Source organism: Thermobia domestica, chromosome 5, assembly GCF_964235325.1.
Source record: "Thermobia domestica chromosome 5, izTheDome1.hap1.1, whole genome shotgun sequence".
In the NCBI taxonomy this organism is placed as follows: domain Eukaryota; kingdom Metazoa; phylum Arthropoda; class Insecta; order Zygentoma; family Lepismatidae; genus Thermobia; species Thermobia domestica.
This window is the reverse complement of record NC_137458.1, coordinates 155,532,113-155,604,201: the sequence shown is the minus strand read 5'-3', so window position 1 is coordinate 155,604,201 and position 72,089 is coordinate 155,532,113.

Below are 72,089 nucleotides of genomic sequence, written 5' to 3'. Positions count from 1 at the left end.
CCTCTTAAACTATATTCGGTTTCAATGTTGAATTCCAATAGTTTGGGAAGAGTGCCACAATTTCAAAAGGTGAAACGGAAGTTTTTTGTTTTAAGGTTATTGTCCAAAAAAAGAAAAGCTTATAAAGACTATAGCTAGAATAAGTTTCTGTACTTTGGTACGTATGACGTATTTGGCGCTTTCTCAGCAGTTGCAGCGAACATGACGACAAGCAGTGTGTCAGTGGCCGTGGAGCAGGGGTGTGCAATCATTTTTTTTTTTTTTTTTTTTTTTTTTTGTGAAGGAGAAAGTTAAACCAGCTGAGATTTTCAGAAGATTGCAAGCACAGTATGGTGAACAAACGATGTCACGGACAAGATTGTACGAATGGTGAGAACAGTTTCGCGAAGGACGGGAGCTGCTGACATGGAGTGGAGTGTCTTCTGGGACATGAAGGGTGTTATCCATGTGGATTTTCTGGACAAAGGGAGCACAATTAATGCCCAGTATTACTCCACAATTGTTGAGTGGTAATGCACGAAAGCCCATTCGCAAGAAAAGACCTGGGATGTTGTCTGGAAATGTCATTCTTCTCCATGATAATGCCCGCCCTTACACGGCCAATGTAACAACAACAACTCTGGTCGAAATGCGCTGAGAAGTTTTGCCCCATCCCCCTACAGTCTAGATTTAGCCCCCAGTGATTATCATTTGTTTGCACCTTAAAGACTATCTGGGAGGGAAGAAATTCACGACAGATGAAACACTGTGGAAGGATATCCTCCAGTGGCTACGACAACAACCAAGTTCTTTCTACGCCAAAGGAATCAGGGAGCTGGCCCAACGATAGCAACGGTGCCTCGACGCGCACGGAGAATACTTTGAAAAGCTGACATAGTTTGGTGCTTTTTGTGCTATCTGTTTCCTCTGAAGAAATAAAAGTCCCGATCCACCTTGAAAGACCCTTGTAGCTATAGAGAAATGAGCTACTCTGTTAAATTAACTGTAAGTGCCACTTTCGGCAAAATTTAGTGATTAGGTTATCAGGATTAGGATCCGACCAGATAACAGTATGCTGGTAGTTGAACTTCGGGAAATGTACCTACAGATAACAGGGGAAACTTGTTTGATATGTGTCATTGCATTGCACTGCATGGAAATGTTGATTAAAAAAAAAAATACTCGAAAGTTAATAAACATCGCTTGCTATTATCTTTCCTGAGCCGCTCAAATATAGATGCACAAGTCAATTTCGAGTTTTATCTGCAATAAATTCGTTGGAATGACACATAAAATCTTAACTTGACAACAAAGAGTGTCAAATTCAAAGATGCAAATAATAATAATGTAATGTAATATTTCACGTCCTATACATATATATGTCCTTTAGGTTATAGATGAATAATTTAATTGAAAGTGTAGTATTACTTAAAATCGAATAAAAACATGAGTTGATTACTTTGAACTCTGGATTCTACTGATTTAACAGTTTTTTTATTTGTAACTGTTTCGTTGTAGTTTCACGAATTTCAGTTCCTTTAATGCCCTAATCCTTATGCTGTCTCCTCTTCACGACTATAGTACATAATCTTGTTAAAAAAAAAAACTGGCCCACTTTACTTCCCTTTGAACAGCCAGGTGTTCTTACAGTAAAAATGAAATCAAATAAGTGCGAATTTTCTTTGGTCAATCGGAATCTAAATTTAGAGCCAAAATATAAGAATATCTTGCACTCTGTTGCCAGAATATGCACTTCTAAAGGAAGGTGGGTGGCCAAAAATTTTTTGAACAAGACTGTACATTAATGGAAAATACAGTTCAAAAATAATACGAGGGTGGGTTGGAAAGTTCGTGGCCAGACTAGGAAGGATTTTATGTTTGTATACATTAGCTGCCCAGATATATCCGCTGGTAGTCACTGCGTAAAATTTAAGTTCTCTATTGTTTCAGGTGGGGAGTTTATAAGGCACTAAGTCAGCGGAAGTGACGGAAATTTGTGGTATAGATAAAATCGAGCATCAAGCTGTCATTAAGTACCTGTATAAACAAGAAAAGGCTTAACAACACAGAAAATTCATATGGACATGGTAGAGACATTAGAGACTCCGCGCCCTTGCATTTCATGGTGAAAAAGTGGGTAGCTGAATTTAAGTGTAGCAGAAACAGCATTGAAGATAACCCTCGTAGTGGCATCTCTTCAACGTCGACCCCTACAGAAAATGTCAATAAAATTTGTAACTTGATTTTGAATGACCGCCAAATCAAAATCCGAGAGATAACTGAGACTGTGAATATTTCCTTTGAGAGAGGACAGACCATTATCGTAAACGAATTAGGGGTTTTTAAGGTGTCCGCGAGATGGGTACCCAAGTTGTTTTCAGTTGAACTCAAACGCAATCGACTCACCTGATTGATTTCTTGGAAAAGGGAAAGACTGTCAATTCTGAACACTACTGCATCCTTTTGCAACGTTTGCATGAGGAAATCAGAATTGAAAGGCCAGGAATGCTGCGAAAAAGGGTATTGTTTCACCAGAACAATGCGAGCGTTCACACATCTCTTGCATCCATGGCAGAAATGCATTCCTGTGGGTTCGAATTGTTGCTGCACCCGCCCTATTCACCTGATCTGCCCCCTCGAAATTTCACTTGGTTAGAAACCTGAAAAAGTTTTTTTTGGGGGGGAGGTAGGAAATTTCGTCGAATTCAGAGGTGAAAGTTATACTGTACTGACAAGTAAACCTTACGTTTGGGTGAATCGAGTTGCTGACTGAGACACACATGAGAAAGTAGTACTAAATGTGGTCAGTATTTCAGTGAAGCTGTAGGTGCGAAGCTCCAGGGGTTTAGGAGATACAGCTACCAGAACATCACATGGAAGTACAGAATAGTCTTCATACAGTTGGAGGTAAAACCTCTGTAAGACCTCTTGTAACGACAAAAGGTGAATAACAAATATATGGGTACATATTAGGACTAAGGGAAGTCATATAGTAAGGGTATATCTGACGGCTGCCATCTTGAAATCCGCCATTTTGAATTAAGGGTAAGTTTTTAAAATAGGAATAGGGTCATGTGATACATGATTTAAGGCGCAAATTTAATCAGAAGAACAATGGTGACGTAAATTTTGATTTACGCGCAATCGCTAAAAAGTTACAGGGAAATTAAATCTTGTTGCAGCATATGTATTAGTCCTTTACCCCACCTTGTAAATTTTGTGTTAATGATAATAATTAAATAAAAAGCAGCTGGATAAATAATAGGTCTATGGTAAGAGTTGCCTTAAGGGCGGCCATGTTCAAATCTGCCATTTTGAATCGGACAAAAGTGACAAAAGTTTTAAACAAAACGCATAACAGTGACACCTTATTAATAGCAAATTTTACCATAAATCCAACGGTATAACCATTTTTGCTTTATCATTAACCAGCACAAAATTAAATGGGAATAGAGTAATGCAATAGTCTTCTGGCTGATACAGCAGTAACAGAAAGTGACGTGAACATATGGCATCGTGATAGGTTCATACAACTTCAGTCGTTTACAATTTACCAGTTCAGTGCTCCTCGTTTTCGCAATATGATTCGGTTCGCTTTCAATCAGGCTGGATATTTGAATGAAGAACCTGGACGTTGGATCGCTCCTTAAGACTACTGCTTTGGCGGAATTGTTAACGACAAACGTGTCAAGTGTAACTCGATTGCCTTTGTCAGGTGTGCTCACTGTGAGGAGAGCATTTATGCAAGTCATGCCCTCATTTCTGAACTACATATTGATTGTACTAATTGAGGACTTTTCTGGAAGAAAGACCCAAGTTCAATTATGACTCAATTCCACTTTGGTAATTTTTCCTTAAATTAGCAACTTGTTTATGTGATAACAAATGCTGGTTAATGATAAAGCAAAAATGGTTATAACATTGGATTTATGGTAAAATTTACTATTAATAAGGCGTCACTGTTATGCGTTTTGTTTAAAACTTTTGTCTGATTTAAAAGGCGGATTTGAACATGGCCACCATCAGGGCAACTCTTACCATAGACCTATTATTTATCCACCTGCTTTTTATTTAATTATTATCATTAACACAAAATTTACAAGGTGGGATAAAGGACTAATACATATGCTGCAACAAGATTTAATTTCCCTGTAACTTTTTAGCAATTGCGCGTAAATCAAAATTACGTCACCATTGTTCTTCTGATTAAATTGGCGCCTTAAATCATGTATTACATGACCCTATTCCTATTTTGAAAACTTCCCCTTAATTCAAAATGCCTGATTTCAAGATGGCTGCCGTCAGGTATACCCTTACTATATGACTTCCCTTAGTCCTAATATGTACCCATATATTTGTTATTCACCTTTTGTCGTTGCAAGAGGTCTTACAGAGGTTTTACCTCCAACTGTATGAAGACTATTCTGTACTTCCATGTGATGTTCTGGTAGCTGTGTCTCCTAAACCCCTGGACCTTCGCACCTACAACTTCACTGAAATACTGACCACATTTAGTACTACTTTCTCATATGTGTCTCACTCAGCAACTCGATTCACCCAAACGTAAGGTTTACTTGTGAGATTTTGCAGGGCTCGAGAAATCATTTTTTGAAAGTGGTATAGAAGTGTTACCGGAAAGGTGGCGTAAATATATCTCGGTCGAGTGGGATTACGTAGAAAAATAAAACATAAGTTATCCAAATATTTTCTAATTCTGTAGGTCAGGCCACGAACTTTCCAATTCGCTTTCATGGATTGGTTTTTTACCCGACTTGATCCGATATTTTGTTCTTTAAAATATGGATACAATCTTCAGGTTTTATGTCCCACGGTTATGCCGGCTAGGCTAAAGTAGAGAAATGAATAAAATGGTGGAATGAAGAAAGTGGGAGGAAACGGGAGAACCCTGAGAAAACACACGCACACGGTGTTTGTCCACAACAAAGCTCACTTGGCACTAGCTGGGATCAAACCAAGGAACCATTGCACTAGAAGTGAACTCTAACACTGAGCAACCGCGACCCCTATTTCAATCTTTAGCCACATACTTGTTTGTGATGATCCGACATATTTTGGGCTGAATATAGGTCAGAAACTTTTCTTGTGGACCCATGTTCACAGTAGCGTAACCAGGATGTGTGTTTGGGGGGGGGAGTGCTGTTATAGGTACTGTAAATATAGAAAAATTACAAACAAAAATATATAAAAAAAATTACGAACATCACAGTACCAAAGTACATTGTTGGACCTCTTTGGGGGGAGGGGGACGTCCCCTCTGGGCCCCCTTCCCTACGCCACTGCATGTTCATATATTGCTTTAAACAAGTATGAGGGATGTTGTAATTATATATCACTGATAGTAGGGTGGGGACACTTGGTGCTGTTTTTTTTCCTACTGCGCATGCGCAAACCCTGGACGCTGATTGGCTGGCGCAGGTCACGTGACCCGGCCACGCCCCTTGACGCTGATTGGCTGGCCACGCCCCCGGCCACGCCCCTTGACGCTGATTGGTCGGTGCAGGCCACGCCCCCGGCCACGCCCCTTGACGCTGATTGGTTGGCCACGCCCCCTTCACGCTGATTGGTCGGCGCAGGCCACGCCCCCGGCCACGCCCCCTTCACGCTGATTGGTTGGCCACGCCGATTGGTCGGTGCCCGCCACACCCCCGGTCACGCTCTTTTACGACCTCCTATCTACTGCGCCGACTGGCTGGCAGCGGACCCCACCGATTGGCTGGCGCGGGACTCCCTTCCGATTGGCTGGCAGCGGACCCCGCCCCGTACGCACCGATTGGCTGGCGCAGGACCCTCCCTCTTTACGCTGATTGGTCGACCACGCGCACGCTCTGCTGCGCCGCACACCGCACACATGCCACGCGCCACATAAGACTCGTCCCCTTTTATGAGCACTTTACGAACACATAACATAGCACATATTACACAAAGACTCGTTCCCTTTTATGAACACTTTACAACCACATAGCAGAGCTAATAAAGAGTATGGCATATTTTCCAACTCCAATTTAAACATAGCAGAATTAATAAAAGAGTATGGCTTATTTTCCAACCCATTCATTCAACATGAGAACAGAAAGCGGTGGAACTCCTTGAAAACTTGTTCTTTAAGCTGTGTCAAAAATTGCGATTTTCGAAAAAAAAAGTTGAAAGTTGGCTGATGTTTACCAAACGTAGGCAGATGATACATTTGATGATCCTAAATCGAATGGCGTTAAAATTTTATTTCTATCTCTCACTGTTTTCCCGATATAACGATTCGAATTTTTTTCAAAATTTCGACCCATTTGGTTTCTGAGTTTTTGAAACTCTCTATATGTGTACTCCTCTGGAAAGACCGGTCAAAAATGTGGTTCTATCTCTTACCGCTTTCGAGATATGACGGATTAGAGGCAAAAAATTTCGATTTTCGAAAAAACCGGTTGAAAGTTGGGCGATGTTTACCAAACTTGGGTAGATTATACATTTGATGATCCTAAATCGAATGCCGTTAAAATTTTATTTCTATCTCTCACCGTTTTCGAGATATGACGATCCGAATTTTTTTTTGGCAACTTGGCCCACCCTGGTCGTACAAGTTTGAAACATGGTTCCATGGGTTCTTCATGTGGAAAATCGGCAAGGGGATTCATAAAGGGGAGATTTTTTCGATTATTTTTTCGATATTTTTGACCGTTTTCGAGATATGGGCCATTTTATGATTTTTGGACACCAAGTTTTTTTCGGGGCCACCGTGGCCCCCCACACTTGTCGTACAAGATTGAAACATGGTTCCATGGGTTCCTCATGTCTAAAAACGACAAGGGGTGAGGTACGGGGGGATTTTTTCGATTATTTTTTCGATATTTTTGACCGTTTTCGAGATATGGGCCATTTTATGAATTTTGGCTACCCAAAATGGACTTAGAAAATATTTACCATGAAAGACGAGAAACAGCACTTCAATGTGTTATGGCTGCTCTATTTTCAAGAGAAGTTTTTTTCGGGGCCACCGTGGCCCCCCACTCTTGTCGTACAAGATTGAAACATGGTTCCATAGGTTCTTCATGTCTAAAAACGACAAGGGGTGAGGTACGGGGGGATTTTTTCGATTATTTTTTTGATATTTTTGACCGTTTTCGAGATATGGGTCATTTTATGATTTTCGGACATCAAAAATGGAGGTAGAAAATATTAGCACATATCTTAGTCGTTTTTGTTTGGAGCCAATAGTAAATAGTTTTATTTTAGCCAATGAGATACTTGACTTGTAGATTTTGCTCCAATGAAAAAAAGTTTTATTTTAGCCAATCAGAGGAAAGCAGAACACTATATAAGGGGTGAGGTTCGAAGCAGTTCTCAGTCAGTTATTCGTCGGATTTCAAAAAGATAACATCGTGTGCAGTGTGTGAGAACAGTGAAGTGAATTTTTGGCGAATTAATGGTAAGTATTTTTTAACTTTGTCAAAATTTTCGGTGGTGAATTTTAAGTGTTCCTCATAACCTCACCCAAGACCGATTATTTTTTGAAATATACGTCGAGTTGAATACGATCGTGAAAACCACGCGTCACAGCGTCCAAAAATAAGCCGAATATAGATTTTTTTAAAAATAAGCATTTTTTAACTTTGTCAAAATTTTCGGTGGTGGATTTTAAGTGTTCCTCATAACCTCACCCAAGATAGATTATTTTTTGAAATATACGTCGAGTTGAATACGATCGTGAAAACCCGGTGTCACAGCGTCCAAAAATAAGCCGAATATAGATTTTTTTTAAAATAAGCATTTTTTAACTGTCAAAATTTTCGGTGGTGAATTTTAAGTGTTCCTCATAACCTCACCCAAGATAGATTATTTTTTGAAATATACGTCGAGTTGAATACGATCGTGAAAACCACGCGTCACAGCGTCCAAAAATAAGCCAAATATAGATTTTTTTTAAAATAAGCATTTTTTAACTGTCAAAATTTTCGGTGGTGAATTTTAAGTGTTCCTCATAACCTCACCCAAGACCGATTATTTTTTGAAATATACGTCGAGTTGAATACGATCGTGAAAACCCGGTGTCACAGCGTCCAAAAATAAGCCGAATATAGATTTTTTTTAAAATAAGCATTTTTTAACTGTCAAAATTTTCGGTGGTGGATTTTAAGTGTTCCTCATAACCTCACCCAAGATAGATTATTTTTTGAAATATACGTCGAGTTGAATACGATCGTGAAAACCACGCGTCACAGCGTCCAAAAATAAGCCGAATATAGATTTTTTTTAAAATAAGCATTTTTTAACTTTGTCAAAATTTTCGGTGGTGGATTTTAAGTGTTCCTCATAACCTCACCCAAGATAGATTATTTTTTGAAATATACGTCGAGTTGAATACGATCGTGAAAACCACGCGTCACAGCGTCCAAAAATAAGCCGAATATAGATTTTTTTTAAAATAAGCATTTTTTAACTTTGTCAAAATTTTCGGTGGTGGATTTTAAGTGTTCCTCATAACCTCACCCAATATAGATTATTTTTTGAAATATACGTTGAGTTGAATACGATCGTGAAAACCACGCGTCACAGCGTCCAAAAATAAGCCGAATATAGATTTTTTTAAAAATAAGCATTTTTTAACTTTGTCAAAATTTTCGGTGGTGGATCTGCAAAGTAAAATTCCGTTTTTTTCTATTTACAGGTTTAGAAAGAATACGTTATTGGGAAAAACATTAATTGGCGTTTTATAGTTGGAACAGTCCCAATTACTTTTTTCTTGCAAATACCTGATTTTTCCGAGAAGAATTTTGCAAAAAAAATATATTGCTTTACAGTGAATAATTGTTGAACGTTAAGAATAATAGGCTATTAGAAAAAACACTAATTGGTGTTCTATAGTTGGAACAGTCCCAATTACTTTTTTCTTGCAAACACCTGATTTTTTCGAGACGAATTTTGCAAAAAATATAGTGTTACAGTGAATAATTGTTGAACGTTAAGAATAATAGGTTATTAGAAAAAACACTAATTGGTGTTCTATAGTTGGAAGACTACAATTAAGATAAAACAGCAAGCATTAACGATTTTACAATATTCTAAAAGTTAGATAAACAGCAAAAAAATGGAGCGATTTAATATAATATCTGAATCTCAGCAATATTATAGACAGTTTAAAGATAATGGGAATTTACTGACAATTGAATTAACTCCTCCCCCCGAGGGAGAAAACCCCCTTGAATGGGTAGAAAATGGTATTAATGATTTGGTACGGTATGTAATGAGAGGTGTGCTCCCTCATCATCGTGTAGGGTTGACTTTTATAAACCAAAATCACCCAGATAAACCATTCTATTTGTCGTTTCGAACTGCTAATAATATGACTGCTGAAAATGTGTGGGGTGCGTTAGAAAAAGTAATTCAATCCAATACTTCATTCTTATATTAAGATCGCTTTATTCTCTATTTTCACCACGTCGAATTACCTATTGGTATGGGACGGGTGAAACAGAATTTTTCTGACATAAACGAGTACATAAAACATAACAGAGGTATTATAGTCATTAAAAACCCTGAATACTATTGTTTGGGTCAAGCTCTGGTGGTAGCTATAGGGCTTATTGACATAAAAATGATACAAAAGAAAGATATAGATATTGCCATCAATACGCAAAACATATGTTTCAAAAGGTATCCGAACTAAGTGAAAAGGCTGGTGTTAGCCTAGAGAATGGTGGGGGGATACCGGAATTAAAAAAATTTCAGGCATATTTAGCGGACTATAAAATCACCGTGTATGATGGGTTATCGGGAGAAAAAATATTTTTTGAGGGTCACGGTCATGGCAAACAGATTAATTTGTTATATATTAACAACCATTATAACGTGATCACTAGCCTAACAGCAGCCTTTTCATGCGGATACTTCTGCGAAGAATGTCACAAAAAATTTCAAACCAAAGACAGGCACGTAGGGAAGTGTAAAGCTTTATGCAATAAATGCCGGAACAGACCACCATGCACAATTACGGAGCATGTAGTATACTGCCGGGAATGCAATAGATGTTTTTATGGGCCTCAGTGCCTCAAAAACCATAAGGCTTCATTGTGCGCTATTCTGAAGGTGTGCCCTCAATGTCGTAAAGCCTACGTCGTGAAAAAAGGGCGGAATCCACATGTCTGTGGGGAGGTATTCTGCACGGGGTGTAATAATATGATGCCGTCAGGCCATTTATGTTATATACAACCATGCCGAACGCGTACCCCACAGAAATGGCTATTAGTGTTTTACGATATTGAGTGCCGCCAAGACAAAGAGATAGCCGGAGGTATTTTTGAGCATGAGCCCAACTTGTTAGTCAGCCAACAGGTGTGCTACCGTTGTAAAAACAGTGAGACTGAACGGTGTGGTGTATGCGGCGATAGAACACATGTATTTTACGGGGACAAATGCATCGGTGAATTTTTAGACTATTTAGCACAAAGGCGTTCTGAAATAAATAAAATAGTCGTCGTGGCCCATAACGCAAAGGGCTACGACGCCCATTTTATTTTACGTGCAATGATGCTTCATAAAGAGTGGACGCCGCGAATTATTATGCGGGGGTGCAAAATTTTATCGATGGAGTATTTATACTTAAAATTTATCGATAGTCTAAATTTCTTGCCGATGCCTTTGGCCAAATTAGGCGACGCGTTCGATCTGCCCGTCTCGAAGGGTCATTTCCCTCATTTGTTCAATGCAAAAGCTAATCAGGAGTATAGGGGTGCTTTACCGGCTATCGAGTATTACGATGTGGAGGGTTTGAAAAAGAAACAGAAAGAGAAGTTTTTGCGTTGGTACAATGAGGAAAAGGAAACACTTGGGGAGACGGGTTTCGTTTTAAAAGAACAACTTATAAAATACTGTACGAACGATGTGGACGTGCTGCGCAATGCTTGCGTAAAATTCATGAACGAGTTTGAGGCTATATCGGGCGTCAACCCGTTCGTGGAGACTATAAGCATTGCCAGCGCGTGCAACTTAATGTATCGAAAAAAGTTCCTGTGCCAAGACACCATTGGTATTATCCCACATAGTGGCTACCGGTGGCGTGATAATCAATCTGTCGGCGCCGTTCAGTGGCTCGTGTACGAGGCCGACAGATTGAAAACACGAATCCAACATTCTGGTAACGGGCGAGAGGTTGTGGTGAGAGGAGGATATAAAGTGGATGGATATGCACACTATAACGGAGAAGAACACGTTTGGGAGTACCAAGGGTGTCTATTTCACGGGTGCCGGGAGTGTTACCCCACAGGCCGTGACAACCCCATATATAATGACGCGTACACTACTTTTAATATGCGTTATGAAAGTAGTGTAAATAAAATTATCCGATTAAAAGAGCTGGGGTATATAGTTCATGAAATATGGGAATGCCGGTGGCGTGAGTTTTTAAAAGAACACCCACCGGTGAGTATATTTGTAAAAAACCACATCATGACTAAAAAGGCCCCAATTCACCCGCGGGATGCCCTGTATGGCGGTAGAGTCGACAACGTGAAACTCTACAGAAAGACAAAAGAGGGAGAACGTATCATGTATACAGATATAATCTCCCTCTATCCTTACTGTTGTAAGGTGGGAAAATATCCTGTGGGTCATCCGAAAGTTTATGTGGGCGATGACGAGTGTCCCGATATTTCAGCGTTTGAGGGAATAATAAAGTGTTCGGTTTTACCCCCGACCAATCTCTATCACCCGGTGCTGCCCTATCGGAGTGGTGGAAAATTATTGTTCCCCTTATGCCGAACGTGCGCGGACACTCTGAATGAGGAAGAAGAATGCCGGCATTCGGAGGGGGAAAGAGCTTTGACTGGAGTGTGGGTAGTAGACGAAGTGCGGGTAGCTGTCGAGAAAGGATATAGAGTGCTAGAAAAACACGAGGTATGGAGCTATGAGGTTGTAATGTATGACGCTGAAAAGAAAGAGGGCGGTCTTTTCACGGAATACATTAACCTGTTTATGAAGATCAAGACTGAGTGTAACGGTTGGCCTGCAGGATGCGTCACCGAACAACAAAAAGACCAGTTCATACAGGAGTATTATGAGAAAGAGGGTATCCGATTAGACCGGGAAAAGATTATGCGCAACAAACCTAAGAAACGAATTTCAAAGCTAGGAGTAAACAGCCTGTGGGGTAAGTTCGCACAAAGAGAAAACATGGAGCAAATCGCTATCATTAAAACTCCCGAGGAGTATTTCGATAAATTAACAAATCCGAATATTGAGGTTAATTCGTGTATTCCAATCGGCGACAAATTCCGTGTGCTCAACTGGAGTGTTAATGAGAGCGTTATTGCTCCTGCTAAAAACATTAACGTGATAATCGCCGCATACACCACGACACACGCTCGCCTCGAGTTATTTCGTTATTTGGATTTACTTGGCGAGCGTGTGTTATATTATGATACCGATAGTATTATTTACACTCAATCGCCTGGTGAGCCACAGTTAAAAATAGGAGTGCATTTAGGGGAATGGAAGAATGAGTTGGCAGAATATGGTCCGGATGCATATATCGAAGAATTTTGTGCTGGTGGTCCCAAATGTTACGGCTATTCTGTTGTTAACACTCTTAATGGTAAAACAAAGACAGTATGTAAAATCAAGGGAATCACACTGAATAATAAAACATTAAAATATGTTAACTTTGAACAGATGAAAGATATGATTTTAAATAATTCGCCTTCTATTAGCGTTCCTCTCGGTCGACAAATTGTACGTACTAAAGATTATAAATTGATTACTAAGCCGGAGGCGCATAAAATCTATCAGGTTACTGCTAGTAAAAGGAAACGAATAGAAAATTTTGATACACTTCCCTACGGTTATAAAAGAAATCGAATAGGGTAAATACAGTATTAGTAGAAACGATAGTTTTTAATTAAGTAGAGAGTAAAAAAATGGATAATCAAATTTTAAATCGTTATTATTATTATTTCGATGAAATCGAGGTATGTGTAGGTCTAGCATACGATGGTGAGGGAGAATTTTCTGTTATTATCATTTTACATAATTACTATGATCGTATTCGTCTTTCACTTGATGAGTGGTATACTTTTCTATCATATTATTCAGATATTGAAAACTACTTTAACGCTGTTACAGATTCTTCATTGCCTACACAATTTTTCATTAGTGAAAATTATAAAATATCATTGTCAGATACTCTTAACGGTATTCGTCAGTGTTTTATTCAATCGTCAGATGACGATAGTAATGGTCAGGTAAATTTCAGTGTTTGTACATGGCGAAAACTCCAGCTTCATTTGCCGTGCATTCAGCGGACCATAATTACTAGTTCTCAATTATGTAAAGTTGTAAACATGCCTGAATTTACTACTACTACTACTGCTACCAATCTACCGTCTGAATCGTAATAATAATATGTTATTATATTCATAATTATTTTGAGGTGTATCAGAATATGGAGTTTCAACACCCATTTACTTGTATTATAGCTGGCCCCACGGGGTGTGGTAAATCATATTTTGTAAAAGAGTTTTTAAAACATTATGCCGAAAAATGGAAAAATATAGTATGGTGTTATGGTGAGTGGCAACCTCTGTATGAAACTCTATCCTCAGGTTGTACATTTAAAGAAGGGCTCCCCAAAATAGATGATTTTCCAGCACAAGCTGGCCCCCATCTGGTAATTATTGACGATTTAATGCGAGAATGTGATACACGAATTGTTGACTTTTTTACTAAAGGTAGCCACCACCGAGATTTAAGTGTTATTTTTATAACACAAAATTTGTTTCATCAAGCTAAAGGTATGCGAGACATATCATTAAATTGCCATTATATAATATGTTTTAAAAACCCCAGAGACCAGGCTCAAATTAATTATCTAGCACGCCAATTATATCCTGGTAACACAAAATTTGTACAGGAAGCCTATCAGGACGCAACACAAGATCCCCATAGTTATTTGGTTTTTGATTTAAAACAGGGCACTCCCGACGAACATCGTGTTCGAACAAAAATTTTCCCCTCAGATTCTTACAATTATGTTTATGTACCGGTAAAAAAAATAATCTCAATAACTGATATGTTTTAATACTCAATTTTAATATAATAGCTACAAAAAGAAAAAAATGATTAGCAAAGAGAGTGCACATTTACTAAAACTTTTAGCAAAGGCAAAACCCAAAGTACGCCAAGCAATTTTACAAAATGCTGATCCCGAATTAATTCGCTCTATTTGTGAATGTTCCTATAACGTATTACAAGGAAATGTTCCGTTAAATAAAAAAGAGAAAAATAGATTAAAAAGGTATAGAAAGGAATTGAGGTATTTAGCGAAAAAAGGTCCATCATTAAAACAAAAGAAAAAACGAATAATTGTACAAAAAGGTGGGTTTCTTACTGCTTTGCTTGCACCTATTATTGGAGGTATACTATCTACTTTAATTAAATAATTATGCAGCATGCACAAAAGCTTGTTTTAATTGCACCAGAAAAATTGCACCAATATCAAACTATATCTAATTTAGATGATGAGATGAAAAATATTTTAAATAATAAAAATATGAGTGTTGAAGAAAAATGGATACGCTATAAAGAGGTGTTACAAAAATATTTACACATTGTGCAAAAACCTACTGCAACAACATCAACTAGTGTTGGTACTAAGAAGGAGGAGGAGGAGGATGAGGACGATGAAATACTATCTACTCTTCCCGAAAATTGTCTGCGTAAAGCAAGACCTTTATTACGTAGATTAAAACAAAATTCCAACATTCATTGGGATGACAGTGGTAATGTTAATATTTATAATAAATTAATTCCTGGAGCTAATATAGTAGATCTAATAGCAGATTTTGTCAGGTATCGCAAGAAAAATATTCCCCTTACAGGTTGGGAACCCTTTGCTGTACTGTTAGCAAAATCCAATATACCTTTAGAGTATATAGGCAACCCACAACGTATAGAATATATTCGTAAGCTGACATCATCATCATCTGCTGCTGCTGCTGATCCAAAACAGGAAGAAGAAGAGGAGGAGGAGGAGGAGCCACCACGTAAACGTAAAGTTGTCAACAGATGGTGTGATTATAAAATATGAAGAAGCTGGCCGCTATTTATTATAACCCTTCACACCCTGCCTCGTTTTCAACTGCAACGTCATTATGGAGAGCTGTGAAGAAATCTATTCCTTTACACAAAGTGCAACAGTGGGTAAAAGAACAGTCGGCTTATACTCTGCATAAGCCAGTACGTAAAAAGTTTCCACGTAATCCCTATTTAGTGTTCAATATCGACGATCAGTGGCAAGCTGATTTAAACGATATGCACAGTCTGCAGAAGTATAATGATGGTAATAGGTATATTTTAACAGTGATTGATTTGTTTAGTCGTTATGCCTGGGCTGTGCCTGTACGTATAAAAACTGGTGAAAACATTATAAAAGCATTTAAGCAAATATTTGCATCTACACGTCGTAGACCATTACGTCTACAAACAGATAAAGGTACAGAGTTTGTTAATAGACCATTTCAGTTATACTTAAAAAAGCAAAATATTAAATTCTTCACAACACAAAACGCCGATATTAAAGCAAGTGTGGTGGAACGTTTTAATCGAACTCTTAAAGAACGAATGTGGAAATATTTTACAGCCAAGAAGACTTACCGATACATAGATGTGCTATCGAAACTTGTTCAGGCATATAATTCTAGGCCGCATAGAGCTCATCAATTACCACCCGCCAGTGTGAACCAGGACACTTTTCAACAAGTTTGGAATAAATTAATAAAACCAGTGCCACATACTAACATTGCAAAATATAAAAAAGGTGATACTGTGCGCATTACTAAAGCAAAACGGCATTTTGAAAAAGGGTACAAACAAAAGTGGACTGTAGAAATATTTAAAATAAAACAGGTGATACATAAGGAAAAGAAAGTGGTTTATGTGTTGGAGGACTTAAATGGTGAAGTAATTGATGGTACATTTTACGAGGAGGAATTACAAGGAGTGCCTCTGCCTAAAGTTTATGAAATAGACGAAATTTTAGAAGTTAAAGGTAAACGTGTACTTGTTCGTTGGCGGGGATATCCCCCTTCCTTTAATTCATGGATTCCTGTGTCACATTTAAAAAACATTTAGCCACAATACAATATTATAAACAACTGTTATATTTGTGTATATAGGAAAAAATAATAATAATAATGAATGATCCATACTTTAAATACTATACTCACCAAGCAGGAGGTGGTTATAACGTGTATAGAGGTGCACCATATCAAGAAGGTTATGGTATTGGAAGTTTTTTAGGTGGTTTATTTCGAAGTGTATTTCCGTTAATTAAACAAGGAGCAAAAACTGTTGGTAAAGAATTGTTACGTACAGGAATTAATGTAGCTGGAGATGTATTAGGTGATAATAGACCTATTGACGAAGCTTTAACATCACGTTGGCAAGAAGCTAAAAATAATTTAAAAACTAAAGCTCAAAATAAAATAAATCAAGTGTTGGTAGGATCTGGAAGAAGAAAACGGAGAAAAGTTCATTTTGCAAAGACGACTGGTGGTACAAAGAAAAGGAAGAGTGATATTTTTGATTAATATGGAACAGACTAGCTTTTATCTTACACTACCGAGTAACAGTTCTATGGAGTATTTTCCACAAAATACTTTGTCATGTTATACTACCAAATTATATCATCCATTGGTGCTAGAGAAAGGTGAGTGGGAGACGGCAGTTGTTGAAGTACATTATACAAATTCATTTCAGAATGTTTCCAAATATACTAATAATATTTATTACCGCCTCATGAATACAGAAAGTTGGAACATAACTAAAATCTTACCAGGACACTATTATAATGTTGATGATATTCTATCTCAAATTAATCATAAAAGTGATATATTAAATTTACAATTAAAAGTTAAAGCATCAGTAAAACGAATTGAAGTCAGTAGAGTAATAAAAGATCAAGAGAGGCGTATAGAAGTACGTCTATCTCCTGAACTAGCCAGAATACTAGGCTTTGATCACATACAACAAGAAGATATTGCATTTGTGCATCATGCTCGTTATCCACCTGATTTACAGAAATCGCTACCTACACTTATGTATATTTACAGTGATATTGTAGAACCACAAATGGTGGGTGACACAGTAGCTCCATTGTTACGTATTATAAATACAAATATTACAGAGTATGGTATTAATAATGTACATATTTTTGACAATCCTCACTATGTTCCCGTGCAACGTAAACAATTTGATCAAATTATTATTGATTTAAGAGATAGTACAGGTAATCCGCTTCCTTTCCAACATGGCAGTGTATGTGTAAAATTACATTTTCGCAAACGTAATACGGTATTATAAATTTTACCATGTGTGAATATTAATAGAGAGAAAAGAGAGAAAATGCAGTGTGAGTGTATGAAATCAGAATTAGATTTATTTGCTGGTTTACCCACTCAAACCAGTATTATAGGTAATAAAATAGTTCCATTTAAGCCTGTGGCTTCGATAGCTGATAATGCACCAATAGAATTTGTTGTCCCCGGTCATGGGGATGACTATATTGACTTATCGCACACAATGTTTTATATTAAAGGTAAAATTACTAAATCAGATGGTTCTAATTTAACTTCTGCCGATAAGAAAATCGGCCCTGTAAATGATTTTCTCAATGCAATGTTCAGTGAATTGCAATTATATTTAAATAATCAACTTATTTCCTACTCTTCACACACATATCCATATCGATCGTATATTGAAAAACTACTAAATTATAATGCTGAAGCTAAATCAACGCATCTTCAAACATCGATGTGGTTTAAAGATACTGCAGGACATATGGACAGTGTGGCCGATGCTAATGTAGGATTTAAACAACGTTTTCTTCTCACTACTTTAAGTCAGTCATTTGAATTATTGGGTTATATTCATGCTGATATATTTAATCAGGAGAAATTTTTACTGAATGGTGTACAACTACGCATTAAACTAATTCCAGCTAAACCTACATTCTGTCTAATGGGTGACGCAGATGCTGATGGAAAAGTTGTAATTACAGATGCAACATTGCTTGTGAAAAAGGTTGATGTATCACCGGCAGTTAAAATAGCGCATAATAAAGTATTACAAAATCCTAAATTTAGAGTAAAATATCCTATAACAAAAGTGCAAGTGAAGACTGAAACGCTGCCACAAGGAATTATGGATAGTACACTTCCAGATCTATTTTCAGGCCTAGTGCCTAAACGTATTATTATTGGTTTTGTTACTAATACTGCTTTTAATGGTACTTATCAGACAAATCCGTTCAATTTTCAGCATTTTAATATGTCATTTTTTACACTGTATGTTGATGGAACGCCTGTGCCTTCCAAACCACTACAACCTGATTTTGATAATAAGCTATATATACAAGCATATTCCACGTTATTTACAGGTTCAGGTATTTATTATTCTAATCAAGGTAATAATATTTCACTAGCCGAATATCCTAATGGTTATACTCTACTGGTGTTTGATTTAACTCCCGATTCTAGTGCTAGTGCCGGATTTCATACTAGCACACAACGGCAAGGAAGTGTACGCGTAGAGGTTCATTTTAAAGAAGCACTGCCATCTCCTGTAACAGCAATTATTTATGCTGAATTCTCTTCAGAATTAGAAATTGATTTCCAGAGAAAAGTATATATTAATTAAAGATGTTAAATACAATTGAGCTTTATGAAGCATTACAACAAAATTTGCCTAAAGATCATTTTATTGGAGTGTATGCCGCCGATGAGTTACCTTTGTTTATTCATACATTTCCAGCCGCCATAATTATAAATACTGATTCTAGTGATAAGCCTGGTGAACATTGGGTTGCTGTTTATATATCTAATATGCGTGTGGGAGAGTATTTCGATAGCTATGGTATACCTCCCTATATACAACATCATATAAGGTTTTTAAAACGAAACTGTCTGTATTATACATGGAATAATAGACGTATTCAAGGTGATTTATCTCGATTTTGTGGACATTACTGTTTTCTATATCTAGCATGTCGTGCATCTGGTTATTCACTGCACGATTTCTTAAACAAATTCTCACTCACTAATATTGATGCTAATGATATTATGCTTTATTCATTTATGAGAGTATGATGGTATTATTTTTTTAAACTCCGCCATTGCCGGTCCCAAGCCCTGGATGAGAAAGGAGGAGGGTTGGGGTTGTTGCTACCCCGTAAAAGAAAATAAGCCATACTCTGCTATGCGCTAGGATGAAGAATGTGATATCTGCTCTGCTATGTGGTTGTAAAGTGTTCATAAAAGGGAACGAGTCTCTATGTAATATGTGCTATGTTAAATAGGTGGATGAAGAATGCTATATTTGCTCTGCTATGTGTTCGTAAAGTGCTCATAAAAGGGAACGGATCTTATATGGCATGTGCGTGGAAGGGTGATCCGATGGCGGGCGATCTGCGCAGACCGTGCGCGTGGCCGACCAATCAGCGTAAAGAGGGAGGGTCCGGTGCCAGCCAATCGGCGGGGGTCCCGCGCCAGCCAATCAGTGTAAAGAGGGAGGGTCCCGCGCCAGCCAATCGGAGTGAACGGGGCGGCTCCGCTGCCGGCCAATCGGAGGTCGTAAAAGAGCGTGGCCAATCAGCGTCAGGGGGCGTGGCCTGCGCCGACCAATCAGCGTCAAGGGGCGTGGCCGGGGGCGTGGCCTGCACCGACCAATCAGCGTGAAGGGGCGTGGCCAGCCAATCAGCGTCAAGGGGCGTGGCCAAGGGGGCGGGGTCACGTGACCTGCGCCAGCCAATCAGCGTCCAGGGTTTGCGCATGCGCAGTAGGAAAAAAAACAGCACCAAGTGTCCCCACCCTACTCTGATCTTGCTACGAGTATCCTTACTACTCGTTCTAGGGTAATAGTATACATGAGAACCCCCTGATCTGCGTTTCTTCCGTGTTCTATTACCACTTCTACATGAAATACCATAAATTTTCTACGTAGTGCAATAGTAAAAAGTATCCATGTGCACAAGACATGCGATATGCGTTAAATTCCCCCCCCCCCCCACACACACATAGTCATAGATAAAGTACAAGGGCACTACACATGCAGATATAAAGTACAGGTACGTTCTTTTTAATTTTCGTATCAGTCGATAAGTAAATAAAGTCGCTTTGTTACCCCCTTTGTAAGTTCGTACATACTCACTGAATAATCCCTAATTGTATGAGCGTCCTGCTCCTTCGGGAACTGATGCAGCTTCATGTATACTATATCCGTCTACTTTTAGTAATATTTCATAGGCCTACTGCTAACTAGAAAAAGACAAACAAAACGAAATCATGAATACGGCATCTTTCGGGAATTTGCCGGGCTTGAGAAGATGCCAATTGATAGTATAAAGGCCCTCAGCGCCCATGGCCTGCAAATTACAAGGGGGAAGCAACCTGAGAAAGATACCATTAAGGTAAACAATCATCGAAGCTTGCTTTGCAGAGGGTCTTCTTCCAGGGCGCTGTTCCCCTTCCCTCTGTTGCCCCTATGCAATCTTACAGCCAAGTTACCGTCCACTCATCACATTAAGTAATATTTGTTCTAATTTTCGTAACACTTGCTTCATTGCTAGTAACATTTTATCCTCATATTACTAGATAAAAAAAAAAATAACTGGGGAAAACACACTGCACTGCACAAATCCTCGATCATGATAAAATAAGAAATTTAACTCTTAGCAACTGTTTGATTGTTGGTAATCGTTAAAGTGTTCCTATAACTTATTGTTGCTGACGGATCTTAATTAACACTGCTATACATTTTCTAAGGATTTTTAAGTTTCATAATCTGTAATTAACTAACTGTGGCATAAGGAACTCAAAAGTCTGAAGTATCAAAAAGAAACTTTGTGGATAGTAGTATCCAGTGCGAAACCAAGTCACTTGGAAGTGGTACACCCTATTTCCAGAAATCCTTGTTTTGTGTTATCTTTCATTCTTCTTCTAAGCTCATGGTGTTCGATGCGAGGGCAAGTTGATTTTAAGGCGGGAAATTCTAGAATGTAGGCATGTTAAACGAGTTTTAAAATTAGAACTTTTTAAAAAGGAATTAACCGTTAAAAATGATAGAAATTATCTTCATTAATTTTGACCTTTAACGAAAAAGAAAGTTCAAACATGAGAATCAGTGCTGCCAATTCGGGGAAAAAGTTGCTAAATCTAGGGGATTCGACTTCCACAATAACGGCAAAAAGCGATTGATGACTTTTTGATGATTTTTTAATGACGATTTGGCGACTTACTTACTAATATAGTAACTTTCTAGTTGTGAACAACTTGTACTTCTCTAATCAAGCACTGTTAATTCGAGTTGGTTTCATACATATTTATTTTCGTTAATTTTAATCATTGCAAGCAATAACGATGTGGGCAAGTACACAGTGTGACTATCCCTCCACAATCCCCCCTTTCTTTCTGTTACTGCTTGCCTGCTAATGGAAAGCAGTTCCAATCTTCAAAGTCCTTTAATTTCCACAGTTTTCTGCTGAGATATACAAGCAGAATAGCATTATTAAAAACAAGCAGATTAGCTGTAGAAACGTAGTGATATAGATGTGTTTTTTTTTTATTTTTATCCTTTGTGGGCTTTTAATTGTGTTCATTTTTAAACATCTTTCAGTTTAATTCTGGCCCTTCCAATTTAATTCTGATCCTTCCAATTGGTTCAATTTAATTCTGGTTCTTTATATTATCAAAAATAAATTAATGGACGGTGTTACACACGAACCTGCAATAATTCAGTATGACTGTTTTGTGTTTGCTGAAACATGACTGAATACTTTGTACAAGATGAAAGACTTACATTTTCGTCTCATTTTGATATGTATAGAAAAGATCGCGTAATTTCTTGGGTTGGTAGTGTTATGATTTATGTGAATAATAAATGGATCAGAAAAGTACACCATGATTTAATAAGAAATTGTAAAATTATTTAAGGTGGAAAGATTGTTGTAAAAGGTAGGAAAGTATTCCTTAGGTTTAACTACAGTATATGGTAACCCACATACAAACTTTCCTATAAATATTTTGGAATCACGCAGAGAATCGGTATTAGCAGCTCTTTCCTTAGATGATGTGGTTTTGACGGGTGATTTTAATTTATTCTTGGATTGGAAAGTGTGGTAATGATAATTGGGTTTTAGAAACATTTATTCATGGCCTCGGCTTATATCAACATGGCATGTTTAATACACTTGGTAACAGTAATCTGAATTATGTTGTCCCCTTGTTAAATGATGTTAGATAAACTCCGTACATGAATTTCCACCCACGTTAAGCTATGGATCCACATCTCACATAGCCTTGCTGATGAAAGGGACACTAAATTGAAAATCAAATCGTATAAAGTTTTGTAGAAACTTCTCAACGTGCTCGGTGCCTAATCCTCTTCCTTGTTTTGAAGGTGTATATTCGTATTAGATATCCTCGATTTCTACTATACCTGCTGGAATAAACTCTACCCGACCATCGAGCCCTTAGACCTGACAATGTCGATACTATATTCCTACGTAATACTGCTGCATCAGTTGCTTATCCTTTGGCTCTTTTGTTTAATAGATGCTTTGTGAAAAAGAGTTTTCCCTCAACTTTGAGAACAGGTTAACATTATTCTAATGTATAAATCTACTGCAGTATTAAAACTATGTATGCTCCAATAGACCCATTTCTTTTCTTAATTTTTAATTCCCTGCGAGAAAGTCATAAAGGATAGACTTTCAGTTTTACAGCTCCTTATTTGAACTCAATACAGCATGGCTTCCTGCAGTAGAAATCTTACTCATACTCATGTCAGAATTCCTTACTCAGGCTTAATTGTGTTTCCGATATTTCTCAACTGCCTGTAACATATTTAGATTTCTTAAAAGCCTTCGATAAAGTTGACATCCATCTGCTTCTTCATAAGCTACCCAATAGTTTTAATGTTCATGGTCAATTTCTGTCTCTGTTAAGAGACTATTTTACTGATTGCAAGCAATGTGTTGTTTACCCAGATTCATAGCCCAAATTTGTTCCAGTTCTTTCTGGTGTCTAGGACTCCTGTTGTTTCTCCTATATATGGATGACCTCCCGTCTTACATTTTATTATCATATACGGGTCTTCTTTTTTCCCCGATGATTGTAAGCATTTTAAGAAAAAAAAATTCCATACGTGATCATGCTATATGGTTTCAACAAACTTTTTCTAAGCTCACTGACTGGTCTGACCTGGAATTTAATACTAACTCTCTAAAATGTTCTACTCTATTTTTTAAAAAATAAAATTCACTACAGGTGTTGTATTAATAACAATCAAATTAATAGAATTAATATTTATAAAGATCTCGGAGTGTTATTTGATGAGAAACTTACTTTCGCTGAGCACATTTCTGCTACTGTAAAGAGTATACCCTATAATAAAAATGCTGGATATTTTGTAAAGGTTCACTGAAATTGGCTATATCAAATATCTGTGTTTTCTTCAAAATTTTTGTCACCCTAAAATTAAATATTATTATGGAACATGGGTTGTTCTTGAAATTTATCTTGTTTTGATTGTGTTCTTAATTTTTTCTTCCTATTGTCAAAGTTCCTTTGATGCTTATTCTTAACAGAACTCAGCTCATTAATAAACCTAATATTCAGACTATACATACACATCGTAATAGTGGCTGATTTGCTGATACTTCTCAATTCTTGTGTACCTTCTTACGTTAAACGTAGTCATTTGCTATTAACAGTAACATATGCTGCACCTAGACTTTCAATTGCACATCGTTCTTTGACTTTAGGCTGGCATCAACGTACAATAGCTTACCATCTGATATTGACATTTTCAATCTCAGAAGCATATAAGAAGAAAATTATTGTCTTTGCAAATATGATTTTATATATATATAGGGTGTTAATCAACTATATCGACAAACTATAGGAGGTGATTCCTCACATCAAAAAAAAAAAGGTTCATATGAACATATGGCGAAAAGTGCATAGTTCCAGGGTTAGGATTGTCTAAAATCACGAAAAAGCTAAATTTCAACAGGCTCTATTTCGAATTCCAGAAACTGTGGATGGTGGTCCTTAGCGTAAAGGAAGTCACGCATACACAATCCAAAAATGCATATTTCATCAATTGTCAATAAATGTAGAGGGTATTCTGTACAGGGTATAATTCTCAAATATGCTCTCAATAGAGTTTTTAGATATTCCCTGATTTCAAGAAGGGTCCAAAGTAGGTAGGAGGTAAGCCTTGACAACAATCAACATCCAGTACTAAGGAGGGAAGTTTGAAGTGTTAGAATCCGGCAGATCCGTGAGTTTTGTGTTCGAAATAACGTGTGATGGGATGTATTTCGTCACGGTATATTTCACATTTTCTTCACTTATAAAACGTGAAAGAAAACATCGCAGCATACTTTTTCCCGAGTACGAAATACCGTGCTGTTGACACTGCTTAACACTTCCGACATCACCTCCAAAGATTCTATGTTCACTGCTATCAAGGCTTATCGTTTGCCTACTTTGAACAGATCATAAAGTCAGAGCATATCTCAAAATTCGATTGATCGTGTGCCTGGGAATTTCACCCTGAGGGAATATTGTGCACACCCATTGAACACTAATGAAATATCCATTTTTGGATTGTGTATGCGTAACTTCCTTTACGCTGATAAGGACCACCACTCCACGATTTCTCGAATTCGAAATAGGATCTCTGAAAATTTGACTTTTTCGCTATTTTGGACAGCCTTTGCTCTGAAACTATGCACTTTTCCCCACAGGTCCATAGGAACTTCTCGACTTATTTTGATGTGAGGAATCTCCTCTTACAGTTTGACGGTATAGTTCATTAACACCCTATATATATATATATATATATATATATATATATATATATATATATATATATATATATATATATATATGCTGGCTGCTACATTTATCTTGGTATGCTCTTATAACTTTTAAACACAGGACAAAGAAGACTGAAATTTTGTATCATGGAAATACGGTAGGGGAACTTTGTTTGGCATACCTGGGATACCACCACGAGGTTAACAGTGTTGGTATCTCAACATAAAGATGTATTTTTCAAATGGCAGGATCTCAGGTTATTACTTATTTTAAACCCACTTTTTAAACGGAAACATATAATGTCACACTTATTATTCAGTGTTGGAAACGAAGGACGCTACAGTATCACAAACATTCAAATTTTGGTACCGTCAACAGCAGTAATTATACAAATGAGACAGACGGGAGGATGTACATGCAAAGTACTTTAGTATCTAATACTATAGTCTTGGTAGGACGAGTTTCGAATTAATAGGAACAAAGTTACAAGGGATTGAAAATTTGATTTTGATTCTTGAATGAAAATTCTTCTGTGCATGTTGTCTTGGTTTCGATTTTCAGTATGTGAGCACAATAATTTAATTTCACAATCATTCAATTTCATTAATTTTATCCGTCTCCTTTAGCTTTTCATGCACTACTGAACATGATTCACGTGACTGCGTTTAAATAAGTTCTGCATCAGAGAAACATGATATGTATTAAGCACAAGATTGACACTTTCCAATATGCAGGTAGCTAATAAAAAAAAAAGAGGGATTAGAATTGTAGCAGTGATCTTTTTTCTGTAACAATGTAATAGACCTAAAGAGTAATTCATATTAATACGCGTATAATTGATAAAAGTAAACTGAGATAATTTAAATGATATAGGACTTATACATGGGCAATTTAAATACATTGATGTGTAAAACTTAAGAACGTGGCAGATGAAGTAACATAAAATATTTTGAAGTCAATGAAAATGAAGGAACGCCTAACAGCAATGTTGCTAGAGGTTTCCCACTCGTGTACGGGTAGCACAATGTTGCATGATTTGATATCAGGGTGACCGGACGCCGAATGCATTTGTTTCCCAGACGAAGCATTGAATAAAGAGGACGAGACAATGTGTGTCAAAGAGCTGTTAAGATACATTGTGGTGGTGTTATTCACGAAAACATGACTCAGAGACGACTTTGGATGACTTCGCATGGGGAAGAATAATCGGGAAGCTGAAAAAAACACGAAGTATGATGAGTATTCGCCAGAGCATTCATTGTTTCACTTGCATGAGCGTTCAGAATCTTAGGCAATACTAAACGAAAAAACGTTGGGGTCGACCACTGTCAATGACAGCAGTAGATGACCACTACATTATGCAACAGACAAGAAGGAATCAATGTCGCCCATGTTGTAGTTTCGAGGAGGGGGCAAGTATAAACGACATTTCAAATGTAATCTCAAATTTTGCGGTAAATATTTTTTTAAAAAAGCTATTGGGTTTTTGATCTTCCGAAGTACAATTTCCTGTAGAGAGGGGCAAGTGCCCCACCTTGCCCCCCTGATGGGATCCCTGGAAGAAATCGAAGTCAAACATCGAATGCAATTGCAAATGCATTTAAGGGGATGGCAAGGCGTCTGATCTCTCTTTCGACAGTGGCACGTCGACTGCAAAGAATGGCCTCTTTGCTTGACGTCCATTACGCTGTATTTCGTCGACACCCTTACATAGGTGGCACCATTTGTGTGGTGATGTCAAGAACATCAGGACTGGACCGAGGACTACTGGAGTGGGGACACGTTCTCTTCTCCGCTGAGAGCAGATTCAGTGTGAATAGTGGTTCTGGATGTACACTCATCTGGCGAGAGGTAGGAACACGCAGTGAACCGAGGACCATTGTCAACATTGATCATTTTGAAGGCCTGGTGTTCTTGTGTGGAGGGATATAATGTTGTGGGTATACCTACCTCCAAGTTTTTGAACGCAGTAGACTCATAGATCTCGTTATTGTGACACTGTCCTCCTTTTCCATATGCGTCTTTCCAGAGGTACACTCGGTCTGAATATCATCTTTTTGGATGATAATGAGCAACCGCATCAAACAGTGCAGGTGGCGACGCTCTTGGAAAAAGAGGATATTGAACAGAACTGCCTATTCCCCCGATTCTTTTAGCACCACCAGATGTACCAACAGCAGTTGTCAACAGCGTTAGTCCAGAAATAGACTCCATACCACATCAACTCATTACCAATGCATGTTTTCAGTGTAAATTATTGCTTCTGTATAAAAGTGTAATTTTTTTTTTTTAATCACCTATTTCTTAATGTTATTTCCTGTGTCATAGTGTAACATGCATGGTACAAGTTTTACCCAACTATGTCACTTGGGTGTAACACAACATGCAAACCAGTATAGCGTGTAGCTATGTATGTTGCGTATTGGTATATGCTGCGTACTTAAATAATGCCTGTTTGCCATTGTTGTGAGGTTTCATCTGGTTTTGAACGCTCTTATAATAATGTGGTAACTAAATAATAATAATAATAATAATAATAATAATAATAATAATAATAATAATAATAATAATAATAATAATTTCATTAATAATAATAGTCACCAATTTCATTAAGAAAACATGAAAGAAGGACTTTTTAAAGTCCCAACAGAACTACATAGGGTCGCGTGAAATTTTCCGAAATCAAGACAAAATAGGGATGGATGGTAACCGTAATGATAGAAGAATAGTATTATAATGATAACATTACTTGGACAACACTTTTTTTTTTCTTTTTTGCAAATTTGCATCTGAAGAAATACTATCCAGCAAGTCCTTTTTGAAAAGCAAATGTAATTTTGTCAGTAGATAACGGCATGTTTGTTTTTTTGTTTCATGAAAAGTTATAAAAGGCACAACCAATTACTTCGTTAGATGTCCTCAATAGTTTCAAAACCGTATTTAATCAAAGGCAAAGTATGTCATGTTCGCCTAGTGATCTCTGTAAATTGAGAACCAAGTGTCACTGGGTCCAGAAGTGTGTTCTGAGTACGTCATTGTAAACATAGGTAAGGACAAACAAATATAAAAGTTATAAAAATAATAAATCTCTTCCCACTGTCCAACTACTGTAATGGTTTTGGTCAAGCCTTTGAAATTTATCTTAGTTTGTTTCTTCTGGACTATAACTAATTAAAAGTTAAAATAATAATAATAATAATAATAATAATAATAATAATAATAATAATAATAATAATAATCATCCAACATAGTCATGCCAGTGGGTAATGTTCTTTACCAATGGTGAAGAAAATTTCAGTTATTTTCTGTATAATATCCTGTTTTAATATATATTCATCTTCTCGACCATCTCCTAGATTTTCTAAGCATCATTCTTTGCATCCCGAACGTATTTTTCAAACTAGCGGTAGTGTTTCAGCAGTAGTTTTTGTTCATTAGTTCCCATATGCATGTAATGTATCAAGAGCTATTTTAGGGGGTGTGGGACCCAATTGAAAAAAGTTTTCCTCTGATTTAAGTACTCAATCAACTTGCAATATGTTGTTTGACTTTTTAATTAGTCAAGTATACCTATTACACTCTAGCACATGGGGACTCCTTTGACACAGGGTCCATCTGGAAGAAATCTGTCAAATCATCTTAATCACGGTCCTGTGTAGACTTGTCTAGAGACCATACCGTTCAACGTATCCAATCAAAATTTTAAATTTAAATTTTTGTAACTGAAATGCTTTTCCCCCCTTCTCCCTATTCCCAAAAGTGATGATAGTTTGATGTAGATATGAAAATCAAACTTTACGATTTCCTTGAAAACAACTCTAACGATTTGTTAATATTTCAGATATTACGTAGTATACCATTAACAAAATTAAATTATATTGTGTTATAAACTGCCTTCCTATGAAAAATTCAGAAGGGGTAGTTTACTCTTGGGGACGATTTTTTACTAGGACGAAGTTGTTTCTGAATGAGTTTCTCAAAAACGATTAAGGCAAATTTGTTGGCATTTCAAAAATAAATGTTCCATTAAGAACCTTACGATATGACGTATAAACTATTTCGCTCGAAAAACCCACAAGGGATAGTTTACCTTGGAAAATGAGTTTTTTTTTTTTTGAAAGTTTTCTATTAAAATGTTCAGGCGATTTTGTTGATATTACATACATAAATATTCCATTAATAGCCCTATAATGTGGTGTAAGCCGTTTCTGCTGAAGATATCTACAAGGAGTAGTTTATTCTTGGGGATGAGGTTATTTAAGATGATTTTTTCATTGTTCAGACAATCTTGTTCATACTTCATTAAAAAAAAAAAAAAAATACAACGTGGTATACCGTATCTAATTTCTTATGAAAAACCCACAACGAGTAGTTTAACACTTGTGTGGTGTTTTTCCCAGTTTTCCGAAAAGTGCTCAGATAATTTCGTAAAAAAAAAATGTTTAATCAATAACAGCAGCATGACCTGATTGTAATTTAAGAAATAGGAGTAAGATAGTTTAGTGCGGTGGTCCGTGTCTTTTATTTTAGTATTCACGGCAATAATTATCTTGATTGGTTGCCAGGAGATTATCATATCTGTGTATCACTGAGGTTACCTGAGACGTGAACCTACAGTTTAAGATGGAATATGAACCATCGTGTAATGGGTTCAAATTTCGAAGGTCTCCCACTGGAAATTTAATCCAGGAACCCGTGCATGAAAGGCGTGCGCGTGCTAGCCACTAAATCTACGAGGAAGTCAATGTATTGAGGAAAATTAGTTAGGATTAGGATTAGGAATTAGATTTCTGAACTTTCGGCATCTATGGTCCTGTATGATTTTACTAGGTTTGTTTGTTTAACGTCCCACAGTTGTGCTAGGACGGCTAAAGGAGATTTGGGTCTATTGATTATAGTGGAATCCGAACCACTTTTCTCGCCCAACTGTACTCCAACCGAGAATCGAACCCTGATCACGCGCACCAAAGGCAAGCGTGTTAGCAATTAAGCAAAACGGGGTCCATGTCTATGGCCATGATAGCCCATCACGTATGAGGGATGATGTCCTTCGGCGATCACACTAACCGAGGAAAGGGAAGGAAAGAGGCAAGCTGGGACCTGTATGTTAGGTACTGTTCCGGCATTTGCCTGGAAAACCTTAGTCAGGATGGCTGGTCTGAAAAAGCTTCTACAATTTTTCGACCGAGTGTCACCACAAGGAATCAAAACCAGGACCGCTTGCACCAAAAGTGAGAACGTAAAGGACTACGCTACGGGGGAACCATTTGAATTAAACTAGTATTTGCCATTTAGAGAAAATGTAGTAAAGTTAAAAAGTTGGTTTCCTGTGATGTATAATAGTATTGGTTGAAAACACATTATAAGAATTAAGTTTTTGGTTTTTGTTATTTCATATATGATGAGTTGGTTGTGTATTACAAATGTATATGAGACACAATACGTAATGAGAGTTTGTGTTTGTTGCCCTTTGATGACAAATACACAACCTGCAGTTCTCATTAAAAAAAAATGCCAGATCCATGATAATCTTGTCAAAGCATAACATAACCTTTGGAGTTATTCGCTCTATTTTTCTCATCTGAGCTTTCAGTTGCAAAGCAGTAGAGAAACAACGAAACAGGCACAAATGTCAAAACCGTGATGTTAAACAAGAGACATGACATTTTGACAACTCTTTTATATAACGCCTACATATGTACTGTTTATATGTAGTACGTACTTACACTTGTCACTTTACATATCGTAAACATGTGATTCACTTGAACTATCGTTTAATGTCATTGAACTATATATATATACATGAATCCATTTTTTTGATGTTGATTTTTCTTAATGTTCTGTAATGAATTCCGTTGTAATTCAAAACCTTTTAATTCTGAGATCATGATGCAATTTTTTCTTTTACTTTTGAAAAACAAATCAAATTATATGTTGCGTATTAAATGTAAATTAGAGGTAAATGACCGGTTTTATCTTATTTTCTGACTTATTTCCAACTGAAATAAAGGTTTTGAATACTTGATCTAAAATCATGGTTGCTGTTTGGAAGTTTCCCAATGGATTGACAGGAAACATGTTATAGTTTATCATACGCTTTGCAGTTGGATTAGTGTATACATGCTACGTTATCAGTCATGTTCACATTACATATTAAATTTTCAATTAACACCAGCTTAGGAGACAACAGAGTTTGTTCTGCAACTATACGTTCCAAGGACATACAAAAGTAATTACTCTTGAATAAATTAATGTGTATACGGGGACAAGCTAATTGAAAATGAAATGAAATGAAATCTTGGAGTTTTACGTCCCACAATTATGCCGGTTAGGCTAAAGGAGACGGCGAGGATGAGAAATGAATGAAATGGTGAAATGAAGAAAGTGGGAGGAAACGGGAGAACCCCGAGAAAACCCACGAGCACGGTGTTTGTCCACCACAAAGTCCACACGGCTCGAGTTGGGATCGAACCAGGGACCCCATGCACCGGAGATGAACGCTCTACCACTGAGCCCCCGCACAAGTCAACTGAGCTGATGTTACTTTATACTCAATAGTGGGTTCTTAATTAGACAGTGGAAGCTCACTCGCGACTACATAGTTAGAGCATGCAACTTCGATACGAGATACCCGGATTCGATTCCCGATGGGAGCTCAAGTTGTTCGGATTCTACGTTAAGTTGTACGTCCACGTCTCATATAGCTTCGGTGCTGAAATGAACACTAAATTCCAATCCAACCATTCAACCAAGTAGAGAGGCGCAGATAGGCCAGTGTCCTGTGTCTGCAATTATGAGAGCCTCTATCACCAGAAATTAACTATTTCATTACTGTTTTTTATTTTGTTTGTTTCGTTTTAATGAAAAACATTTTGTTTCTTTTTTATTTTTTATTTTAATTTTTACAGAGGAAAAATGTCAAAAATTAATGTTTGATTCACATCTTTCATCGCTTTGCATAAAGGTCAGGAGCCTTCACTCAAGTCCCTGAATGCCATATTTTTGGATCAAAATATCCAATATGTTTCAGGCAAAAAAATTTTTGTAGGTCTTGTATCTTGAGAACTACATATAGCGTAGCCAAACCCAAACTAACAATTTACCCAGTATAATGTGCTTATTCCGTAGAAAATATGAATGATTTAGGAGCCGTTTAAAAATGTTGTGGTCACTGATCCAAAAAATCCAATATATTTCATTCAATTAAACATTTTCTTGTACCTCTTCTATCTAGAGAATTACATGTACTGTGGCCAAACCTAAATTATCATTTCACTCAGTATGATGTGCTTATTCCGTTAAAAATATACAACTCGATTTAGTTCCAAACTTTTGTGGCCCCTGATCCAAAAACTAATTGTTGGTCAAGATCGCAATCTTTTAACGCATTTTTTGGGACCATTCCTAAAATTCTTGTTTCACACATACGTCGTTTTTCATGTCGTATATATACAGGGTACGGTAACTACGTGGACAAACTTGGACGGATGATAGTACATTAAAAAGAAGCAAGAAAGTCCTAGTGAACATGGGGGAAATTCCGTCCCGCTTAGAAGTGACAGAGTGTCGAAAGTGTGGGAACATGAACTTCAGAGGCCAACAGCTTAAAAACAATATATCGTAGAGAGTGCGGTTAAAAACGTTACTTAGAAAGTCATTCTTACTCTATTGACAAATACATGTTTGAAAACGCAGCTATGCGTGCGCACGGGATTTCCCAAAGGAACAGAGGGATTCCCGGACATGCTGTAAAGGAAATAAGTGTTACACGTTGTTTATCCCGTGTTCCCCCATGTTCATTATGACTTTTTTGCTTGTTTTTAGATGTACTATCACCAGTCTAAGTTTGTTTGCGTAGATACGGTTCATCCTGTATATATATACCGTTCACCTGGATCCTCGGTTCATATAGGTGAAAATGTTCCGATTTACTTGTAGATTATCTCCTTGGAAGGAATACATCGAATTACCAGTAACCGTATATATATATATATATATATATATATATATATATATATATATATATATATATATATATATATATATATATATATATACAGTATGCGGCAAAACAAACAGTACTGAAAATCGCGTACGGGTGGCGCTCAGATGCTATGTGGTATGAGCTGTGAGTGCCACATGTGTGCTGAGTTGTGTGTGGACTAGCGTAGTGTGCAGTTGGTGCGAAGATAATGTTCACCAGAGGAGGAGGTATTTATTGTCGATCAATATTTTCGCTCATACAATGTGGGGAAGCGTCTCACTGCAGGAGATTAGCGTGGACGTCTACTGTATTGCTGTGGAGTGTTAGCTATGACATATGAAGATCAAGATTTCATCACTAACATATGGTTAAGTGATGAAAGCCATGTGTACTTTGATCGCCACATCAATCGACAGTTGATTATTGACCCTGTCTTTCATGAGTTGTGCGGCTTTTACCGCACGAAAAATCTGTCGTTATAACAACAATGGATGCAGGAAGACGGAGCTATTGCCCACATTGCAAGTGAGTCACTTACCCTTCCGCTCACAAGAGTTTGGACATCGCTTGATTTCGTGAGGAACGGATTTTCCATATCCTTCCCACTCCCCTTACCTCATGACTCCAGATGCCTACATACGGGGTATGCTGAAGGAACCAATTTTCCGAACAGATAACTTCCTACCACTATACCGGAGTTAAGAGAAAAGATTCGGTTATTTGCTTTGTCATTCCAGCAAACCGTGTTCACAAACATGTTCATCGATCTACAGGACCGCTATGAAGAATGTGTGCGACATAATTTTCAACATTTTAAACACATGATGTACAGGAATGATTCCTTGTAAATTTACAATATGTGTTGAGTAACATTTAGTTGGCATCCATTTGACAACCTTTCTTACGTTTCAGTACCGTTTATATATATATATATATATATATATATATATATATATATATATATATATATATATATATATATATATATATATATATAGGGTGACTGGTAATTCGGTGCATTCCTTCCAAGGAGATATTCTACAAGTACTTCCGAAGTGTGGCCTTCATTTTCACCTATTTGAACCGGAGATCGCAAATCAATAGTTTCTGAGTAATTTGCACATGTATGATTTCTTTGAAATTTGCCGGCTAACGAGGGGTGCACGTGAAAATTTTACCCTGACCCACTTCCACATATTGTAGAGCGATGAAAGTTTACATGTGGAATCTTGCATATTTATGTGGGTGATGTGGTAATGTACAGCTCGTAACTCTGCACCGTTGCTGTCGCTGTGTTATAGGTTCGAACGTGAAGTAAGGTGTAGTGCTCCAAAATCCATTACTACACCTCAAAAAGCAGCATAGCAACATCACAGAAGTACTTGCCCCTAGGAAATGCTTGCATAGTTCGGAAGAGGTGGAATGAAGATGGTGTGCGGTCAAGAAAAAACGCGAACTGTTGCATCTGTCTGGCCAACATTCGAGCAGTGAACAGATGCGTTGTTTTCCAGGAGACGGACACCTTTTTCGGCATGCTACACTCTGGGATTCCACAGAATCCCGCATTGCATGCAGCAGTGAGGCATAGTATATCCTGGTAATTGCGGTACCCTTTGCCTGGAAAGCAAGTATTAATACTCCATGCTGATTCCATATAAATGTGATCAACACTTTCGTCGCTCAGAGTTGAACACAGACTTCCTTTTATGGTGGTACGTCGGCACGCTGTCATTGGCTTCACTAACTTTTTATGCATGTATTTATGCAAAGGAATGACTAAAGGAGGGGCTCGGACCTCCAACTCCGGGGTCACTTCGGTCTTCTAGGTGGATCTAGGATTTGGGAAGGAACTGTCCCCTGTCTTCTAGAAGGTAGTATTGTGGCCTTCGCCTGAAGAAAGTGAAGAAAACCAGGGAAATACTAGTCAAACCAATGACAGCGTGCCAACGTACCACCTCCAAAGGAAGTCTGTGTTCAACTCTTACAACGACTCACCAAAGGTAGTCGTCAACCTGGTTCGGCTAATGATATATATAAATCTTGAGTGGTAGTAATTGTTTACACATAAAAATATCTTCAATAATTATATACACTATTATTCTCACCTTTTCTATCGAAATTACAAGTCGATGATCGATATTAAATGGTTTATTAGTTGATACTCTTTTAACGTATTTTCACTCAAACTGTCTTGCAAACATACATGTTGATTAGGTATCCATAAACAACTACATAGCAACTAATTATACTATAATGTATGTTTCTTACATATATTAAAAACATTCTTCTTTTGTTATTTTTAAATTAACATTATATCTTGTATAGTGCTTATGTAGAAGCACTTTCTGCCCAAAAATACAAGTAATTATCAATTTATACAAAGTATCTCGTTGTATAAAAATGTCGCCCGACGATGGGACTGAATATAAAAGTTACAAGGGAGCTTGGTTTTTATATTTAAGAACCACTGGTCCGTTTACAAGAACAATATTCCATTAATTATGTCCTATACATTTTGATCGACCCTCGTATGTATATAACATTATTTATTTTCATTCATATAAATATATTTATAATTAATCTTTCATTTCATTATCATTTATCTTTTATTACATTAATATATATATTTTATTATTAAAACGTCGTCGCTTATTTATATAATTAACAAAGGGTACGAATTCAAAATAGTAAGAAGCAATTACATTTCAAAACATGAGTCACCATGATCAAGGGCGCATTATATATTAATTACTTTAGATGATATTCTACAGTATGCATTGTATCAAACGGGCGTCAGAATATAGAAGAATCTTATTTAAGTAACATATAAGATTGTGCATGAAGACAGTCGTCGAATAATTAGCTTAATAGAATGAATCATATACTTAACATAATCTTTGACAATTAAGTTTCAACACAAATCAAATATACTATAAATAACCTTTGCTTTTGATCAATTATAAATCGAATTATAATTCTTCACATTAACAAGAGAGAATTAAAATCATTTGAAAATTATCATTGATTAATGAGAATTAAAGAAAATTAAATTAAGTAAAAATCAAAAATTAAACGTAACCTACGTTCAGACGAACCAAAAGAAGAAAATAAATCTACTTTTACACAAACATATTCATAAGAATCAGTAGCTGATATGGGTTTAACTCTTATTTCATCAACTACAGTTAGTTTAAATTCGTACTTGCATATGATTCTAATAAAGTACATTGTACAGCACAATCATGATTATGTCCCGTATTACTGTTCTGTACAGGAATTGCATCAATATCTGGATTTTGATGCGAAGTGCCATCTCTTAACCCCCGATTACGTCTATCCACTTAGTTTACTGTATTCCTGGAATTTCGCCATGTATTTCGTCTATTTTTGAACCTGTTTTGTGTATATGGTCTGACATAAGGATTGCCACGATTAATTAGGTTAGGTGTATTCCCAACATATCTTTGCCTATTTTGCTCGTTCTGATTGCTTGAATTTACTCGGTTTAGATTGTGTTCCGTATCGTTCACACTACGGATATTTAGATTCCGAACAGGTACAAAATGATCTGAATTATTTTTACTTTTACCTATTCCTGCTTGTTGATTCAGAGCATGGTATTGAGTTTCATAACATTGAACAAGCATTAATAAATGGTTAAAACTCATACACTGTGTAGAAAACAGAATCTGTTGTAACTTAAACGGTAGCAAATTTCGAATTGATGCTATGATTCTAGATTCCGATTGCAATGGATTTACGACTTTTAATTCGTTGTATGTATTTACAACAAACTCGACAACAGATTTGTGCAAACGAGGATTGAAATGTTGGTTTCTAATCGTGGCATCTCTATTTGCAAGCAAAAAGTCATTTTCGTAATTTGCGATTAACGCTGCTTTAAACTCCTCATGCGTACTAACGTGATCTCGTACTGCTTTAAACCATAAAGAACATGGTGGGAGTAATAAATGAGGGATTAGTTTCATATATTGTGATCTATCTATACACATTATATTGCACTCGTCCTGAAATTTTTCTAGGAAAGAAGTAGCATTCTCATTACATTTACCACTGAACTTACTCATAGCACGTATTTCACTCATCTTTACGCTTAACTTTACCTTCCTTTTATCATTCCGTGTTCTTGTTGAATGACAATTCCTACCTATGGCGTGATGTGTAGTTGCACCATCTCTTTTCCGCTCATCTGTACTCCTCGGATGAATTTCTTCCAAAATAATGTCCTCATCAGATACGGGTGAAGGCGAAGTCATCTCTTGTGAACAAGGGAATTCTACACGATCATTATCCATGCTGTTGTGGTATGTGTTGTCCTTGATCTGTAGTGTCCTGATTTTCTCTTGTAAGGTAGCTATCAACTGTGTATTCACACGTATCTGGTTGGAGTTATCTGTGACCTGAATCTTTTGTTGCTGTACAGAAGATTCTATTACTTCCAAATCCCTTTTTACACCACTGACTTCTTGGATTAGATGGTTTTGATTATCCTGGCAATCCTCAGATATTCTTTTTAACTTTTCATCAAACTGCGAGGTGATGTCATTCATTGCCTGAATAATAAATTGTTTCGTCTCATCTGACTTCTGCTCCAATCGTCTGTTGGATTCCTCGGACTTCTGCTCCATCGTCTGCTTTAATTCTTCATATCGTCTGTTGGATTCCTCGGACGTCTGCTCTATCATCTGTTTTAATCCTTCATATTGTCTGTTGGATTCTTGCTTCATGGCTTCCATATCGTCTTTTCGGCTTTGTTCTTGCCGCTGTAAGACTAATAAAATTCGGTCTTCTAATGTCATTCCTGGTGCTGCATTTTGTTCACCGTTATCACTATCACTGGTTTCTTTCTGCATTGTCTCACCGTTCATTTTTCTTGTGATTATTCTACCAATTCTAAGTCTTGTCAAGTTCGTAGTCATTAACCTTATTACAGAAGTAAATTCACCCTTACTTTACTTCGGGATATGAATTTACAAGAGTCCCGGGTTTCAGCACCAAAATTTTTACAACGACTCACCAAAGGTAGTCGTCAACCTGGTTCGGCTAATGATATATATAAATCTTGAGTGGTAGTAATTGTTTACACATAAAAATATCTTCAATAATTATATACACTATTATTCTCACCTTTTCTATCGAAATTACAAGTCGATGATCGATATTAAATGGTTTATTAGTTGATACTCTTTTAACGTATTTTCACTCAAACTGTCTTGCAAACATACATGTTGATTAGGTATCCATAAACAACTACATAGCATCTAATTATACTATAATGTATGTTTCTTACATATATTAAAAACATTCTTCTTTTGTTATTTTTAAATTAACATTATATCTGGTATAGTGCTTATGTAGAAGCACTTTCTGCCCAAAAATACAAGTAATTATCAATTTATACAAAGTATCTCGTTGTACTCTGAGCGACCAAAGTGATGGTCACGTTAATTTGGGAACAGCGTGGGATATTTCTACTTGCTTTCCAGGCAAAGGGTACCACAATTACTGGGATACTATGCCTCACTGCCGCGTGCGTTGCGGGATTCTGTGAAATCTCAGAGCGTGGCATGCTTACAAAAGGTGACCGTCTCCTGGAATAGAACGCAACCGTTCACTGCCTTAATCTTGGCCAAACAGATACACGTCCCTGGGTATAAAATATGTCATAGTCCGCGTTTTCTCTTGTCCGCACACCATCTTCATTCCACTTTTTCTCAACCATGCAGTCATTTCCTAGGGGCAAGTAATTCTGTGATGTTACCATGCTGCTTTCTGAGGTGCAGTAATGGATTTTGGACCACTACACCTTACTTCACGTTCGGACCTATAGCACCATGGCAAAGGTACTATACCATGCCATTACTGCACCGAAATCCATTGGCACTGGACGGGAATGTACCAATTAATGAACTATACCATGCCATTACTGTTACGAAATCCAGTGAAGGCAAAGGTACATTCCAGTTCATTAATTGGTTACATGTTTTAACAAGTCCGTAATTGAAATTCTGCCTTCTGTACATTCTTTATCTGGATGTGACACAACCATCAATTTTTGCACAAAACATATTGCTTTGAAACTTGCATACCGTATCTGGCAAAGGTGCAGAGATAAGAGTTGTACATTATCACATCATCTACACAGGTATGCAGGATTACACATGTAAAATTTCATCGCTCTACGGTATATGAAAGTGGATCAGGGTAAAATTTTCTCACTCGCCTCTCGCTAGCCGGCATATCTCAAAGAACTCACATATTTGCAAATTACTCAAAAATATTGATTTGCGATCCCCGGTTCATATAGGTGAAAATGTTCCAAAGTACTTGTAGAATATTCCCTTGGAAGCAGGCCCGTATCCAAGCGAGGTTTAGGACGGGCCGGCCCCCTCTAAATTTTTACCACTACCCCTAAAATTGTCAAGGTAGGCTTGCAAATGAACTATAATATGGTGATGAACCATAATATAGTTGATCGGGCCCCTCTAAATTTTTGGGCTGGCTACCGGCCTGCTTGGAAGGTGTCGGAATTACGAATCATCCTATATATATATATACGTGTGTGAGTGAAGAATTAATTACTTTTAAGTTCCACGTTTTGCCCTTCAGGCTAAAGAAGGCGTATGATAAGGGAAAGCGCAACACTTCTGATACTGGGATATTGTGACATTTGCAGTACTACTCAAAATATCTTTATTCTCCAAGCTGACAGAAGATATTTTCGGGTATTCAGGTAGAGGATAGGCATGCAGTATCAACTGTTACACAAAGACCAAGTTGTATTAAGGTACGTTCCGGAAACTTTGTAGTATGTATATGTAAGGAACTGAAAAGAAAAATAGTAAATAAAAGCCAAAAGTAATATTTACTTGCGTTAGTATTTTACTTAAACAATATGGAAAATTATTTTAGTGGACCATAAGCTCTTTCTCTCCCCACATTCAGAAGTTGTTTTCTTACATCCACCATAAGAGTCTTGCCGTTCTGCTGGGGCACTTTCTTGGAGATTCGGGTGCAAACGTTCTTAAAGGAAGTTAGATTTTTCGCTATTTCTGGTCTTTTCGGTACTCAGTTTTGCAGAGCGCCTAATATTTTAAAATCGGCCTCCCTTGGGGATTGTTAGCGGCGTTGTCTGTTTCTTTTTCAACGAAGTCGATGATTTTTGCTTTCAAGTAGTCAGTGATGTTAGTAGCGTAATAAAATGTTGCCATGTCCGGCCAGAAAAGGACATTACGACGGTTGATAAAAGGAAGCAATCTGCTCTTAATATATTCGTTAAAATAAATGTCTGCAGTCATTGTGGTCATCGAAATATAAAGTGCCGAAATCTTTCTCTCAGCGTTCATTACTTTCCATATCAGGTATTGCTTGGGGAACTTCGCCTTGGTCTTGAATTTGAATTTGTCGCGAACCTATATTGTATTTCGGCATGAATAGTATTATGTCCTGAAACATCATTAGGATCGACAGGACAGAACGTCTCGTCATTAATCACCAGTATTTTCAATTACGCTGAATTCAATTTTTTTCAGCAATTTTGCTTCAGTTTATTTGTGGACGTACTTTGGAGCCACTTCTGTTTTTCCGGATACTTTGGAGCCACTTTTGCTTTATACGTTTTGAAGCTCAATTTCTCTTTTTTGATTCTGTGTATAGTAGTAGGCGGAGCTTCAATATCCTGGCCGATTCGCTTACAGACACACTCGGATTCTTCAAAAGTTCCAATTCAACTTTCTTCACTTCTTGTTGGTTCATCACCTGCGCCCAACGACCTGGCGGCTTCTTGTATTTGGCATTGCCGGTGTTCTCATATCTTCGTAGAATACAATAAATAGTATTTCGGGCAATCCCTTCACTGATGAAATTGCTTTCCGATCTCTGTTACACACATTTTGAAAGAAATGGCACATTCTTTTTGCGACCTTCTGCCCACTTCGCTTACCCATTCCCACACCTTAAGCACTACACAAGCACGACTTCACACTCTACAAACGAGATTCAGTCTACCATCTATTTGTACACTCAAATTTGTTTCACTTCGCTTTATCACGTGTCACGTGCTTAGTCCAATCATGCTACAATGTTTCCGGAACAAACCTTACATTGGTATAGCCAGCAAGTTGTTTAAGAGGACAATAACATGGCTTTTTCAGGAAACCCGGGCTTTTTGCGTACCAAAAGCAGACTAAAAATCTTTCAGAATATGAAACCATTATTAACTCACCATACATACATACAAACTTTTCTAACAGCACCTAAGAATATGTAAACGCAAATGTAAAGATCAATTATACAGGAAAGTGAAAGAACAGTTACTAAGGTACATGGTAAACATATCTGAAAGACATCCGATGTAAACAAATACTTCTTTGTGATTGACCAAAACTGGAAAATGTAAATAAACCCTTATCTCTGATTTGTCGAACGCCTTACCATGATATTTAAAGGGAACTTCCAGAAATATTTATACCTTTTGTTTTCATTTATAATTTTCCTTAATAGTTTTCCAATAACTATTTGCCAATGGTTACTGAAAGTTGAAGTATAATATTCTTATTTCTTCACTTTAACATATTGAGGTATTTGTAATTACGCATAAGTATTACGGGATTATCCAAAGAACAACTTGCTAGTGGAGTGATTTGTCACCAGTCACTCATTTGGACACAGTTGTCCATTGTTATGAGTATATTTAGGGATTTTTGGTCCGATCTAGCTCGGAATATATATAAGTATAAAAAAACAAAGTCAAAATCAACGTTCAATGAATTAGTAATTTATTTTCATGATTTATAGTAGAGTTCAACTAGTGCATCGGTAAATGGCTTCTCTTCAGCAACAAACAAAAATAACTCCAACTTTTGAATGTATGTTATTTTCCTCAAGAATTTATTGACATCTTATCAGGCTAATTCAATTAATGCATTGTCTATTCTTCTGTCCAATCTTATGTACTGACGTCGTCTACGTTTCCCTTCAATATTTAAAGGTATTCTTTCATATAAGTAGTCGTTGTGCACAGCCTGATTTTTTGGTGTCTTCACCACACTTCATATGTCTTCATTTGGCAGAGCACTTCTGTTATTCTTTTTTTTTGGTAAAGTAAACTACACCAGACGGGGGACTATATACTTTGAGGACTGTCTGAGACTAAAGGATGAGCATCCAGATATCTACAAAGATTTTATAGAAGGGCAGTTTGTAGTTCAGCAAAGTGAAAAATGTTTCAGTAGAGTACAATGGATCAGGTACTTGAACAGATATATAATAAGCCAGCCAAAGGTCCTGGTGGAATTATTGGAATGACACGATGTAAAGAAGTTATTGCACAAAGAGATTTTATTCAACATGAAACAAAGCAGATAAAGCAGTTATTTTTAGCAATGTGTGGTATCCAAATGAATGATGAATGTGTGATCCATCATGAATTTTCAACCCAAAGAACTGCAGGTGAAAAAAGTGTAAGGAGATGTCAACACTTCACTCACAAAAGGCAAAATCCATTTGATGTAAGAAGAAAAGACCTGAAGAATCTCACAACTGGAAAACATTTTAGTAAAACTGTTCCAGTAAAACTGAAAGATTTCAAACTAAACTGAATGGACATGGGAGAACAACTTTATCTAAATTTTTGAAATGAAGTTTTCATCGAAAAAAAATAACAAGAGTCTCTTCTCTCCAATACATCGCTTAAGTAAATATCATACAACCTGAAAGAAAAACATTCGATGCTCACAAGGAGACAATTGATGCTCAGAGATATATTTATATAGCACATGAAAGAGGATATTCTGTCGATTAACTGCTCTGCTGGGAGCTTGCTTCAACTTCATTTTTCTTGACAAAGGATGGTTTTCTCCAGAAAACAAACAAATCAGAAATAGTTCATGAACTCGAAAAAGAATTGCTCCCAGACAAAATCCCACAACAGGCAATCACAGCAGTGGATTTGCCTCTGTCATCTGTTCCCACAACAACTTTGTTTGACTTTATGCTTGACACAAAAACAGCAGCAGCATCAATTGGCAAATCATTGAAAACTTTTGAAGATCTTGTGAAGCAGATACTACAGGGATTTTTTCAAATATCTCGAGGTTCCTCGAGGATAGATATTGTAATGGATGTCTACAAAAACGGAAGCATTAAATCATCAGAAAGAAATAGAAAGATGACATGCGATCCAATTAAGGTCACTATAGTTGGCATGGAAACTCCTCTCCCGAAAGCTTTGAATGAATTCTGGGCTTCTTCTGAAAACAAATACAAATTACAACAGTTCTTTGATTACTATATTCAAATGGAGCATGACCAGTTAACAGTGTTATCACTTACCTTGGAATGGATGGAGGGAAAGCGTAAGCTTATGCAATGGACAAATCAGTGATGTTCCTGATCTAGTTCCAGAGCTTGAAGAAGCAGATGAAAGAATAATTCTACATATTCAACATTGTGTATCCAAGTCAATGATACAATGTATTTTAGTGGCTTCATCTTAAGCAGAGATGCAGATGTCTTAATTTCTCAGTGTATTATTATCTCTATAAGTTTAAAAGTCAAGGACTTGCCGAGCTATAGGCTTTGGGTGGGAAAAGTGCTACAATAAGGTACATTCCAGTTCATTAATGGGTTACATGTTTTAACAAGTCCGTAATTGAAATTCTGCCTTCTGTACATTCTTTATCTGGATGTGACACAACCATCAATTTTGGCACAAAACATATTGCTTTGAAACTTGCTAAAGAGTCACCTCATCTTCCATCACATTTTGGAAAGAAAGAGTTAACTAGCACCATGATTCAGGATGCAGAAGTTTATTTTGCAAGACTATTTAAATCAAATTCTAGATCAATGAACGAATGCCTCAAAGCATAATGCCATCAAATGAAGAATATTAACTTTACAAAGCTTGCACCATCTTCCTCACATCTTCATTCTATATTAGACCATATTAGACGAGCTTACATTCTTGAGGATTCTCCAGTACTATATCCTTCTGATTATGCTTTCATACAACAGGATTGTGAATGATAACCTTTCATCTTTGAAGATAAACTACCAAAAGACTTCCCGTTTCCCTGTAAATGAAAAAAAAAATGTACCCGAAAAACTGTATGTGCTTGCCGTGCAAAAATGATCTTTTGTGCTAGCTTCTGTGACTGTAGCAGGAGTAGTAGTTGCCAAAAACCTACCAAAGTAAAGTACAGGATAATGATTTTTTGTCAGAGATATTTTTTATTAAATATACAACCACTTGGATGCAGTATGGTCATTGCTTTTGCTGCGTTCATATACGCTTTTAATAAACCAAAGATTTGATAATTTTTATATGAAACAGTTTATTTTCTTTGTCAATTTCTTTTCGTATCCACTATACTAGTAAAATTATCAGCATTATATTTAGACATTCTTTTTATTTTTATAATATCCTTTCAAAGTTTACCCGTTTTAGAAAGTGCTTAACCTTTCTGAAGAAGTAGATTTAACCTTCTGATGACCAAAGAGAAACACATATAGCTTTGGATCGTTCTAAACCAGCTGTAGATAGACCACGGATAATTTAGGTCTTGAAGTGTTTCCGAAGGAACCAAGTTACTGTTGATATGCACCACATCCATCTGTGCACTCCATCAAGTAGAGGCGGCAAGTAAAAATGGTCTCCTATCAGTATTTAAGGTCATATTTTTTTTGGGCCAGCTTATGTCGTACTATAATTAGATAACTTATTCATTGAACTTTTTTTTAAAAAAATCTATCCAATATCTGCGAATAATGTACATAGATGTTTATCGTATTTATTAGTGTTGTCTAACCGCTGTATGCTAAATAACAGTGTTGCCAGCTTAGGTTATTCTTATTTTTTTACAGAATAACGTAAAAAATTCGAATGTTTTGGTCTGTCTCTTGAGCAGACTGGACTTGATGGATATAAATGTTATCATTTTGAAATATACCTTCCTTCAGCCTTCCAAAAGTGTAACTCTTATTACGCTACGCTAATTAGGGACTGCACAAGTGCTGTGCACAGTGAAGGTCTGCGATTTTTCTAAAGTTACTAGTAGGCGCCATGATGGCGGTCATATTGAAAAAAAAACTCGGAAGATGATGATTGTGTGAGCAAGCCAAGTCTTGTCTTTTAACATTCCAGAACACATTCCGGAAGTGAAATTCTCTATACGCGAACCTTCCAACAGAACCTATGTCTGGCCCCCGGACTACAGTCTGTTGGAAGTCAACATAAACAAGATCGAAATGACAATAGTGACTGCTTATGATTTCCATAAGAAGAGAATTCAGAAAAATAGATGGTTTCATACTCATCCTTTAGCTACTCAAAGAAGTTTGAAAGGAGCTTTATTTATTTATTTATTTATTTATTTTTTATTGAAAGAAAGCAGGTAATGAGCTTACTTCAGTTTACACAAAACCATTTGTAAATTGTGTGTAAAACTGTAACATAGGTAGACATTACAGGATTTTGTAATTAAGATAGAATATCATTGGTATTTAGTAGTAAAAGAACGTAGGAAATACACAGTTTTAAACAAATTTATAATATAATAAAATTTCAATGAACTAAAATTATATTACATGACACTATAGAGCATGGGCGGCGATTAGGGGGGGCAAAAGGGGGCAGTTGCCCCCCCACTTTTCTGAAATGACCTATTAATGTATATAGTTCCATTTTGAAATGTAAATTTTTTTGTATGTATTTAGAAAAAATGTTTTCTATAATATTTGCCGTTGCGTGAGTACGTATTTGTTGTCTCCCCGTGGAGTTAAGAAAGCTACAGGAATTGCGTTTTAATTGTCACGAATATGGTCCAAGAATTTATCTATTAGAGCGCAACATTTCCAGCATACTTTCATTTCTTCTTACAAAGGCTCAGTGTAAGTCCACTATGAGTTAATCAGCCGCTTTTAAACTAATTGAGATAGCGTTTCGCAAATATATACCCGGGTCTCCCACGCCAAAGGCGCGTACGCTAATCACTTAGCCACGAAGGAGCTCAGTAAGAAATATTAATTAAAAAGAGAGTAATAAAAAACAGGTTCAGCCCTTTCCATTGTTTTGCAGTGGTATGTTTAGGGGTGTACGAGAACGAACATGTTTCGAGATTTCTTTAAATGTCATAGCATACGCTTGTAGTATTTACTTTCATTTTCTAAGAGTAATAACATACATTTAATAGCATGTGTGGAACTAAAAATTAAGTTGTTCATTGATCCCCAGTTTCAATATAACTTCTTCAAAACAAGCCTCATTATTCATTACTATGATTAATATTATCCTTTGTATTTATTTGTTTTGCAATTTGTTATTAAATAATCTGATCACACAATCTTTCAGACAATTTTAAGATGTTCATGAGCAAGGAATCAAATCTTACATCTTCGTTTAAGAATATAAAGGACTAGTACTTACTTGCGTTGCTCTTATCAATTTACTTAATAAAATTTGAAATACGATATACGGTATTTTAACTGAAAAAGATAGTATCCTATTAGGTATACAACCTTTCGCCAAACAAAACGTTAGAAGCAACCAGGTAAACTAACATTGATATATAAATATTCAGATCATGTCTTCCCCCCCCCCCACTTTTAACTTCCAATCGCCGCCACTGCTATAGAGTCAAAATACATAAAACTATTTGCTTTACAACATAAAGGAGAAATGCCTAGAAAATAGAAATCCTACCCGAAATATCTTAATTCCACCAATGGTGCCCTCTCCTCTAAATGTAGATATGATATTACCAAAACTCACTATGAGGCCTGTGCACGAATGTTACGCTTTTTGCATTCTTCAGAAGAAGGATCCCAAAAGCGCAGTCTTAATTTAATCTCCATAATAAGTCTTTCTGGATCAATCTCCATTTTGGCTTTGTTACTATGCATCTTGCTTTTTAATTTTTTAAAAAAGGTGGCTGCTACGGACGCGGAGCTCCGCGAGATTGTGTGAGCACCTACGCGCATTTGCTCAATTGCTCTATCTGCTTTCCGTAGGGCGTAGAGCGAATCTGGATTCGTGGAGATTCCTACGAGCGCGTATGCCTTCGCGAGACTGTGTAAGCTCTCATAAGAGCAAATGTAACGGACCTGGAGTCGTAAATATATTATAGTAAGCCCTGCAGTCCTCTATGGTTGGCAAGACACCCATACACGGTTGATATCTGTTAACTGTCAAAACTAACGTAACAATGGTTCCTAATTTTCATCAGTTTGAGGGGTAAACAAAACGATAGAGCTGTAAAAGGTGAGTGTAAAAGAAGCAAGAAAATGGATTTTCACGATACAAGAAGCCTAATATTATGCAAGGGATACATGAGCACGAGTTTGCCCTAAAGACATAGTGAAACAGTGCTATAGAATTTTTACTTGATATCGCTAAGTGTCTTGCAGCTGTCTCGAAATCATCCTCATACTGACATTGGCAATCGTACATGCACAAGGATTAGATTCAAGATTGAGTAGATTACTCGAGCTGATAATCACGTATCTAGGGAAAGTCCATATTAACACTAGAAACACAGTACTATATCCACTGGGCTAACACCCAACAAATACACTCTCACTCTCCTGCGTCCAAGTATTGATTAAAGATCTTCGGTTTAGCGGTCTTTGGCGACACTCGTATACTACTTTCAAAATACATGTGTGAGATCGTTACTTATATGGTCTTGGGATTTCGCACTCGAAACTCACAGTTTCCGTACTCAATTAGACTTGTTCATTAAGCATTAATAGGGTCTATTTAGTTCTTAGTATGTACAAAACTTATTTAATGAGTTGCAAACGTACGGTGGTCCACAGAACCAAGTCAGAATTCGCAGTTTACCGATTGAAGGATGTCAATTTCATGTTGTTTCGGGTACTATCTAATTCCAACTTATCTCCAATTGAAGCCCAGATCCTGGTTCTGATCAGAGGCGCACCCATGGGGTCCGCCCCCCCCAAAAAAAAATTCTTAACTCAACATACATGTTGTAATGTGCCATTACAGTCTAATGAAATTATGTTTTTAATAGGAGGGTGCCCGAAATTTTTTGCACCGACTGTACCTGAAGTTTAACAAAAAATTTCTGGCTGTTCATATAATTCGTAATTCTGTTCGTTATTCTATTTCAAATTAGCATGGAGAACTGTAAAAATTCATCAGGAATTATAGTTTTGGGAATCAATACCTTTATTTATATTTTAAATTAGTTTTAAGTCTTGTATAGGGATATGTAAATGGATTATTACAATTCTTACGGTGTCAGTGCTATCTGAAAACATAGATCCACTATTGGACGGAACTTTCCAGATCAAATAACCAATCTAAAATTCGACAGAATTTTCAGGACCACCCTTCACCTCTCTTTTAGATACCTAGGTCCTTCTAAAATCTAGTTTAATCCAGATTTTACCAAATTTTATTCGCTTCAAAGCCCCACCGCCAAAATGCTTAGTTTTGATTGGGTGATAAACCCACGCGATGATATTAGGGCGCAATTATTCCATTCCATGCCGGAACGTCTCATTGAAGACACTGGATTTGATCGTCGAGCTTAAAAGGTCGCAACGGAGTGAGAGAAACTACAAATAAAGGTAATATTGTGACGTTATTAACGTATAGAAAATTACTGGAAGTCCGAGGAGCCATAAACTGTTAAATTTCCTAGTCAAAACTGGACAAAAAAGCAAAGATAGGAACCATAAGATAATGACGCCATGATTTCATCTGCCGATCGATATGGACAGGATTCAGAAGTATTGTGATTTCTGTTTTCTTTTCTAAAACCGGTCCTGAAGATCAGTGTTTCCCATCATATTTTCACCTTCCGATTTTCCTGCTAATTGAGGGTTACAAGACCTGTCCATATAGAGATTTGTTTATGTAGTTAGTACGTGATTTTTTTTTTCATATATATACATGGCGGTATTTAATTTTGTGGTAGTCAGTCCAGTAATCACAATGCACGTGTAAATTTCAGTAAGGGCTCCTATCTGACTCCCAAATTGGGAGTACGGCTTCCAGCGGGATGAGTTGAACATGTAGTTTGTTCCGGGTTCCTGCCCCTTCAGGGCAGGGGTCCTATTTTTAGCTAATACTCCGATATGTCCCCTCAGGGCATCGATTAAACAGGTTGATTTCAAGAATGTGATTTAGTAATTAAAGGGCCAGTTGGCCCTGTTCATTTCTTTCCTTTCGTTACCTTTCATAGAGCCGATTTAACATGGTAAAATCTAAATGATTTTGTGTATATTTATTAGTATAACATGTATTAATGTAGTGTGTAGTATGAATGTGGCATGATGTGTCTTGTAGTTCGAGTAGTATGTGTATATTTGTAATGTAGTATCAGTGATAGTGATAATTAAGTGATGAAAGAGTGTGTTGGACAGTGTAGTATTTACTATGCGATAAATTTTTATTACTCCGTCATTAAGTGAACGTAATATAGTATAATAATTCCGTGTACAAGGTCACATTCAGTTGTTCAAGGGTTCATTATATCGTCGCTAGCCCTAGTGTCAAAAGTCAGTACTAACCGCCATTCTTCTGTCGAGGTGCTTAGTGATTTAGTTTTCGTGAAATTGACCTTTCTTTTCAAAATAAAACCTGGAAGGTATAATTCACAGCCTATATGGATGTACAGTTAGGTCAAGTGACCCAAAATTAATATATTCTAAAAAATTTCAACATTCTGCCTAGTCTAGAAATCTAAATATTTAAATAAATAAACAATACGTAAATTTTTAACAGAAGTCGGGCGATATGATGCTAGTTCTTCGCTTTGAAATTATATTAGATGTTCATTTTTTCTTCGTGGCTGCAGAAGCTTATTGTTGCTGCAGAATTTCATAAACATTAAACATTATCGCAGATAATTCTATTTTCAGTGAACATACATAGGATTTTTTTTTTCGTTCTTAATAAAGCTACCAAGTATTACATAGTATTGTGTGTGTGGTAAAAGAGTCTTGGGTTCGAGTGAGGTTGTCGTGCGGTGATCGGAGCGGGAAATGTTTGTAGTGATTATAGATTTTAAAGTATTATGATGAAATGTGTAAATAGGCTGGGCGTAGATAGAGGAAACAGGGTGTTTGTAGAATATAGCGTCGTGGCAAATGAATATTAATGTGAATATGAATATTAATAAGTATATGAATATTGTAGTAGATGAATATAGAATATAGGACACCCATATAGTTAAATATATAGTAGCCCAGTGAATACTTCGCCGTATGTTGATATATAGATATTGAATAGAGACGTATAGCTACAAACATCTCAGGTTCCGACCCCTGCACCATAATATCACGCGGACCGGAGGGCGATATATATAGTCGGACTATGGTAGTACTTTGTAGTTTTATGTGTCATAATAATAATCAACCATAGTAATACCATCTGATAGAATGGGTAGCATCATATAATCGCTGACTAGACATATTGAATAATAAATTATGAAAAGACAGTAGTAGTTATACAACAGGGCTGTAGTGAATTATATTTTCTGGTCGGTTTTTTAAAATAGAATATCCTGCTCCGTGAGATTTTTTTTTTCCCACGTTACCTACTCGGGCTAGCTTACAATGTTCATGGAGGCGACAGCTCTGACTGGGTACAGAATCAAAACAATTAGTTATTGAAATTTATTTTCGCGTACCCGGATGTCGACCCCTAGTCCCTTTAAGTATTTTCATTTCTTTTCTTAGTTTAATTAGACGAGGGAAATTAACGACATCCCAGACTGTGGCGTGTCTGCGCAGGGTAGCTATCGGTGAAATTTGGCAATAGAAATCACCGATCCAAAATTCAGTTTATTTAATTTTTTTTTATTTCGGCAAATCATTAGTTAGGGATATCTTAGATAATACTTCTATTCTAGTTTCATTACTGTCCTCGAACCTTCTTAGTTTTTCTAAGGGGTCGAATATTTTTTTTTTACTTAGAGATTTCAAAATTGGGGACGCAGTTACCTGGTCCCTTTCCCCCTCTCCTTTTATCCTGCTGGTCTGGGCCGGATACGGGGATCGGATTTCAATCTTACAAGCAAACTCTTGTGGGATTGGGATCTGATGGACACAGAACTTGCATCCTTGGCAGCAGGGCGCCCCTTGAGTCTACGTATTTGAGTAGACCACCCTTTTGGCATGTTAAGAATATTTTGGCTATGGATTTTGTTGAGAGCGAAATTCGACTTCTAACTTTGTAGCGTTAGTTATTTCTCACTTAAGTCTTTGGCGCCCCTATTCTTCGTCTTCCTTCTTCTCTATCTCTCTCTCTGTCTTCATTTCTTCAAGTTTTTTTTAATTTTTTTTCAACCTTCCCCCCCCCCGAGATTTTGAACTTGTTACTTACGATTTATTTAACGTACAACTCTGATCTGAAATTACCAGCTGAGACGTTGCGAGACACGATTCATGAATGGAGTAGATAATGATTGGGTCCTCCATCACATTTTGACCTATCGCTGAAATGAACAAAGACTTAGTATTTGACGACACTTCGATTACGTTCTTTCACCGTCGTTCCCCTTAAGTTTTTTTTTTAATCCATTGGTCACTTTCCTTTCTGTTTTGGTTTTCAATTACCTTGTAGTTAACCTGGGCCCAGAAATTGTATTTTGATTTACCTAGTTATATCTAGAAATGCTCTGTGTTACGTGCCTGCTTCACAAAGTTTTTTTTTCCATTATTTAAGCACGAATTTAGTATATAAAAGTTAAAAATTTATAGATGCGCGGTATCAGGTAGAAAAGCGATTTTCTTTTTCATATGTAATGTCGGAAGTCATTTGTTTTGGACAATGTTTGCAACCTTGTAAAGATTTTATTATTGGGGTGATTAATTTAAATGTGTGCGCATTTATTGAATATGAAAATATATATATATATAGAGAGAGAAATAAATACTTCGAAATGTATGTGTAATTAGTATGTGAATATGATGTTAAAGGAAAAGTATGATATTAAATGTATTATGAATATATGTAAGAGCGCTCGTGTCTGTCCCCCTAGACGTGTATTGGTTGCTATAGTTTACCAGAAGTCTTCCGACGAATTTAAAAATGTAGATTTTGTTAAGAATACCGCCGTGCACTTAAGTAATTTTCCTTTTCTTCTGAATCAATGTAAGTGATAACCTCTGTAATTATATAATGGCATGCATTGAAAAAATATCGGCAGGTCTAAACGTAACCCACATCATAACAAATATTATCCCTGAACAATTAACCTAAAACCATTGTGGAAAGTGTACCTTGAATCCGTCTCACCTTCATATGTATCCTGTGACTTGACCAGTTTTTTTTATCCTCAATTTGAACCATCATACTCCGTATACCTGTGGAAGATCATTTTTCTTAAATCCGAACCATGTATAAACATATACGAAAGTGATCCTAATGAAAGGTCTCGTGAAGTGTCCCAGTGTTGGATAAATAACTTGAAATTATTCGATTAATAAATTTGGAAATAGACCGTCTAAGAGGAGAAACTTCCTCTAGTGAAAGTTATTTTCTCGAAATCCCTAGATGGGTATAGACGTAGCAGTGTGCGATTGCAGATATAAACTGTTACCAGTTACAAACCAAATATAGACGACGAATGGTTTTGTAAACCAATAGATATATATATACACATATAGAGATATATATAAATGACCACAAACTAAGTCAAATGGAGCGAAATGTTTTGGACACTATGAGTAGTGCGTGATTTGTGATTTGAACGCTCAAAATCATTAATATTTTATTACCCGATGTGAGGTAGAGACTCATATGAGTTCTGATACACTTAAAAGTTTTTTTTCTTTCCTCTTTGTCCAATTTTTTTTAAGTGAAATAAGTGTTTTTTTTTGCGTATGTCGCAAATCATCATTTTGCTTTAGCATGCCTAAGATATGATACATGTAATTTTTTTTCTTTCTTTTTCATTTGTCAATATGATTGAATATATAAAAAATTACTAAAATATAATACTATGTACTCTATTGATATATAACCAAGAACTTGTGCTTTTAATATTTTCTTCATAATTATATGTTTGTCTTTCCTTTTTCACTATGAATGTAATAAACTATTTGTACCCTTGTAGTTAGTTGGTTTCCTTTAACCATATATACACTGTCCTGAGTGAGTGAGCGAGTGAATGCATGATAGATTTAATATAAGCAATTCTAATGATATCATTTGTCATATTAACATCTGTAATATATGTGTCATGTTTTAATATATGTGTTAAGGTAAATAACCTAGGTCATGAAGGACCGTCACTAATGGTTTAAATCGGCTCGAGGAGTGAAGCAAAAATAGCAGGATAAGCCTAAATACGACATCTTTCTTCCAGGAAGTTGAGACTTCGATTGATACAACACATAAATTTATATTGAGTTTATAAGTTTGATTTTTTTTTTCCTTGGCTAATTCATATGTGTGGTCGATCCTAGAGGACAGAGTTCAGATGCTGGATAGTTATCAATCACCGGTTGGAATAACTTTACAAAGAATTAAATTTCACTTTTCTCATTTCCAGGTCTAGGTCTGGGCAACCCCATGATCGTGGTGCCTGGAGCTAGGTCTGGGTGGTATGAGGGAACATGTGTCTATTCCGAAGCATTCCAAAATTGATTAGTTGCTAATAACATTTAGAATGATTCATCTTTCAACGACTTTCCCGACCTTTTCCTATATTTCCGGAATTATCCAGTAATCTGTTTCTCATTAAAATACCCTATCTCTTTTCTTTCTTCTTTACCTACCTCCTTCTTTTACCCTTCTACTTTCTTCTCTTTCTTTCCTATTTCTAAATGAAAGAAAACGGAGCATGATTGAGAGTAGTCGCTATTGGCACGGTCAATAAGTTGTTTCGATGAGTTTTCTTCGGGAGTCCGATATGGAATAATTAACAATAACAAAAGGTTTATTGGAAGTTACTCTATTGGAAAATAATCTGGATTTCAATCAGTAAGTGATGTTTCGTAATCGTCCTCATTAAAGAGAATTAATTTTAGCGACTCCTCTCCAACTCTACATTAGCTCTTATATCTTCGTTTACTACTACTACTTTTATCTTCGTTAAATTTTTACGTCTTCTTTCAATTTTGGCTAACCGTGACAGGACCTGTTGCCCTAGAAACGGCGGTTTCTATGGCAACGGACAGACGTTGTCTTTCAATATTGGCGACCGTTGACATCGGACAGTTACCATGGAAACAATTGTTTTCCCTGGTAACGAATCTGAAATTATTTATTAAACACTGTTTAGGATCGAGCACATATTGACTTGGCCACAAAAGGTGCATAATTAAAAAGTTACAGTGAGATTAAATAATTATAGTCATTGGCTGTTCTGCTATCTTTGTCTCTCTCTGTAGAAAGGGGGAAATGAAGGAATTTGTCAAAGTGACTTCTAAAATTTGAAAATGCTGGAAGTTGACCCAAGGAGGGAATTAGATAGGAGTCCTTAATTTATGAATAGTACCTGAATAATAAGTATTGTTAGTTTATAAGGATATAATTGCATGTGTTTATATTGTGTCTTTTTATATGGAAACTATGGCAACCAATAGGGAAGTAGTATCACACGAGAACGCGGAAGTCTCATGTACACAATGTACATTAGAAAGTAGTGAGAAAAGAGCTCGCGTCTCCCGTAGGCTAGTGAGGTGTCACGAATGTGGGCTGAAATGGATTCATTTCAGTTGTACCAATTTAGAGGATACTGCGGAAAATGCAGAAAAGGTCCGGGCTGGTGAGATAGTTAAATACTGCAAAGAATGTGAGGGGAAGCTCCACCAGTCGCGTGAACCCATGCGTTTATCCTCTGAAAAAGAAAATGAACATCCCGATTCGGACGGTGAGCGAGGGTATAGTACCCCGAAGAACCTAGGCCAAATATCTCCAGTGGAGATATCTGACCTCGATGATGATGAAAGAGATGGGGATCCAGTTGGTGATAAACCCAAAGAAAAGAAAAGGAAGACTGGGTCATCTAATAATGACGCTCTCCTCCTTTCATTGCAACAAATGCTACAGGAAATGAGACGCGAAATGAATGAAAATAGCCTGGAAATGAGACGCGAAATGAATGAAAATAGCCGGGAAATGAGACGCGAAATGAATAAGAATAGCCGGGAAATGAATGAAAAAATAGATGCCTCGAACCGAGAAACCGAATCTCGATTCGAAGTATTAACTCACAAAATAGACAACATATGTTTGGACTTTGCTTCCTCAATAAACAAATTGAGAGAGCAAACGTCTACTGACATCGATTTGGTCAGATGCGAGGCTCAACAGTCCCTAAAGCAATTTCAGCAGGAGACTGAGGGTAAATTAGAGCATGTAAATTCTGAAATTGAAGAAATGGATACAAAATTACATAAAATCGACAATAAACTAGAAACACAGCAGGCCGAAATTGATAGTTTAAAGTCAACCTTGTCAGACTTATCATTGAAAACCGAACTGGAAGTAAATGACCAGAAAATTTCGAAAATTCAGAACGACATAGTAAATATTCGAAAAGAAATGACAAAATCTAGTCGCGAAAAATCAGAGGTAACCTATACTTTCCCCGGTAGCGATTTCTCAGAAATATTACCCGCTACAACTACCCGTAGCGCAGGAAAAGAAAATTTAACGTCAGTTGATGCACGGGATATTGCGACTCACTACCCCATGCATCAGTCAGAACCAAAGTCGTGGTTCAATTCTAATAGTGTGCCGAATCAGTCGAGTGTTGTGACGACTACGGTCACTAGCGTGAGTGCTCCCTCCTTACATGGAGGTATACAATCACATAGCGTGTTGCCGGGAAAAGGAGATGGGTGCCATTCTGAGTCGTTGTTCATGGGTGCGATTGGTCCGGGGATGGAGCCCAATATACTCAATACGACCAACAGAATCCCTTTCACTTACATGGGTAGTTATAACACCGCTACTACGTCGTCGGTGGTAAATCCGGTGACGACTCCGATTGTGCAGGAGAATATGTTAATTCCCAGTAACTATTCCCCTGCTTATGTTAGTATGGGTTCCAAGGTTTCGCTGAGGGACATCGAACGTTTTCCCACTTTTGACGGGAATATTACCAATGGACAGCCTCGTGTTTTTCTGCGTAGATTGCAGCAGTGTTTAGAAATGTATCGGCTGACCGATAGAGAACGTTTACAAATAGTGGAAAAACTTTTAATTGCAGCATCAGGCGCGTGGTTTGCTTCTATTAAATATAGAATCCATACGTTTGACGATTTCCTGATCCTTTTCAAGGAAGAATACTGCAATGAACATATAGAGAGGCTTCAGAAACGCAACCTCCAATCTTCAAGATATGATCGAGCCAAGTATGGGTCCCTTTTGGACTATGCTTGGAAGATCATCGAACTGTACTATCAGATTGCAGAAAATCCATCGCAAGCCGAGCTAGTGGACATAATAGTGAACGCTCTTCCACCAGATGAGTCGCGGGCTATTGCTTCCCACTTGTGCCAAACGGTGCGAGAAGTTACGTCACGCCTAGCTGCCCTGTGTGGGAAAGAAACTGGAGGCCCACCAAAGAGGTATTTCGCCCGACAAGCAAAAGTTGTGAAACCCGTGAAAAGCAAGGCAACGGCAAGTTGCCAAACGGACTTTCTGAGTTACACCCAAGCTGGATCTCGCTATCCGAGTGGGAGTGGCTCAGAAAGCAATCAATATAACGGTCGACGTCTGTTCCGTAACCGACCGATGCTTAACAATCGCCGGGGTTATCGCCCCTATGACCGCACAATGGGGGAATCGAACCCGAATAGGGACGATAATAGGAGGAACTTTAACGGGGCGTACCGGAGAAGAGAAAACGGTAATGGCCAAAACGGCAATGTTAACAATAACTGTGCAAGTAGATCTCAGAATTCTGCCCCTTCGCAAATACCAACTAATGGCGGAAATGGAATTCTAGCCACTCGAGGGATTGATAGTCGCGAGACCGCTGTCAAATCGACAAACTAATTCCGCAACTACCTGGTGAAATGGGGGAGGATAGTTGCGGGAAAATATACCCCATTATTTTGAAAAATCAGACTGACCACGAATGTAAATCTAATTTGTGGACACAAAATTTATCATTTCGGGACTCGTTACAATTTGTTATAAAATTTGTTATAGATGAGGAACCCTTTGCTTCAAGCGAAGAACGCTATTTTTCTGCCTCTCCCAGCCTACGAGGAAGTATCGGCGGCGTTGAACTTGTCGCTACAATAGATAGTGGCTCGGAGCTCTGCCTAATGGACTGGGAGGTGTGGAAAAAATTAAAGCAACGGTTTCCATCCGCTAAATTGAGACCATACACGGGCCTTATACTTGGCGCTTTCGCTGGAAAAGAAAGTTTTTCGGTTCAGGGAGTTCAAAATTTTAACCTAAACATACAAAATCATATATTCGAAATAGCCATCTTCGTCATAAAATATTTGCGAACGGACCTAATACTGGGATGTCCGTTTCTGGACAAATTCCATTGTATCATTGACCGGGAAAAGAAAGAGATTAGAATGAAAGATGGTTTAGGAAACACTGTTGTCGTTCCTACGGATCGACCAAACATAATGCTAGTGAAATTACCAGTAGAAGAGATTGCAATCGGTGAATCAGGATGGCCGGTGGTGGATCAACCCATGCTTGACCCCAGTTTAAATTGTCAAGCTGCCTGTGCAGTGACACCTCTCCACAAGGGAGGGGTTAACAGGGGAGATCAGCTGGATCCACTCCTGGGCACCGAATGCAATGTCTCGGAACAAGAGATTGATTCATATATTGCCACTCGGGATGACTTACCATCACCGATTAAATCAGGTCTTCGGAAATTATTAATAAAGTACCGTTCTCTTTTCTCTGAGTACCCACGCCGCGTTAACGCGCCTCCCTATAAAATACAGTTGAAGGATGAAGAACCAGTTGTTGGACCATGTTATTCCGTTCCCCAGGCTATACAACCTGAGTTTGAAGCAGAGTTGAGTAAATGGTTACGGTTGGGGATAGCAATAGAACAAATGTCTCCATATCGAAATCCTATTCATGTCGTCCGGAAGGCCTCTGGCGGTGTACGTCCAGTTTTAGATCTGAGGGCTACCAACTCAAAAATTATATCTCCACAGGTGCAGGTAGAACCTATCAATGAGTTACTACACCGTGTTTCGCAGGCAATGTGGTTTTCGTCGTTTGACGCGTCAAGTGCATATTATGGGATCAGTTTACACCCAGACTCTTACCAATGCACCAGTTTTGTGTACAAGGGAAGGCAATATTGCCTCACTGTTCTGCCACAGGGGCTGAAAAGTAGTCCTGCTGTATTTCAATCAGTAATGACAAAATTTTTTAATGACTCGACCCGTTCTTTTGTTATTTTGTACTTAGACGATGTACTAGTAAAATCAACGACTGAAGAAGAGCATTTGGCTCATTTAGAGAGAACTTTCGAAATCTTTAAACAAGCAAATTTTTCATTAAATTTCAAAAAGTGTAAGTTCTTTGCACGGGAAATCAAATTTTTAGGACATATAATTAGTGGCAGAACAATAAGGGTTGACCCTCGACTCAATGAGCCAATTCGTTGTTTTCCAGTACCGAAATCCAAGAAAGCATTACAGAAGTTTTTAGGGCTTATAGGATGGAGGCGAAAATTTATCCCAAATTTTTCTGGTCTCACTGCTAATCTGTATCAACTCCTGAAAAAGGATCAGAAATTCGTTCTGAATAACGAAGCCTTGGAAACGTTCAATAAACTGAGAACCCTTCTTAGTAATCCACCTGCATTAAGTCAGCCAGATTTCTCTTTGCCTTTTCACATCCATAGTGATGCGTGCATGGAAAATTTGGCTGGCCTACTTGCACAATATCCTTTAGATAAAGATAATCCTAGCGTCATTGGATATGCCAGTCGACGGGTGAAACCCTATGAGTTGTCTCTTTCAATATCTCAGCTGGAACTCCTGTCAGTCCTGTTCCTCTGTGAACATTTTGAGCAGTATATCATGGGTCGTACTACTTATGTCCATACAGATAACGCGGCAGTCACACATGCATTCACCCAAAAGAACCTTGAGCCACGAACCACCCGCATTCTATTGAAACTGCAGAAATTCGACTTAATTTTCCAACACTGTCCAGGCAGAGAAAATTTTGTAGCCGACACAATTAGTAGATACCCACCTGAGGTATTGCTTGAGCCCGAAACACATTATGTTCATTTTTTAACCAAAACGCAGGATGCCGATATTAATCTAGACTTTATTCGAGAAAATCAAATAACGGATGAATTATGTAAGAACCTGTTAAAGCAATATGAAAACAACCATAATCTGGACAGAGTAACAATGTACTGTGGGTTAATTTATATTAAACCTTTACGTATTCAGAAATGGCTCTTAGTGATACCGCAGAGTTGTATACCCCAAATTATCAGTGTTGTCCATTCTACCGGTCACTTTGGAGTTCAAAAGTGTTATCGCTTTTGTCGAGCTATATTTTATTGGAAGAATCAAAAAACCACGATTAAAAACTTTATACGAAATTGCATAGAATGTGCCGAAACAAAGTTTACAAACCGTGCTATAGCTAAGCAGGAATATCATATTCAAGCCACCGTACCCCATGAGACTCTGGGGGTGGATCTTATTGGAAAATTGCCACCCAGTCAGGGATATTATTATATTTTATCTCTAACAGATATCTATTCTCGTTTCGTTACTTTCCTTCCACTGAAAAAGGCTCATACTAAGGAAATAATCACAGTATTAGAGAGACGATACTTTCATCTATTGCCTTACCCACAGGAATTCTTATCTGATAAAGGACCACAGTTCCAATCTAAGTTATGGCAGGACTTTTGTAACAAATACAAAATTAAACATAAGAAAACTTCCAGTTATTCCCCGCAGGCTAACGGCGTTACAGAACGTAGCCATAAAGAACTCAATAGATTAGTTAGATTATGGTGTCATGAGGATCAAACCACTTGGCACAAGTACCTAGTCAAAATTCAGGATCTCCTAAATAACTCATATTGTTCCAGTATTGGCTGTACGCCTGCGGAACGCTTTCTTAGTTATTCTGCCATTGATAGCTATAGGAAAGTGTTCCCATGGCCCAAAGAGTTAGATTCCGTAGATAACCGTTTCCGATACGCTGAAGTAGAGGTAAAATTAAAAAGTCATGTTAAACAGTCGTCAAACGCTATAAATCTGCAAGAAGGGCAATTAGTGATGTTGAAACTGCATAACTTATCCTCACTTATAAAGCATGAGTCAGCAAAATGGATGAAAGTCTATACCGGCCCGTTTTTAGCAGTTAAATTATTGAAAAATTGCGCTGTATTACACAATCTAAAAGGTGAAAGTATCGGAACTCACAATTTCCAGAATCTTAAGCTTTTCAACTGTACCGAGGACAAAAAACGGGAACTTCTATCTCAATACCCAAAGTGAATGTTACACTGTTTCATTTGACTGCATGTGTGTATGAGTGAGTAGTTAGTTTATTGGTATTAACACATGTTAATTCTATTCAACAAAATTTTGTTATTCAAACAAAAATTTTTTTTAACGACGCCGGGGAACTGTAATGTGCCATTACAGTCTAATGAAATTATGTTTTTAATAGGAGGGTGCCCGAAATTTTTTGCACCGACTGTACCTGAAGTTTAACAAAAAATTTCTGGCTGTTCATATAATTCGTAATTCTGTTCGTTATTCTATTTCAAATTAGCATGGAGAACTGTAAAAATTCATCAGGAATTATAGTTTTGGGAATCAATACCTTTATTTATATTTTAAATTAGTTTTAAGTCTTGTATAGGGATATGTAAATGGATTATTACAATTCTTACGGTGTCAGTGCTATCTGAAAACATAGATCCACTATTGGACGGAACTTTCCAGATCAAATAACCAATCTAAAATTCGACAGAATTTTCAGGACCACCCTTCACCTCTCTTTTAGATACCTAGGTCCTTCTAAAATCTAGTTTAATCCAGATTTTACCAAATTTTATTCGCTTCAAAGCCCCACCGCCAAAATGCTTAGTTTTGATTGGCTGATAAACCCACGCGATGATATTAGGGCGCAATTATTCCATTCCATGCCGGAACGTCTCATTGAAGACACTGGATTTGATCGTCGAGCTTAAAAGGTCGCAACGGAGTGAGAGAAACTACAAATAAAGGTAATATTGTGACGTTATTAACGTATAGAAAATTACTGGAAGTCCGAGGAGCCATAAACTGTTAAATTTCCTAGTCAAAACTGGACAAAAAAGCAAAGATAGGAACCATAAGATAATGACGCCATGATTTCATCTGCCGATCGATATGGACAGGATTCAGAAGTATTGTGATTTCTGTTTTCTTTTCTAAAACCGGTCCTGAAGATCAGTGTTTCCCATCATATTTTCACCTTCCGATTTTCCTGCTAATTGAGGGTTACAAGACCTGTCCATATAGAGATTTGTTTATGTAGTTAGTACGTGATTTTTTTTTTTCATATATATACATGGCGGTATTTAATTTTGTGGTAGTCAGTCCAGTAATCACAATGCACGTGTAAATTTCAGTAAGGGCTCCTATCTGACTCCCAAATTGGGAGTACGGCTTCCAGCGGGATGAGTTGAACATGTAGTTTGTTCCGGGTTCCTGCCCCTTCAGGGCAGGGGTCCTATTTTTAGCTAATACTCCGATATGTCCCCTCAGGGCATCGATTAAACAGGTTGATTTCAAGAATGTGATTTAGTAATTAAAGGGGCAGTTGGCCCTGTTCATTTCTTTCCTTTCGTTACCTTTCATAGAGCCGATTTAACATGGTAAAATCTAAATGATTTTGTGTATATTTATTAGTATAACATGTATTAATGTAGTGTGTAGTATGAATGTGGCATGATGTGTCTTGTAGTTCGAGTAGTATGTGTATATTTGTAATGTAGTATCAGTGATAGTGATAATTAAGTGATGAAAGAGTGTGTTGGACAGTGTAGTATTTACTATGCGATAAATTTTTATTACTCCGTCATTAAGTGAACGTAATATAGTATAATAATTCCGTGTACAAGGTCACATTCAGTTGTTCAAGGGTTCATTATATCGTCGCTAGCCCTAGTGTCAAAAGTCAGTACTAACCGCCATTCTTCTGTCGAGGTGCTTAGTGATTTAGTTTTCGTGAAATTGACCTTTCTTTTCAAAATAAAACCTGGAAGGTATAATTCACAGCCTATATGGATGTACAGTTAGGTCAAGTGACCCAAAATTAATATATTCTAAAAAATTTCAACATTCTGCCTAGTCTAGAAATCTAAATATTTAAATAAATAAACAATACGTAAATTTTTAACAGAAGTCGGGCGATATGATGCTAGTTCTTCGCTTTGAAATTATATTAGATGTTCATTTTTTCTTCGTGGCTGCAGAAGCTTATTGTTGCTGCAGAATTTCATAAACATTAAACATTATCGCAGATAATTCTATTTTCAGTGAACATACATAGGATTTTTTTTTTCGTTCTTAATAAAGCTACCAAGTATTACATAGTATTGTGTGTGTGGTAAAAGAGTCTTGGGTTCGAGTGAGGTTGTCGTGCGGTGATCGGAGCGGGAAATGTTTGTAGTGATTATAGATTTTAAAGTATTATGATGAAATGTGTAAATAGGCTGGGCGTAGATAGAGGAAACAGGGTGTTTGTAGAATATAGCGTCGTGGCAAATGAATATTAATGTGAATATGAATATTAATAAGTATATGAATATTGTGGTAGATGAATATAGAATATAGGACACCCATATAGTTAAATATATAGTAGCCCAGTGAATACTTCGCCGTATGTTGATATATAGATATTGAATAGAGACGTATAGCTACAAACATCTCAGGTTCCGACCCCTGCACCATAATATCACGCGGACCGGAGGGCGATATATATAGTCGGACTATGGTAGTACTTTGTAGTTTTATGTGTCATAATAATAATCAACCATAGTAATACCATCTGATAGAATGGGTAGCATCATATAATCGCTGACTAGACATATTGAATAATAAATTATGAAAAGACAGTAGTAGTTATACAACAGGGCTGTAGTGAATTATATTTTCTGGTCGGTTTTTTAAAATAGAATATCCTGCTCCGTGAGATTTTTTTTCCCACGTTACCTACTCGGGCTAGCTTACAATGTTCATGGAGGCGACAGCTCTGACTGGGTACAGAATCAAAACAATTAGTTATTGAAATTTATTTTCGCGTACCCGGATGTCGACCCCTAGTCCCTTTAAGTATTTTCATTTCTTTTCTTAGTTTAATTAGACGAGGGAAATTAACGACATCCCAGACTGTGGCGTGTCTGCGCAGGGTAGCTATCGGTGAAATTTGGCAATAGAAATCACCGATCCAAAATTCAGTTTATTTAATTTTTTTTTATTTCGGCAAATCATTAGTTAGGGATATCTTAGATAATACTTCTATTCTAGTTTCATTACTGTCCTCGAACCTTCTTAGTTTTTCTAAGGGGTCGAATATTTTTTTTTACTTAGAGATTTCAAAATTGGGGACGCAGTTACCTGGTCCCTTTCCCCCTCTCCTTTTATCCTGCTGGTCTGGGCCGGATACGGGGATCGGATTTCAATCTTACAAGCAAACTCTTGTGGGATTGGGATCTGATGGACACAGAACTTGCATCCTTGGCAGCAGGGCGCCCCTTGAGTCTACGTATTTGAGTAGACCACCCTTTTGGCATGTTAAGAATATTTTGGCTATGGATTTTGTTGAGAGCGAAATTCGACTTCTAACTTTGTAGCGTTAGTTATTTCTCACTTAAGTCTTTGGCGCCCCTATTCTTCGTCTTCCTTCTTCTCTATCTCTCTCTCTGTCTTCATTTCTTCAAGTTTTTTTTAATTTTTTTTCAACCTTCCCCCCCCCCCGAGATTTTGAACTTGTTACTTACGATTTATTTAACGTACAACTCTGATCTGAAATTACCAGCTGAGACGTTGCGAGACACGATTCATGAATGGAGTAGATAATGATTGGGTCCTCCATCACATTTTGACCTATCGCTGAAATGAACAAAGACTTAGTATTTGACGACACTTCGATTACGTTCTTTCACCGTCGTTCCCCTTAAGTTTTTTTTTTAATCCATTGGTCACTTTCCTTTCTGTTTTGGTTTTCAATTACCTTGTAGTTAACCTGGGCCCAGAAATTGTATTTTGATTTACCTAGTTATATCTAGAAATGCTCTGTGTTACGTGCCTGCTTCACAAAGTTTTTTTTCCATTATTTAAGCACGAATTTAGTATATAAAAGTTAAAAATTTATAGATGCGCGGTATCAGGTAGAAAAGCGATTTTCTTTTTCATATGTAATGTCGGAAGTCATTTGTTTTGGACAATGTTTGCAACCTTGTAAAGATTTTATTATTGGGGTGATTAATTTAAATGTGTGCGCATTTATTGAATATGAAAAAATATATATATATAGAGAGAGAAATAAATACTTCGAAATGTATGTGTAATTAGTATGTGAATATGATGTTAAAGGAAAAGTATGATATTAAATGTATTATGAATATATGTAAGAGCGCTCGTGTCTGTCCCCCTAGACGTGTATTGGTTGCTATAGTTTACCAGAAGTCTTCCGACGAATTTAAAAATGTAGATTTTGTTAAGAATACCGCCGTGCACTTAAGTAATTTTCCTTTTCTTCTGAATCAATGTAAGTGATAACCTCTGTAATTATATAATGGCATGCATTGAAAAAATATCGGCAGGTCTAAACGTAACCCACATCATAACAAATATTATCCCTGAACAATTAACCTAAAACCATTGTGGAAAGTGTACCTTGAATCCGTCTCACCTTCATATGTATCCTGTGACTTGACCAGTTTTTTTTTTATCCTCAATTTGAACCATCATACTCCGTATACCTGTGGAAGATCATTTTTCTTAAATCCGAACCATGTATAAACATATACGAAAGTGATCCTAATGAAAGGTCTCGTGAAGTGTCCCAGTGTTGGATAAATAACTTGAAATTATTCGATTAATAAATTTGGAAATAGACCGTCTAAGAGGAGAAACTTCCTCTAGTGAAAGTTATTTTCTCGAAATCCCTAGATGGGTATAGACGTAGCAGTGTGCGATTGCAGATATAAACTGTTACCAGTTACAAACCAAATATAGACGACGAATGGTTTTGTAAACCAATAGATATATATATACACATATAGAGATATATATAAATGACCACAAACTAAGTCAAATGGAGCGAAATGTTTTGGACACTATGAGTAGTGCGTGATTTGTGATTTGAACGCTCAAAATCATTAATATTTTATTACCCGATGTGAGGTAGAGACTCATATGAGTTCTGATACACTTAAAATTTTTTTTTCTTTCCTCTTTTTCCAATTTTTTTTAAGTGAAATAAGTGTTTTTTTTTTTTGCGTATGTCGCAAATCATCATTTTGCTTTAGCATGCCTAAGATATGATACATGTAATTTTTTTTCTTTCTTTTTCATTTGTCAATATGATTGAATATATAAAAAATTACTAAAATATAATACTATGTACTCTATTGATATATAACCAAGAACTTGTGCTTTTAATATTTTCTTCATAATTATATGTTTGTCTTTCTTTTTTCACTATGAATGTAATAAACTATTTGTACCCTTGTAGTTAGTTGGTTTCGTTTAACCATATATACACTGTCCTGAGTGAGTGAGCGAGTGAATGCATGATAGATTTAATATAAGCAATTCTAATGATATCATTTGTCATATTAACATCTGTAATATATGTGTCATGTTTTAATATATGTGTTAAGGTAAATAACCTAGGTCATGAAGGACCGTCACTAATGGTTTAAATCGGCTCGAGGAGTGAAGCAAAAATAGCAGGATAAGCCTAAATACGACATCTTTCTTCCAGGAAGTTGAGACTTCGATTGATACAACACATAAATTTATATTGAGTTTATAAGTTTGATTTTTTTTTTCCTTGGCTAATTCATATGTGTGGTCGATCCTAGAGGACAGAGTTCAGATGCTGGATAGTTATCAATCACCGGTTGGAATAACTTTACAAAGAATTAAATTTCACTTTTCTCATTTCCAGGTCTAGGTCTGGGCAACCCCATGATCGTGGTGCCTGGAGCTAGGTCTGGGTGGTATGAGGGAACATGTCTATTCCGAAGCATTCCAAAATTGATTAGTTGCTAATAACATTTAGAATGATTCATCTTTCAACGACTTTCCCGACCTTTTCCTATATTTCCGGAATTATCCAGTAATCTGTTTCTCATTAAAATACCCTATCTCTTTTCTTTCTTCTTTACCTACCTCCTTCTTTTACCCTTCTACTTTCTTCTCTTTCTTTCCTATTTCTAAATGAAAGAAAACGGAGTCATGATTGAGAGTAGTCGCTATTGGCACGGTCAATAAGTTGTTTCGATGAGTTTTCTTCGGGAGTCCGATATGGAATAATTAACAATAACAAAAGGTTTATTGGAAGTTACTCTATTGGAAAATAATCTGGATTTCAATCAGTAAGTGATGTTTCGTAATCGTCCTCATTAAAGAGAATTAATTTTAGCGACTCCTCTCCAACTCTACATTAGCTCTTATATCTTCGTTTACTACTACTACTTTTATCTTCGTTAAATTTTTACGTCTTCTTTCAATTTTGGCTAACCGTGACAGGACCTGTTGCCCTAGAAACGGCGGTTTCTATGGCAACGGACAGAAGTTTTCTTTCAATGTGTAAACTTCCTCAACAAAACTATACTAGTTTAACAAGGAAATGTTTGATGTATCATGAAAATTTTCTTACATTTCATCTACTCTTTCTCTTATAAAAACAATCTAATTCTATAATTTTTTGGTGAAAATATAGGTGGAAGTATTTTACTATTACTTATTGTCTTTTCGGGTACAGAATACCTGTCCAATACTACGTAGACGTAGTGACTCGTAGTATTGGACCACTCTCTAGAGCATGGAGTCCTCCCAACAAGAATTTCTGGGTGCGTGCCTGCTCCAGGTTTCGGTCGGCGTGGCTTCAAATTCTTTTTTCTCAAACATTCATTAGTTTGACACCACCCTTCTTCTCTGTATTTTCTGTGAAGCGGAATGTATATGGAGTTCTTTTCCTGAGCTGGTGTTAATTGCATAAATGCTTTAGATTAGCATGTATTGATTGACAAAAAATATCAGGTTTGTTGAGAGAGCTTTTTTTATCGTTCACTTCCTGGAAGAGAATCTAGGAAGCGAGATGATGAAATTGAGAGTTACCAGATGAGCTCGGTATAGTATTAAACTTGTATTATTGTCTCTTTTTTATTGTCTTAATAAAAGATGAGAGAAAAAACTGCAAGTAAATGAACATATTAACTCTGCTTTCAGTCTCTTGTAGCAAGGTTGACTGTACCTTAAATAAAATGATTATTTCTTTTCATCTTAATTTTTAAAAGTACTCTTGTGTACTCATGCTAATATAATGTGCAGTGCTCATTAAATTTGGATTCCGGCCCGTCCAAGGTAATATATTTCTGTCAAGTCCCGATTTAATTAGATAATTAATTATCCAATATATATATATATATATATATATATATATATATATATATATATATATATATATATATATATAGGGTGGTAGGTAACTCCACCGACAAACTTTGGGATGTGATTCCTTATATGAAATGAAAGAAAAAAGTTCTTATAAACATAGGTCGAAAAACGTCTCCTTTCAAAGTTATAAGCCGCCGAAAATTCACGTTTCGAAACGCTCTGCCTTAGAAACTACAGAACCGATCCCAAACAGTTTCAGGAATTACAAAGGAACTACTATGCGAACTATCTAAATATCCATGTTTTACCATCCTCCGTTATTAGCGAAACGAACTGTAAAAAGGAAATTAAGGTATAAGGATACTCCTTTAAGTACTAATAACGCGTTCGTTTCACCGATAACGGAGGATGGTAAAACACGGATCGGATATTTATATAGTTCGCATACTAGTTCCTGTGTAATTCCTTAAACCGGTTGTTATAGGTCCTATAGTTTCTAAGGCAGGGCGTTTCGAAATATGATTTTTCGAATTTTCGGCAGTTCATAACTCCGAAATGAGACGTTTTTCGACCTATGTTTAGAAGAACTTTCTTCTTTCATTTCATATAAGGAATCACTTCCTTATATAAGTTTGTTGGTGGAGTTACCCACTACTCTGTGTATATATATATATATATATATATATATATATATATATATATATATATATATATATATATATATATATAGCTGAAAATTTACACTTAATTCATGTATAACTATATAAAAGGCCCCACAAAAGGCATCCGGTCTGGCTTGCATAAACCGGACACCAGATTAAGACTGGATTGCCTCCATGATAAAAACGGGAGGGTGCCATTATAATTGAGAGGAAATAGTGCGTTTATAGATGTCTATTGTTATAGGCATAATTCTCGTATTATGTTGGTTGATTGGATTAGAATTTGGCGTGTCTTTCAGTACCGAGATATATGAGAGGTGGTCTTACAGTTATATTATGCGTATAATCAGATATAATTTTAACAACAACACAGGACATAATTTTGAAATAACGATATTTTATAACGAAAGTGCTATTTTAGTGTGATGTTTGAATACCAAGGACAACTCCACAACTTCCATTCTGCTAACTTTAAACGCACCTTGTAAATATATTACCAACAAAAATTTATAGGATATATGAGTTATTTTGTATATTAACTTATGTGCCAAAATACATAATACTGAAACTCGTGTATCTCAAAATCGCACGAAAATTGTCGACACCGAGTGGGTGCACTTTACGAATATTTATGCCACGCATGGCGCATACTGTATCATAGAAAAATGAAGTAAATATTTCAAATAATTTATTTAAGTTTCGTTAGTAGATGGATTTTAGTAGGTAGCAGAAATAGAAGGGCGTCCCGGCATTTGCCTGGTTGCCCGGCGGACCAGTCCACCCCTGCATCGGACAGCGGGTTATAAAACCGGACTATTCGGTTGACAACCAGACGGTTGCAATAATAAAACCATCCCTCTTTGGCTTCCCAAAACTATTACCACCTTATACGTGGAAGAAATGTCACATGAAAGCAGTATGTCTCACAAGGTTACCATACGTCTGGCGTCCCTTATAAACAACGAAATTAGTTCATAATCTTGTTGTCTCCAGAAATATATCAGACACGTAACACTTAGTTTCCTCAATGAATTGTAATTTCTTCACTTTAAAAAATCCCCGTTTCCCAGAATTCAATGCACGTAGTTGCTTAAAAAATCTTTATGAGTTTAGTGGATGAACAAAACATGTTTAATGCTGTCATGCAGGCCCGTAGCCAGCTCAAAAATGTTTGGGGGGCCCGGTAGAAGTTAGAGGGGTCCGACCCAACCATATTATAGTACATTTGCAAGTCTACCGTGAAAATTTTAAGGGGGGCAGTGAAAATTTAGGGAAGCCCGGCCCCCTAGCTCCCCGTGGATACGGGCCTGCTGCCATGGAACACTCCTATTCCTGAAACAATAGTTAAAGCCTACATTTTATATGTAGTGAACATGGTTATACTTATCTTCCACTGGTATCTATAAATTCACTTTGACTGAAATAAAAGACCCATCGAGAAGAATGGGATATGTATCCGAAGAGGGAGAAAGGGGATTCAAGTATACGTTCAATATTCTGCGTAAAATAGCATGACCGGATGTCCCCCCTTTTTTTAACGAGATTGTACTTTTTTGTTTTTTTTAGAAAATCATTTGCTGTCCCTAGAAAAATGCAAACGGGATGCAAAAATGCCCCTTTAATAAAACCTTAGTCCCTTTTTGACTCGTAATTACTTCGTAAATCTCATAATTTAGTCATCCTTTGGGAAGATTTAGAAATTTTTAAAAGTAGTTTTATGTTTTTCGAACAGATGTTGGTACAGATCAAACATGTGGTGGCAATTTTTTGTAAATTTTACAGGTAAAATATTTAATTTATAAGTTTAATTCACATAGGAAGAGCTTATTTGTGTAGGCGGTCAACATCTAACTCATATACTGTATTGACATAAATATTAATTGGCACGATTAGTGTGGTATTTTAATTGTGTTGAAATGTAATACAGTGGCGAATCTAGCCCGGGGCCGAGGGGTTATACCCCTAGCTTTTTGAGTAACAAAAATAATTTAAGCTATTATTTATATATTTTTGAAAGTTTATAGTAAACTCATGATATACCTATCATAGTCTGGATTCCGGCTAACCCATCCCCTAGTTTTTACTTTCTTGATCCGCCACTGATGAAATAGCTATAAGGAAGATAAATTCACGTTTATAAAATACTTAATTATTATTATATACATGTATTTACGATTTATTTAAATAGTTTACTTTATATTACTTAGATATAGAAATAAAATACTTTATATTAAGTACAAACCTTAAAATATCACAGGGGCAACAACTTGTGAAAAGTTGCTTAGATGTTTTGACTGTACCTAAATGGGTTGTCCAATGATGCCAGTTTGGGAAATGTCCAGATATTTTATTTTCTGAATCCAGTCACCCTAGCGTATACTGTATTGTTTCCGAGCATCAGCTAATTTATACCAATAAATCATGCCACGATTTGGATTTTTTCGTTTTTTCTTTTAATTTATCCGCGTTAATAGATTAGCTACTTAGGAAAATTGATTAACACACTAAACCTATACTGAACAGCAACTCATAAGAGTCATATTTAACTCCTTGCTTTAAGCATGGAAATCTTATTTAAATATCCTTTTGGACTATCCACTACATTAACATGTTCAAAAAAGCATAAAAAACTATACAATAAGCATCACTTCTCATGGAAATGTAATATTTTTGCTTACATTGACCAGCTACAATTCCAGAGTTCTGGTCGTCATATAATTTAAACGTTTAAATACTTCACTTGGCCACAGTTTGTCATATGATTCGAATGGGTTAACAATTAAGTCTTATTATTAAATAAATTTGGGCACTTAAAATTTAAGAAATATACAGTAAATTGGGCACTTATAGACAGTAAAATAGGCTTCTGTAACTCAGATAATACAGTAAAATATATATTTATAATTTAAAAAATAGTAAAATAGGTAATTATAACAAGCAATAGCCAAGGAAAAGCAGCTCTTGTGATCCACGAAATAGACAGTAAATTAAGTACTTATAATTTATGAAATATAGAGTAAATTAGACACATATAATTCAAGAAATATACAACAGGCACTTATAATTTAAAAATTATAAAGCAATTAAGTATATTTAAATTGCAAATTAGGCATTAGAAAGAAATTTTTCATTATTCACAATTTTTAACAATTTAAAAGTATAATTGTTAACTTATAAAATCCAGTTTAAAATCTGAACACTTAAACCGTTGCTAAGAATTAAGTTTCTCTTGTTATTGTGGTTATCATTCAATGGATCCACGTAAGTAGTTATTCCCCAATTTTTTTATCTAGTGGCGTTGAGGCTAAAAACGTCACTAGCAATGAATTGAGGTTCCTACGTTAGTACTAGCACTCAATTATATAAATGTGCTAGCTTAGAACTTGGCTGTTAAGATTACTTAGGGGCAACAGAGGGAAGGGGAACAGCGCCCTGGAAGAAAACCCTCTATGAAAAGGAAGCTTCGATGGTTGTTTACCTTAATGGTATCTTCCTCAGCTTCCTTTCCCCTTTGTAATTTGCAGGCCATGGGCGCTGAGAGCCTATAGACAATTAATTGGCATCTTCTCAGGCTCCGCAAATTCCCGAAAGATGCCTGTACAGTTTAATAAGTGTAATAACTTCAACCATGAACCTTGTTCTTTGAAGGGAACATTTATCATCACATTTAAAATACTGCGAAAATATAAGAGGATATTGACATTTCAAAGCGTTTAGTCTTTAGTTGCACAAATGCTACAGATAATAATAATAATAATAATAATAATAATAATAATAATAATAATAATAATAATAATAATAATAATAATAATAATAATAATAATAATAATAATAATAAATAGGTGTTCTAAATTCATAAGTTGATGCACTGTAGCTAAACTTTGTTTAAAACAGGTTTATTTCTTTCAGCAAGTCCTTTTCTTACTAGATTTAGTCAATTTATGAGATATAACATTGGAAGTAGAATTTTCTTGTTTA